Source organism: Helianthus annuus, chromosome 4 (genome assembly GCF_002127325.2).
Source record: "Helianthus annuus cultivar XRQ/B chromosome 4, HanXRQr2.0-SUNRISE, whole genome shotgun sequence".
Classification (NCBI taxonomy): Eukaryota; Viridiplantae; Streptophyta; class Magnoliopsida; order Asterales; family Asteraceae; genus Helianthus; species Helianthus annuus.
The window spans coordinates 43452481-43524569 of record NC_035436.2 but is presented as its reverse complement, the minus strand read 5'-3'; the positions used below and the strand labels follow the sequence as shown (position 1 = coordinate 43524569).

Here is a 72089-nt window from a genome sequence, read left to right as displayed (position 1 = left end):
TACTTGGAGCTTGCACTGGAGAAGCGGGTCGTTGTGGACAAGGATTCGTGGTTTCTATGCTGAACTATTATAACATTTGAACTATTTACTAGTGTTGGATTATTACTATGCTTCCGCTACACTTTAAAACAATAACATGTTTTGAACACCTTTTGTATTGAACGGATGGTTTTCTTTTATCTTACTTAATACTATATGCATGTTCAATATGATTGGTGGCTTGATCCTGGTCAGTCACGCTCCCAAGCGGTGATACTCCGCAGGTGGATTTTGGGGGTGTGACATGCTCGCCATATACTTTATGCATTTGATTCATGGTGATTGAGAGCAAATGTGTACGAATATGTGATGCGTAGTTTATTGATAAGTGATAATGTTGGAATTATGTCGTGTACATATGTAAGATGATAATTTGATTGTGCGAATGTCGAACAATGCGGTTGTCGAATGTAGAGTTAAGAAAGCATAAGTATGTGTATATTGTGTAAGCGACTAGGCGATCATATAGTTGTATGTGTTATACGACATTATGTATGAAATTAATATGATGTCATTAATATGATCTAAGTGGTTGACAAATCATGTCGTATGCGTGTTAGTGGAAGTCAATGTAGATAAGAGTTGGAAAAATGTATGTTAATATGAATAAGTATAAATACTAACATTATTATGGCATGACGGCATGAAAGAATAGGAACCACACTAGCATGGACCAAGCATGGAAGGCCAACGGGTCAAGATGAGGCAAGGAAGCGGTTATGAACACGGATGCACAAGGTAAGTGATTTCCGTAATCACTTCGTAGTACAAGTAAGTAATAAAGTGTTGTAATGAATTAAATATGATGTTTGAGGTCAAATATGTGTTAAAGTCTTTCGTCGTAAATGATGGGTTTAAGGTTGACCAAAATGCCCATGATGGGTATTTTGGGGTAAACGAACTTAAAAGTGGTTTAGAAGCAAGTTATTCGATTAGAGTAATGTTTTGGACAAGTATGGAAGTGGGGATGATGGTTTGGTCAGTCATAGACCAATTAATGCGCGAATACCCTTAACGGGTCAAATAGTTAGAAAATAGTTAAGTCGAATATATGTAAGTTAAGGATTTCCGTAATCCGGAGGTAAGATTTTAAGTTCATATGATAGAATGTGAATTTACAAGCATGTAGGAAGAAACGGGAGGTCAAACGGGTAAACGGTTCAAAAGTTACGTGCGTTTTAGTGCGTACGGACGACGTAACGAACCTGCAGAAAACTGCAAAAACTAGAGGGCGTCGCCGACGGGTAGGGTACCCAAAGGTGGGATCCTAAAGAATATGTAGTAATAGGGTACCCAAAGGTGGGATCCTAAAGAACATGTAGTAATATGGTACCCAAAGGTGGGATCCTAAAGAATATGTAGTAATATGGTACCCAAAGGTGGGATCCTAAAGAATATGTAGTAATATGGTACCCAAAGGTGGGATCCTAAAGAATATGTAGTAATATGGTACCCAAAGGTGGGATCCTAAAGAATATGTAGTAATATGGTACCCAAAGGTGGGATCCTAAAGAATATGTAGTAATATGGTACCCAAAGGTGGGATCCTAAAGAATATGTAGTAATATGGTACCCAAAGGTGGGATCCTAAAGAATATGTAGTAATATGGTACCCAAAGGTGGGATCCTAAAGAATATGTAGTAATATGGTACCCAAAGGTGGGATCCTAAAGAATATGTAGTAATATGGTACCCAAAGGTGGGATCCTAAAGAATATGTAGTAATATGGTACCCAAAGGTGGGATCCTAAAGAATATGTAGTAATATGGTACCTAAATGTGGGATTCTAAGTTAAGAATTTCCTTAAGTAGATACGTATAAAGGTATGTATGTATGTATGTGTGAATATAAGTGGTATGTATGAATGAATGTATGTATGTATGTATGTAGGTGTGTATGTGGGTAGTATGTGTATGTGTATATATATATCCAAGTGAGTATGTACGAAAGTGTGTGCACGTATGTAAGGTTGTGAGAAGGCATGTAATAGGTATGTATGTAGACATGTATGCATGTATGTATGTAGGTATGCACGTATGTAGGAACGTACGTATGAATGTAGGTACGTAGGTTTGTAAGCAGTTATGTGTGAATGGATGCACATATGTAAGTATGTATGAAAGTATATACGCATGTATTCAATGAAATTGAGTATTGACGATAATAATAGTGTGCCTTGTGAACGAAGTGTAACGCAGGTACAATGAGAAAGTCTCACCACGGAATGTACGATCAAATGGAAAGCTGGGATGTAAAGAATTAACGGAACAAAAAGTAAACGTGAATAAATCTTGTATGTTTATAATGCGTACTAATGTTATGAATTTAATGTGGTGAGCGCAGGTAGTACGAGTCATGAGGATCATCAAGGAACAGAGATCGAGGATCGAGTCACTAGTGAGATTGTACGGGAACGTTGATGTATATAATGTAGTAAACATAAGCTATGTTTTTACTTAGTAAATAAGTCGATTGATGGATTTATGTGAAAGAGTTATGTTAAAGTTAATTTTTAAATAAGTTAAGGTGTTTATAATGAAAGAAAGTTTATGGCTTGAACTTCCGCTGCGACTTTTAGTCAAATACGTATTAGGGTCTTACACATAAAAACTCTATATAAATTCTCATGTAATTTGTATTGGGGGATAGTTTTTGAGTTTTATAAAATAATTGATTTTTCACTTCAAATTCCGCGCCTTTTGGGTGGAATCTTGGGGGTTGGGGAAGAACTACATGGGTATTCGCAGAATCAACGTGTTTGATCTTCGTTTCCGTATCACGCGCTACATCAAGGTGCTCAAGAAAAATGAAGACTGTGAGGATGGAAACTGGAGTAGCCTGGCACATGGAAAGGAGGAAGAGGCTGCTGGACCCTGTGTTGGTTAAACAGGGAGTTTGTTTGTTTTCTGTATATAAATAAACAATATTTCAAAAACCCTAAAAATTTGAAAAAATAAAAACAAAAAATATGTTTGTTTTTAATTTTTCTCAAAAAAATAGAAAATTACAAAAATATGTGTTGATTGAGTATGCCGAAACCCTCACGGCGGAACAAACATGATTACTTTCACAAGATTGAAAAACGGTTTTCAAACTGTCGAAAGTTAATGGGTTGTAAATCATGGGGGTACTTTATGTTATATTTTCTGTAATTCAGTGCACAAAAGGCAGAAAATGGATGGCGAGACAAAGCTATCAGTATCGGTTTGTCAAAATTTTTTTTAATGATTTGGCATTTTAGGGGGAGAAAAATTGTCAGAAAATCCAAAAACATTAGAAAAATTGAAAAAGCCAAAAAATGATAAAATTCAAAATTTGAGTTTGAGTTTTGTGTAAAAAGAGGAAATGATAGTACATCAGTAGACAATCACAATATGCTAAAGAAATGGAATGTTTTAATGTGATAAACGGCCTCACTGATGATATATCAGTAGGTTTTTGCACATTTAGTAGATTGTGTTCGAGATATAAACCTACCTAAATTTTAAACTTACTTATATCGTGGGGAACATCTCTCGGATATATGGGTAACCCCCGAAATCTTGTTTGAAAGGTCCCTCTTTCTGAGATACTAGGTCTTTATACTCAGTGATATCTGGGGTATTATCCTGGGACTTCTGATTTTTCCAAAGCAATGGCCTAGTTCCCGTATAATACTTTATGCTTGCTTGAAATATAGCACCGCCCTCAGCATAAAAAATATGAAGCATTGAAAAATGCTAATCATGTGCTGTTGAAGAAAAGATTCTCTAAAGAGAACATACCTAAAGTCGAACCGTCATCTCTCTGCTGAACTGAAGTTCTGACCTGAGCTCTCACGGTTTCGCATCTAATCCTTTACAGATATCATCTAGGTATATTCACCTGTAAGACTGAATATTGGGATCTAGATACGGGAGTATATTCTGTGGTGGGACACGCGAATAAGTTAAGTACTTAATACACTAAATCCGTATCTCGAAACAATTGAACTTTGTGTGAAAATTTAAGTGGATCAGTATAATACTGACAATCTAAGTGAATCGTTTAAAACTTAAAGTGTTTAAAGCTCAATGGTACTTGTGATTTGTCATAAACCGATATGATCCTCTGACGCGAACTCAAACAAAAATATTGTCTGTAAATATGTTTGTAAATATTTCTTTATTGCTTTATATTTTCAGAAAAATACAAAAAGATTTTGATTTCTGCTTTATTTTCGACAACCGATGTGCGAGGGCTGAGTTTCAAAATTTAAGTATGCTGATCATGTTTCTGAAAATAAAACAAGTTCATTAATTTCAAACTTGATTTTTAATCAATAATCAAAAACAGTTTGTGGTATCTCCAAGGTCATTAAGTTGGACTTGGATGATTAACTGTGAGGGATTTGGATGCTTAGATTGTTAAAAAAAAATTTTAATAGAGCCGGAATGTTTGATCTTGGTTGCTAAAACTGCCAAATCTATATAGTTTGTTGATAGGGGGAGTGGTTTAGAGAGTTTGTTTTGAAAACATTGTATTTATAAATGTTTGAGGATTGCAAGTATTCCAGATTACGATCCCGACAGGTTAGTCTAAGGGGGAGTCTGAAGACGAGCTCAAAGCAAGGGGGAGCTTGTAACCAAAAAGTAAGGTGTCGATTCGTAAAGCATGGAAGCTTGACGAAAGGGGGAGCCTGAAGAAGCTGTTAATGATAGAGCCAGAGTCAGATGCTGGTACAACATTCAAAGATAGAAGCTGATCAATGAAGGAAGATTGATGGATACTTACAGTGTTAGATAATTTGGAAAGAGCATGAAGACTGATCAAGACTGAAGATGTGTCATGTTAAAGACTCGACACTGAAGACTTCGTCAACATCCAAGGGGGAGTCTGTTAGTGCATTATGTCTATTGACTTCGTCTTGTATCGACTCATGTAATAGGGTAGGATAACCAGTGCTCGAGTTGCTAGAAACTGAATTTATTGGGATAGTTGGTAATTCCGCTTGAAACGGTCAAAGGCAAGTTCAAGCGAAATTAACAATGTTAATTCCGCTTGAAAGTGCCCTTGGTCATTTCAAACGGAATCACATCACTATATATATGGGCACTTGGGTTTGTCATTTGTAACTTTCGGATCTGAGTAGCGAAGCTCTGCCAAATCGTCTCGAGGTTGTAAATTAGTGTTAAATCAATAATAGAGACCTTATAATTGAATCGGGCGTCCGTTTCATTGATTCCGCCTTTGATTCGGATAAACAACTCTTCTGTACGACTCATTGAGGTCGCACAACGATCCTAGGTTACATAGGAGTCTGGTTCTTCTGTCTGATCTACTCTTGAATCTTCATGATGCGGCCCGCTACTATTAGGACTACTTGGTGCATTTTCTTCTAACTCTGGTGGGTTGTCATCTTCTTGAATGACAAAGTTTGTTCATTCGGGATTCCCTGAATCTACCGTTTCCATATAACTATTCCAGTTCCATGATTCCACACACACACGAGTGCGGAATCCAAGTGCGTATTCAAACCAAGCCAAAGAACACATAAACACAGGAAAAGATTCAAAGTTTAAAGCTCAAGTGTATTGATCCAGAAGAGTAACAGTACAATGTTTAAACAAGACAACTCTCTTAAACTCTCTGGTGTGTTCTCTTGGTTCTGTTCTGTGTAGCAAGTATGTATATATAGCCATCATGCCCAGCAACCTACGAAAGATGTACTGGTCCCATGAATTGGCCCACGAAAGACCTAAGCCCACGAAACATAGATCCTTCGTCTATGAGATTCACGAAAGATATAAACCCACGAAACATGAAGGTTCTTCATGGGAAACATTCAGTGAACAACTAAAGGGACGAAGAAGGTTCTTCGTAAAGATGTTCTTTGTGAACATTGTCATTTGTTGGTGTGACAACCCGGAACTTTGAGGTAAAAACCGCACTTGTTTCACTTTCATAAATCAAATTCTACGCTTTTTATTATTTGATTAATTAATTACGTTTTATCTACATCGTGTTGAACCGACTCGAAGTGCTTGAACCAAGTGCATGACGATTCAACCCACTCGCGTAACCCGATACTTATGAGAACCGAACCGTAGCCTGACTAACATATGATTAGTGAATTGAGGCTTAACCGTATTCGTATTACTACACATTCTATTATTAGTAAAAAATAATAATAATAATAATAATAGTAACTATATAAGGTAATATATGATGTATGTTGCTGCCACAACACAATTTTCACTCCCCATTATTGATCGTGTATATTAGCAGTCCCCTCTTTGGCCCAATCCCCAGCCATACGAGCCCAACACCCCAACCATTGTTCCATTCTTAGCCCACCTCCAAACCGCCATATAATATTATTACGTATATTATGCATATTAAGATCATAACTAACCACGACTCCATCTCCTTATCACAACAACCCTACGACTCCATCTCCTTCACCATACGGCGGTAACAGAAGGATACCCCGAAACCCTATGACGAACTAACCGCTGCCACCTTCTCCGGCTAGTTCAAAACTCCGACGACACCGGCGCTCTCCGATTCTACCTCCGGTGGCTCGCGATATTCCGACTCGGAACTCCGTTTTCGTTTTACACGCACGCTATACTGACTCCGAATCCTGGTTAGTACACCACCATCCTACGAACAAAGATTTTTGGTGATGAATGCCATACGTGAATGAAACTGTTACTTGAGTTTTTCATGAAAACGTACAACTATTGATGCATGGTGTACACCTGGTTATGCTTAAAGAATAATCTTGATGGTGATGTCTGTTTAATGCATAATATTTGTATATGAGATGTTTGAAAATCGTTTTCCTTTAAATCCTAATATTAGAATGCTTGAAGATGAACCCTGTTAACTTGACTGTGAATCAATGAAAATGTGCCGATAATTGTTTAGGTGGTTACAACTAATAATGGTGATAATGACCTCTGTTGGTTTGTTTTGTGATTATGTGCCGATGATAAACTTGTTATAGGATAGGATGCTTTGTATGAATCTGTTATGGCATGATGAGTAGTTGCTATTTTAAATTAATTGTGTGAGTTCAGTAATAATGCTCCGGAAGGGATATAGGAAGTTTAAATCATGGTTTTGGGTTGTATGTTAAGGGTACATGGATAGTTTAAAGAAAAACTGCTAATTGATGGTTTGAATAATAACTGTTGGACCGAAAGGTGAATAGGGGCTGGTAATCACGGAAATTATGATGAGAGTTGACTGGGTCAACCACACACTTTTATTAATATGATCGTACACAATTGTTGGGCTGAGTTAGGAGTGGGCCGCACTTTAAGAAGATTAAACACACAAATATTTACATGTTTGGGTTGCACAAACACTTGGGCTATTGTACATTGTGGGCCGAGCACTTTGGGAAGTCGCACACCTTTATGATGAAAAATAATAAATTGCTTGATGATTATTGAAACATGAACTGTAGTGTAAATTAGTATGAGAACTGAGAATCTGTTATATGATTTTGTGATGATAATTGGTGGTTACGATTGCATAATAAACTGGCATGACTCGTACGATGTATGTGCTTATGTATACGCTACTTGTATGTTATGTGCAAAGAGTATGTGATTTGGTTGTTGCGAAACTAACTGTCTCTGGTAACCACGGTAGGGTTGTTTGACCAACTTGGACGGGTAACTAAACATATCGAGCAAATCTAAGGTGAGTTCACTGCACTTTTCTCAAGCATGCGTCCCGGTGGTTTGGGACAACTGGTAAACATTTGGAAGGGAAACATTGGGTAAACAACTTAATCGGTTTTGGTTATTGCCTGGAGGGCAATGGGGGTGATTAGTTGATAGCGCTATTAGGTGGGAAACCTCACACCGGGCCGTAAGGACGGGCGTGAACTAATTATCTGGGTATGGCTATGGTTGTTAGAGGCACACTCCTCGGATACATATGGGCACTCTCCCTAGGGTATCTAACGAAGGCAACATAGCAAACGGTCGTTAAGGGGTACCCACTCCCCGGATACTTATGGGCACACTCCCTAGGGTATCTAACATGAGCAACATCGAAACATCAAATATCATAACGACAAACAACATATCGTCTTGTAAACTGTTTTACTCACATGAACGGTAACACAACTTGGTAAACAAACACAAACCTTGAACTCACCAGCGTAGTCTGACACACTTGTTTGCATGCTTGTAGGTCGTTAACGTTTGGAACATGGACTTGCTATCTGGGAGTGCTGGAGTGGTCATGGATCGAGACTCTTGGATTCACTTATAAACAATGCATTGATTTTGATTATTATTATGAAACGATTACATGCTTCCGCTACACAACTTTTGAGAATTGATATCATGTAGACATCTTATTTGGTAATTAATGTTATGACTTACCTAAATATTTATCATTGGTTCAATGTGATTGGTGGCTCGAACTCTGATGCGTAACACGCCTCGCGGGGTTTCCGCAGGTGGAATTTGGGGGTGTTACAGTTGGTATCAGAGCCATTGGTTATAGTGAACTAGGTTTTAAAACGTTTTGTAAAACCAGACTATAACCGAACAACTTCGAAAATCGATCATGACACTCAGCTCCAGATTGCAAGGTTCGTCTCTCTCCCACTTTATACATTACTTGCTTAGCAGTCACACACTCACACCGTAAATGAACTGAAGCATTTAACACCATAGTGGCTCGATAGTGTGACACTACTCTTCGACTCATGTAAACCATAGAACTGTGATATCATCTGTTGTGTTGTTTGGACGGGGGAAACTTCGAGCGCAAGCTAAGAGGCACTGAGATAAGCATGCAAATTGCCTTATTATTTTGGGTGCACACTTAATAATAACGCAGGGTGCATGCAAATCCCAGTGAGGCTTAATGAGCGTGAGAAGGGTTCTGCCCTATTGTGTGTAAACTTGGTAGTTTGTAGATTTCAATGTGATACTCGACTTTTACCTCATTTCGACCCATAAGATTGTTCCCTTCTCTTATATAGAACCATGAGGGACAACGGAGGACGGGGGTATAAGTTAATCAACTCCCGGATAAACATGATGACATAAACAATAATCTTACTCCTTGTATCGCTAGAATTGCTATTGCATAACAGTTTTCCTCTCTAAGCTAGTCTATCCCCTAGCCCTTGCCTTGGCCGACGCTTACCGTTTAAGGTGACAGTTTAGTATAGATAAACCTATCATTAGTTACTGTTCTTGATATAGATAAACCTATCATTCCATTATCATGGTCACACTACATTCTCGATTGTCTACGCATAAACTCCTATAACATTGTGCTCTAGTTTAAAAATAACCTGATAAACTCTTCTTTTGATACGTAGTGATCACTTCTTGTACTCTGAGGATGGTTGTGTATTATTTTATGACCACATCATTCGAAAATATTCTCGTGACCTTGTAATGAAACCTTTTGGTGACGTACTTGATGTTCCTAATACACACGCCTTAGTTCAACCCTTCAAAGTTGGCTTCATACGTGTTCGACTAATTACACACTCAATTTCGTACATAGATTTTAGTGAACCATTCTTATTCGCATACGGCAGGCTTGACGACTGTGGAGAACGCTCCGATTAAACCGGATCACTATGAAATCGACCAACCGTTACTCTTCAACATAATTCATATTGTGTCAACACCCTCAATGTAACGCTTCCAATGACCGGTAGTGTCACCTTATTTCTAATTATACCGCTTGTGTGTGCAACCAACTACACCATCATCATCGGATTTATCATTCTACTAGTGATTCTAAAACAATTATGTGGAACAGATTGATGATAGTCACGTCTTGGTATGTGTTTCGCGTCTTATCTGGTTGTGGTAAAATGGATATCATAGTCCTTGTCTAACCCTGTGGTACGCTAATTCTCGTTTGTCTAAATTTCTCTCTGCGAACATTAATCGAGAAGCAACAGGCCATACTTAAGTTCATTAAGTGTAGGAGCATAAAATAAAATTTCTACTTCCGTGAGGTATGTCGAAGTCAACACCCTTACCCTTTTCCGTGTGAAAGCACCATGCTTATGTATAGCTTCATCGACCTCTTTGTTCCATGCTTACCTCTCTTTGACCGAAGGCTGGTCATTTACTACGACCAACTGCGACCAAAATATCACGAACAATATCAACTGAAAATCTCTTTTCCCTCTGAACGAACAAGTCAAGATGACACCAGTCGGAAATAGGGATTAATGCCTAACTTGAGTTTTCATTCAATCAATTGATTGAATTGCTTGAATCACCTGTTCCAAGAAATTATATTTTCTTTCTCGAATTCTTACATACGATGGCATCACCTTTGATCTTTGATAGGGGTGACTGCACCAGTTCTGATCGCCGGTAGCGATACTATATATAAACATATATTTCTTACACTCACTTTATCACGTTCACATATTTTGCTTCTAGAAAATCTTGGTGGTGAACCCGACACACGTGATTTGAGGGTTGAGCATTTTAGCCTGTAATAAACTACCTTAACACATTTCCAGTTCGGTTTATCTCGTCGGCCCTTCGTTTATGATGTACGACATTCGCCTCAATTTTGGTAAGCTCTAGATATACATTAGATACACTTGCTTCGTGAAGTGTTGGCTACTTAATATACAACATCCATGATAACTAAACACTGCCTTTTCGCAAGTCCCCAAATTCGAAGGCGTATAGCTCACCCAAGTTATATTTAGTGCAACAACCCCCCCCCCCCGGTCGCACATGTTAAATGCATCAGGCAATGCCATACAGATGTATGACACACTCGTATTTCAACTTTTGTGAGCATCTCTTGAGCTTAGCATAACTTGTCACAACATTCTTCGTTATCAAGCTCCTATTAACTCAACTTGTGTTTCTACTTAAGAGCAAGACATTTTTAGTTTAACACAATTAACACAAACTCTATTACCTCAAACACTCATTCATGCATAACACTCGCATAACGGTAATTCGGGAATTACGGAATTACACATGGGTTGTACTCGAACGATGATGAACAATTAGAACACTATTCCTGAACAAATAAAGAAATATAACTTATGTGAATTTATATGTTATCTGACTTTATATGCTATATGACTTATATATTATTTAGTGAACTTTCGTGAAACCGTATTTAACTACGTGTTTAGTGAATTATCGACAAACTCATAATTGGAGCCTAGAGTATAATATAGCTTAAATTTCGAGGACGAAATTTCTGTAACATGGGGAGGATGTGACACCCCGCGAAAACGCTTAACAAAACTAGCTTCCTCAGTGACCGTTTGCTAAATTTCGGGACGAAATTTCTTTCAAGTTGGGGATGATGTGACAACCCGGAACTTTGAGGTAAAAACCGCACTTGTTTCACTTTCATAAATCAAATTCTACGCTTTTATTATTTGATTAATTAATTACGTTTTATCTACATCGTGTTGAACCGACTCGAAGTGCTTGAACCAAGTGCATGACGATTCAACCCACTCGCGTAACCCGATACTTATGAGAACCGAACCGTAGCCTGACTAACATATGATTAGTGAATTGAGGCTTAACCGTATTCGTATTACTACACATTCTATTATTAGTAAAAAAATAATAATAATAATAATAATAATAATAATAGTAACTATATAAGGTAATATATGATGTATGTTGCTGCCACAACACAATTTTCACTCCCCATTATTGATCGTGTATATTAGCAGTCCCCTCTTTGGCCCAATCCCCAGCCATACGAGCCCAACACCCCAACCATTGTTCCATTCTTAGCCCACCTCCAAACCGCCATATAATATTATTACGTATATTATGCATATTAAGATCATAACTAACCACGACTCCATCTCCTTATCACAACAACCCTACGACTCCATCTCCTTCACCATACGGCGGTAACAGAAGGATACCCCGAAACCCTATGACGAACTAACCGCTGCCACCTTCTCCGGCTAGTTCAAAACTCCGACGACACCGGCGCTCTCCGATTCTACCTCCGGTGGCTCGCGATATTCCGACTCGGAACTCCGTTTTCGTTTTACACGCACGCTATACTGACTCCGAATCCTGGTTAGTACACCACCATCCTACGAACAAAGATTTTTGGTGATGAATGCCATACGTGAATGAAACTGTTACTTGAGTTTTTCATGAAAACGTACAACTATTGATGCATGGTGTACACCTGGTTATGCTTAAAGAATAATCTTGATGGTGATGTCTGTTTAATGCATAATATTTGTATATGAGATGTTTGAAAATCGTTTTCCTTTAAATCCTAATATTAGAATGCTTGAAGATGAACCCTGTTAACTTGACTGTGAATCAATGAAAATGTGCCGATAATTGTTTAGGTGGTTACAACTAATAATGGTGATAATGACCTCTGTTGGTTTGTTTTGTGATTATGTGTCGATGATAAACTTGTTATAGGATAGGATGCTTTGTATGAATCTGTTATGGCATGATGAGTAGTTGCTATTTTAAATTAATTGTGTGAGTTCAGTAATAATGCTCCGGAAGGGATATAGGAAGTTTAAATCATGGTTTTGGGTTGTATGTTAAGGGTACATGGATAGTTTAAAGAAAAACTGCTAATTGATGGTTTGAATAATAACTGTTGGACCGAAAGGTGAATAGGGGCTGGTAATCACGGAAATTATGATGAGAGTTGACTGGGTCAACCACACACTTTTATTAATATGATCGTACACAATTGTTGGGCTGAGTTAGGAGTGGGCCGCACTTTAAGAAGATTAAACACACAAATATTTACATGTTTGGGTTGCACAAACACTTGGGCTATTGTACATTGTGGGCCGAGCACTTTGGGAAGTCGCACACCTTTATGATGAAAAATAATAAATTGCTTGATGATTATTGAAACATGAACTGTAGTGTAAATTAGTATGAGAACTGAGAATCTGTTATATGATTTTGTGATGATAATTGGTGGTTACGATTGCATAATAAACTGGCATGACTCGTACGATGTATGTGCTTATGTATACGCTACTTGTATGTTATGTGCAAAGAGTATGTGATTTGGTTGTTGCGAAACTAACTGTCTCTGGTAACCACGGTAGGGTTGGTTGACCAACTTGGACGGGTAACTAAACATACCGAGCAAATCTAAGGTGAGTTCACTGCACTTTTCTCAAGCATGCGTCCCGGTGGTTTGGGACAACTGGTAAACATTTGGAAGGGAAACATTGGGTAAACAACTTAATCGGTTTTGGTTATTGCCTGGAGGGCAATGGGGGTGATTAGTTGATAGCGCTATTAGGTGGGAAACCTCACACCGGGCCGTAAGGACGGGCGTGAACTAATTATCTGGGTATGGCTATGGTTGTTAGAGGCACACTCCTCGGATACATATGGGCACTCTCCCTAGGGTATCTAACGAAGGCAACATAGCAAACGGTCGTTAAGGGGTACCCACTCCCCGGATACTTATGGGCACACTCCCTAGGGTATCTAACATGAGCAACATCGAAACATCAAATATCATAACGACAAACAACATATCGTCTTGTAAACTGTTTTACTCACATGAACGGTAACACAACTTGGTAAACAAACACAAACCTTGAACTCACCAGCGTAGTCTGACACACTTGTTTGCATGCTTGTAGGTCGTTAACGTTTGGAACATGGACTTGCTATCTGGGAGTGCTGGAGTGGTCATGGATCGAGACTCTTGGATTCACTTATAAACAATGCATTGATTTTGATTATTATTATGAAACGATTACATGCTTCCGCTACACAACTTTTGAGAATTGATATCATGTAGACATCTTATTTGGTAATTAATGTTATGACTTACCTAAATATTTATCATTGGTTCAATGTGATTGGTGGCTCGAACTCTGATGCGTAACACGCCTCGCGGGGTTTCCGCAGGTGGAATTTGGGGGTGTTACAGTTGGTTCCATCATTCCAGAATGACCAGGCCTTTCGTTACATGCATGTTGGTTCCATCATTTCAACACTGTAGAAGCCATAAGGGTCTTGAGTTCAGTGTAGTTAGTCTCCGAACATTGTTTACAAAATTACACATTTATATACCAACTAAGGGACAAGAACGTTGGCATTTCTAAGCAGTGAAGATTACGAGCGCATACAGTTTTTATGTTTGTTTAAGTGATCCAATAGATCTGAGTAAAAACCAGTCAGAACAATTAAAAAGACTCACCATAAGATTATCCAGCCAGAAATACACAATCACAAGACTGGGTGGTTGTCATGATCATGAGATTTCCGATTCTGGTAGGTCAATTGAAAGATTAATGTGCCACATTTACACGATTTATTGTGGAAAGAGGGGTATTAAACATAAGCTAATCCATTGTTTAAGTAAGTAATGAGGTGTTGATATTGCAACAGTTATTGTTGATGAATATTTCTTCAGATCATCATAAGTTACCTAAATAGACACATATCCTTATGCCTGGCTTGCAAAGAGAAGAACTATCAAAATAATAATCTTGACTTCATTGGTTGTTTATGTAAATATCAGTCTTCACAACCAAAAAAATTAGCAAGCATATATTGCAACCAATAATTAACAAGGCAAGATTAAAAAGATTGATTAAAAGTACTCATAACTAGGAGAACTCCCACAAGCTTCCCACAAACGATAATTCCCACAAGTTTCTGACAAGACAACAAACAAACAAAAAACAACCCTAGATTTTCTCACAATCATTCGACAAAATAGCCACATCAGTTCACTTAGCTTTTTGAAAGATTAAAAAGATTTTTTGACCAGATTTCTTCTCAGCTTAACAGCCCATTATAGCACAATTGAAGACAAAGTTATTACTACTTTTCCAGCCAATCCTCATCCACTGTGGTGGCCCTTCGCTAGGGACCCATGAATATATCTCTATATATCTATTCTGGGTATCTCTAGGACCACAAATGATGACGACACGATTCCCACATCCTCTAAATGCAATACCCCAACCATCCCTACTGTGTGCTATTTCAGGCAACCTTCCAATAGCAACCCATTCTTTGTTCTTCTTGCTATACATCTTCAGTTCCATTGCTGCACAATCAGCAGCATATAACTCATTGCTTGCCACTGCAAGCAGCGGCGGAGCCATTCCAGGTCCGCCACCACCAGGTGACATGTTGGGAATTTCAGTCCACTTTTGGGTATCCAGATCATACTCTTCTCCACATGTCAATGGATTTGAATCATTACTGCTAATCCCTCCTATTACATAAAACTTACCATCCATAAAGACCCCAGAACTCAATTTCCGCGGCTTAATCATACTAGGAAGTGTCTTCCAAGTCCCTGTCTCACTGTCGTAACTTTCTACCGCATCCATGATCTTTCCATTTCGATCCACACCACCTGCAAAGATTGCAATATTCTTAAAACTGGCCGACCCAAGCAACCATCTGGGTTCATTCATTGGCAGCCCTTGTGACCATGAATTTGTTAATAAACTGTACTTGTAGATACCCGGACCAAGCATATCATTTCCTATAACCAGCAGGTCTGTGCCAACTGCCATGGACTCTTTATCCGAGAACTGGAAGCCTAAGTCAGTATCCATCATGGGTAGATTCATCCATTTCTGGTTGACAGGATCAAAAGCTTCCCACTTCAATGGGTCACAAGAAAAATAGACCCAATGTCCAATTACTTGATGAACGCTTCTTAGCCTATAAAGTTCACCACTTCTAATGAGCTCACGAAAACTCCGGTTTAGTGACGCGATGCGAGCATAGTTGTATCTTGGCAGGCACATGAGACTTTTCATTGTGAGGTCACGACCGATGACATGGATCAACGAACTCATATCCAAACCTTGTTCCGTTTCCTTGATCACCTACAAGATTATAGTCATATTAAGCACCTTGAGCATGCATATTATGATAATCGACACCATTTTAAGGAAACAACTAACGAACTTGTATAGTTACATAATAATAATAATAATCCACATCTATTCTGTTTTAAAATTTAAGGTAACTATTAGTGTGCTTGTTTGTTGAACTCTAAAAAATAATAGTTTATAAAACAGAAAAAAGACCAATGTACTTGCAAAAATTACATGGATAACAATTCTAAACCTTATAAATAATAAAATTCCCTTTTCTACCATACAGAATGTGATTTGGTATATTGCTTGTAATTAATTCAACGGGAATGACCCAAACAGTGAGTCGCAAAAGAAAAACCATATCTTGCTAATTAGAAATGGAATGAGTTAAGTTACCAAAATTAGGTTAGGACAAATTAGTGCAAATAAGAACGCCTCAAAGTATATAACTTTAATCAAAATCTGCCATTTCCATTAAAGAATTAATTTTTAACAACAAAATACAATCTTAACTGATGCTAGATTATTGAATAAAAATAAAGGTTGGTATCGACGAAGAAGTTCAATGCAGGTGAGTTACTCAATAATGAAATTCATGTTCGGTGTTGATGTTTAAGTTTTAATGCGGATAAAGAGTTCACTACCTAGGTTCAATTGTCACTGAAGAACAAATGTTCACTAGTAAAGATTTGTGTCAGTTCCAAGTAGTGCGCACACCATGTTCCAGTACAATTACAAGATTTTGAAGACAGATGCGGATACGATCACAAGAACTTGTACTATGTTTTCCTTGTAACTAAAGAGAATAGTTTTTCATGACCCATTATGTTCGTTCTTATTGCTTCTAAAACCTTAGAATTAACAATTTAGATTGATTTTAGTTGTACAACTAAATTGAATGTTGGTGGAGAGCCCCCTAAGTATTGTAATAATCTCTAATGGGATGTGTGCTTGTAGTTATACTTTGAGGCTTGAGGTGAAATGTTTTTATTATTGTGCTAATGATTAGTGTTCTTACTTTTCTTTGTATGTTTAAGTGTATATTAATAAATGTGATTTCACATTTATTAGCAATCATGGTGTCCATGTTGGTTCTTGAGTAAGCAAATCAGAAGACACATATGTACTTGTAAAAGTTAAATGGTAAAAAAAATCTAAACCATACAAAATGATATTGTAAATTATAAAATTCCTTTTTCTACCATACAAATTGTGATTTAGCGTATAGCTTGTAATTAATTTAATGAGCATGCTACAAGAATGCTTTGCAAGGAAATTTAAATCTAACTAATTAGAACTAGAACGGGCTAAGTTACCAAAATTAAGTGAGGACAAAATAGAGTAAATAAGATACAATCACAAAAACTTATACTTTGTTTTCCTGATAACTAAATAGAATAGTTTTTCATGACACAATATGTTCTTAGGAACAATGGTTCTTATTGGTTTTAAAACATTAGAATTAACAGTTTAGATTGATTCTAGTTGTACAACCAACTTGCATGTTGGTGTAGAGCCCCCTAAGTATTGTAATAATCTTTAATGAGATGTGTGCTTGTAGTTATGCGATTCCTATTGAGAGAGATATACTTTGAGGCATAAAGTGAATTTTTTTTTTTTATTGTGTTATTATTTAGTTTTTTATAGTTCTTTGTAAGTTTGAGTATATATTATAATGTGATTTTGCGGTTCATAGCAATCACCGTGACCTTGTCTGTTCTTTTGTAAGTAAATCATAAAAAAGCACTCATGTACTTGAAAAAGTTAATGATAACAAATCCGTACAAATTAGATTATAAAGTAAGAAATTCCTTTTTCAGTGATACAAAGTGTTATTTAGTGTATGGCATGTAGATAATTTACTGACCATGGCACAAAACAATGTGTTGCAAGGCAATTTATATCTATCTAATTGGAAATGAAATGCGCTAAGTTACATATAGTGAGGACAAAATAGAGTAAATAAGAATGTCTCATTAAATAGAATTAACTCAAAATCCGCCATTTTCATAATGAAATTTTCCACAATAAAATACAAATTTTAGTTGATGCTAGATTATCGAATAATATGGGTTGAATTTGAATATAAGAAACTTTTTTCTCAAAATATTTTAATATAACTATTCTCTTTTTTTTTTATTAATCATATAGGATACAGAGAGAATGAGGAAAGTGTTGACCATTCTTTGTGTAAAGTTGTTTGTGTAAAGTTGTCACTCCTCTACCTTGTCAAGTGTATTTCAATTTAACTTCATTTAACTTTTATATGTGCTTTTTGAATATTATATTTCGCATATGCATTAATTTATATATGTTTTCCCCAAACCAAAAAAAACACACAAAAAACGATGTAAGTTTTTTTTTCAAATTCTGTTGGTTATTACTTTTTTTTCTGTTCAATACCTCACATTTTGTAAAAAGAAAAAAAATATAGGCACAAGAAAATATTTTAATTATATAACTAAATGTGATATGTATAAATAAGTTTTATAGTCTTTGAACCAAGAGTTTTATTTTTTTTCTAAATCAGCAATTAGGAACTAGTTGAATATATAAAGCATAATAATACCTTTATAGGTAAAGGTAAGGACATAACAGAAGCACATTTTTCTTTTTATAATTTACTGGAACTATTGATATGCTTGTTGATCTATAGCAGAAGCTAAAAATCTGAAAAATGTTCTTCTAAACATTATTGGAAAAGACAAATTTAAAGCGTAATAATGTAAATTAGCTGGTTTATTCACACTACAAAAAGTAATTCATTCGATGGAAATGATATAGAATTTGATTGTTAATCAAAACTAGTTTCTTTTATGGAAATGGAATAAAACAATGAGCCGACATTTACTTAATAACTTTGTAAAGCAACAAACAATACTAAAACACATAGTTTTTAATACTAAATCTTCTTTTTTAGTGGAATTTGAAAGATGTAACTTACTGAATTGGATGGTTTAAAATAGATTGAATAGCGAACCCGCTTTATAGAACTTCTGCCAAGCTTCGACAATGACTTTTGAGAATAAAGAAAGCATTGAACTTAAATTTGAGAACTATGATAGTTTAATAAATTTATTTGAGATTATATAGGACTTAGAGAGAGAAATCAATTTGGAGAGAGAAAAAATGTATTTAATTTTAGAGAGAGAAAAGATATATAATATTTAGATGTAAGTTTTTTTTTTTTTTCAAATTCTGTTCGTTATTACTTTTTTTCTGTTCAATACCTCACATTTTGTAAAAAGAAAAAAAAAATATAGGCACAAGAAAATATTTTAATTATATAACTAAATGTGATATGTATAAATAAGTTTTATAGTCTTTGAACCAAGAGTTCTATTTTTTTCTAAATCAACAATTAGGAACTAGTTGAATATATAAAGCATAATAACATCTTTATAGGTAAAGGTAAGGACATAACAGAAGCACATTTTTCTTTTTATAATTTACTGGAACTATTGATATGCTTGTTGATCTATAATAGAAGCTACAAATCTGAAAAATGTTCTTCTAAACATTATTGGAAAACTCAAATTTAAAGCGTAATAATGTAAATTAGCTAGTTTATTCACACTGCAAAAAGTAATTCATTCAATCGAAATGATATAGAATTTGATTGTTAATCAAAACTAGTTTATTTTATGGAAATGGACTAAAACAATGAGCCGACATTTACTTAATAACTTTGTAAAGCAACAAACAATACTAAAACACATAGTTTTTAATACTAAATCTTCTTTTTTAGTGGAATTTGAAAGATGTAACTTACCGAATTGGATGGTTTAAAATAGATTGAATAGCGAACCCGCCTTATAGAACTTCTCTGCCAAGCTCCGACAATGACTTTTGAGAATAAAGAAAGGATTGAACTTAAATTTGAGAACTATGATAGTTTAATAAATTTATTTGAGATTATATAGGACTTAGAGAGAGATATCAATTTGGAGAGAGAAAAATTACATTTAATTTTAGAGAGAGAAAAGATATATAATATTTATAGAAAGAAAAAGTATATAATAATTTAAAGAAAGAAACAGAAAAATATACACACATGGTACACGCCAATAATCAACTCACTTTTTTTCTCTCTTGGTCCCTCAACTTTGGTAATGATATGTCTAGCCCTTAACTTTAATATTGTTTTCCTTACCTATTTTTTATTATTTACTCTATTTTTTTCTTTTTCTAGCCTTTCACATTAATAAGGTTTTTTTTTTTTTTAATTTTCATTATACACTTAAATATAATTTTCTTTCTTTATTTTTCAACTATGGTTAATATAATTTTAATATTTACACGTGGTACGCTACAAGTTAAAATTGAAAAGGCAGCTTTTATTCTTTTAGTCGACTTTCTTTCTGGTTACAGTAGATTTTTTAAGAATAAGAAAGGATTGAATTTGGATATGAAAATATGATAGTTTAATATAATTATTTATTATGGAAATAATAGATGAAAATAGACAAAAACAAATATAGAATTTAGAGAGAGAAAATGCGTATTTAATTTTAAAGAGAAAAAACCATATAATGTTTAGAGAGAGAAAAAAATATATACGATTTAAAGAGATATATAAAAGTGTAACAGTTGCCTTAAATTTAGCATTCTCATATTTATCATGTGTCCAATATTTTATTTTTATTTCATACATCGACTTTTTTTAAGGAATAAATTAGTTAATAGTAACCAAGTTTTTTCAAAAGTTCAAGCACGGTCATTCAAAATTTTTTTTATTACTCTAAATTCACTCAACTTTACAATGCTATATATTTTTTATAAATGTTTGTTTGTTTCTATATTAAGTAAAATACTAATCAAATATATATAAATCTCTCTTACTAATATGTAAAAATATTTTTTTTCAACTTGAAGTAGGAGATAATAGCCAAGAGAAAAAGGATTCTCTCAAAAAAATTTAACAGCAAAGGGGCATAAATAGATACAAGACCCAACAAGAAAATCCTAGCCTAGGTCGAGAAACAAGAAACTACATCGATATAAAATTGGATTTTTAAGCCACTCAAACCAACTAGTTTCAACCTTATGCTTCCTATCCATGAACCACAAAAAAAAAAAAAAAAAAAAAAAAAAAAAAAAAAAGAAACTAACAATAGAATAAAAATGCAATCTTTGTTGTTCTGCATTCTCCAAAAAACCAACCTAAGTCACCTACAAAATTTTCCTTCAATACAACGAGTCCACCAAATTTGAAAAATGCCCTTATCAAACAGAAGAGGGGAGAGCATATCCAACTACCTAGAAATCAATCTCCAAGTATTCACTACATTAGCACAATCAGTTAAAAATATGATCCAAAGTCTCCACATGATTAGAAAAACGAAGCCATGAAAAGATGGAATATCCAAAATGTTGTTGCTTAAATTAACTTTTGTAGGTAATCACTCCACTAGGATCCGCCATGCCATAATGTTAACTCCTCTAGGAACAAATCCATACAGACCTAGACCTATCGAATAATCCCCCATAAGAAGAAGAATCGGGTCAATAAACTGGTGTGTGCCTCTGAGCGTGAACTCATCTTAAAAATCAAGGCACCAAACTCATTAATTTGTCGCCGATTCTATACCACCTTCCAAAGTCCTACACCAGTTCCATTTCCATCCAAACAATTTATTCCCTTCGATCATAAATAAATCAATCATTATAACGATTGAGATGAATAATCCATGGAATCTCTAAACTTCTTGAAGATCTCCGGCCCATGTCTTACGCTAGAATAAGGTCAATGCCATGTCGCCTACTTTTCCCCTATAGATGTAAAAGGTAAAATACATTTATCATTAACCAGAGAATAAGATTTAACAATATGATTCTAGATTTAAGTGGCGGATCCACATGGAAATCACTCATCACTGTTGCCAATTGAACCTTAATATAATTATATACACATTGGTATACCAAAAATGACAAAAAAATTAAATAAATAAAGCATTTCTAAGCTGGTGGAGACACTGAATGCGCATGGACGGAACCAGGGGCCAAGAGGGTTCTTTGACCGCAACCATAGGAATCCATTGGCTTTTTATATATAAAATCTTAGATTTTTTTCTAGTAAAAATACGATTAGGAGGCTCTACTTGTAGCGGGTAGAGAAAAAAGCCTTTGGATGACCCACATAAATAAGTTATAGTTCTGCCACTAGAGTTTGTACAATTTTTATATTAGTTTCAGTGAACCAACAGATCCGAGTATAAACCAATAATTTGAATATGCAGTCAAACCACTACAAAACCTGATCATGATCTGCAAACAATTTTGACGAGCTGAGCAAGAGAATTTTATACCGCAATTCAATTATAAGATCTAATGTGTATTTGCCAATTGCATGATATAGTCTAGAAAGTGAGTAAAACATCAGGTAATCCGGTCGATGAAGTAATGTCGTGTTGAATCTACAACAGTTATTGTTGATGGATATTTCTTCAAATCACCATGAGTCTTTACAACCAAAAATTACAAAGCATTGATTGCAACAATTCAAAAAAGTAATAACAAGGCAAGATAAAGAACCTGGATTCATAGTACACATAAAACTAAGACAAATTACTTAGATTTTTGAATCATTATATAACAATACAAAAACTAACTTGGGGTATCACCAACTTATTTAACCGACGTGTCCATACAAACTTTTTCGGTTGTTTACGGCAATTACGACTGCGACGCTGGTAGGGATTATTTAGTTATCGCATTGTTTTTCCCGAATTTCCCATACAAAGTGATATTACAAGTTATAACGTATTTTTTTTACCATTGACGTATAGCGAGATAAACATCCCTACTTTTACAAGGCATTTTTGCATGTGAGACACAACAAGACCGACGGAGGAAGACGACAGCCGTTGCCGTTGATCTTGGTGCAAAGGTATGGTTTTCTTCACTTTTTAATTCAGTTGTTTGAATTTGGATATCATTATTTTCGATACCTACTGTTTCTTCTAAGAAAATTTGATTGATTCATGCTCTTAATTTCTTATGTGATTCTAGCGGAAATATTAGACCCGATTATTTGGGTTACGAAGTTACGATGATTTTTTCTATTTTTTTTCTTTTGTGTAAACATTTTAGATGTAATTTAACATCCTGTAAAAAAAAGCATATAATTGAATACAATGATATATTCCACAAAATGCAATTACATTACTATGGGTATTAATCCATGTGTAAAAAAATCAAATGATATCCTATTGCTGGAATGCTGAACATGATTCAGAGGCATAGGTCTTCAAGTTGCATGGACTCCCTCATTTGTATTTAAAAACACATGTTTGTTTACATTAAAAGTATAACCAATGTTTGCTTATAAATGTGCTGATGATTTTCCTTTTTTAAAGATTTCACTCTATTTGGTAACTTAATACAAGGTCTAGGTCTGGATCCCGTTGATAAAAATCTACAAATTTTATGATCATTTATGTATAATTGTTTTAATTTTGCGTAGTTGGTTTACCGCCATCGGGTTCACAGCTGTGCATTGGCGATTTGCAGCCGATTGATGGTCAAGGTTGAACCGCAGCCGAGATTACACTACACGGTTGTGGAAAAGGTGATCACCAATGGTGTTGCGTGACGGAATAGCACAGACAGAACAGAGGAGATGCTGGTGATGTAGCTTCAATAGGCGAACAAATTTGAAGCCGTGGAGAAGTAAAAATGCGAGGTCACAAAGGCTTAGGAAGAGTTGATGATCGCGAATGTCATCGCTTTTATTTAGAGTAAATAGCAATTCAAACTTTAAACGTGAAACGACTTTGACGACTGTAATCATACAGGAATTGAAGCAACTTTTATACATGTTTCATCATTTATTTATTTTTCTTAAACAAGACATGGATTTAATCTTTTTTTTCTTTGGTAAAAATAATCAACAAAAAGGACTTCAAAATATACCTTGCATTCTTTTTAATCTTTGAAAATCATGCTTTTTTGTATAATAACTACAGTAAAAAAAACCTAACAAAAGACAAATGAAAATAATCAAATTCCCGCCGCAACGCGCGGGTTAGCATCAACTGGTTTAGAACAATTTTATACCAGTTTTCTTCTAGTGTTGCCCGGAATGATCTTTGATCTCTAGATCGCAAATCATAATCTAAACTGAACTTGTATATAACTTGAAATCGAAATACATGAGTGTGATACAATGGAATGGAATGAATTCTACAAATGAAATCTAAACCCTATTTATAGTTTCTAATGGGTGCGAGTGAATAGACGCGTCTCTTCGCGAATAGTCGTCTCTAGAATCTTGTGGATGAGATTCGATGTGAAGAGGTGTGTTGATTTGTAGCCACAAGTTCGAATTGTCGCATCTCCTTGTTCTTCTTGATGCCTGATCGCGAACAGACATGTCCTCAGGGACATACCTTTTCGATTTGGAGAAGTAGTTTCCAACTTCTGATTTATCAGGTTTGGTCCCTGAATTCTATAACTACCTTCTAACTACTTTAAACTAACATATAATAAACCCTTATGGGTGTGCATGATTAGCGACTTGATTCACCCCCCTTATCATGAACATCCATAAGTTGTAGTAGTCTTGAACTCCGAGCAGTTCTCGCATTGTAGCAAACTTGACGCTTGCTAGTGCCTTCATTAGTATGTATGCCCGTTGTAGTTCTCCACTAATGTGTTCCACATTGATGTGTTCATTCTCCACGCATTCTCTTATGAAATGATAGCGTGTATCAATGTGTTTGCTTCTTCCATGAAAGACTGACTGGATTTCTCATGAGTGCTATTGTAGAAACATTATCCACTCTGAGTGTTATCTTTTCTTCTTCCAGCCTGTAATTTCACTTAACAATCTTTTAAGCCATAGTGCTTGACATGTTACTGTGGTGGCTGCCATGAATTCTGATTCACATGATGATAATGCCACTGTCTGCTGCTTCTGTGTGCACCAGGTTATAGGTGATTCTCCAAGGTAAAATACCAGACCAGTTGTTCCTTTTCCTTTGTCTGTATTAACACCATAACTGCTATCAATATAACCTATGATCTTACATCATCCTTGCTTCTTGTAGATGATCCCATGCTCTTTAGTTCCTTTGATATAACGTAGTACTTGCTTTACTGCTTTCAAGTGTTGCTCCTTTGGTTCTTGCATGAATCTACTAAGCAGACTGACTGAGTAACATAGATCTGGCCTTGTATGCAATAAGTACCTGAGAGAACCTAGCTTCTGTAATGCATTGCATCTTCTAGATCTCCTTCATCAGTCTTTGTTAACTGTGTTCCTGGATTCATAGGAATCTTGGTGCCGTTGCAGGTTAACATATCAGCGTCTTTGAGTATCTTGTTGTAGGTCCATTTTTCTCGGAGGATCCGATACAAAAACCTATTCCCTGTTTATCACAAACACGACCGCGGGTGCGGAATCCCCGTGAAGGTGCAAACCGAGCAAAGTAGATAAATAACAACAGCAAGTAACCAAAGATTAACTTCAATTAAATGGATGAGAACATTCACAAACATATACACACAATGCTTGTACAATAAACTCTCACAAGTCTCTCAGCTCTCGTGGAGTCTCACAATAATCTCATGAGTAAACTGATAAACAACTGGGCTATTTATATTGTCCCTTGACGAAGTCTACGCGGCGAAGTTTAAATGTGACGAAGACTCAAACTTCGTCACATACACATCACGACGAAGGTTGGAACTTCACCAAGCATGTTTCATTGAAGCTTCATCATAAATATTTTCATCAAACTTCGTCCCATTCATGAAGGTTCGTCATGTGCATGCATTCATATATATTCTACACACATAACATCATCATGTAAATGTAAAGTCTTCTCATGAGATCATCATGACATCATCATGATGTCATCATGGTGATGTCATGGATGATGTGTCTGCGGGATGGTTTACGGCTCTTCGTGCTTCGCATGTCGAACTCTGGGGCGCACGACGGAGGAATGTCGCGACGTCGGGCTTGAGCCTAACCTAACCGTGTTGAACCGAATTGAGTCGAACCAAACCGAACCGAGTCGCGCCCACATAAAGTGTATCAACAAACTCCCCCTTGGACGCTACTCGTGATGGTTCGATCTGTACACTGTCGGTTCTTTAAAAGGTCTTCACGTGACACAATCAGGGAGTGTATCAACAAACTCCCCCTTGAATGATGTTCGTGAAACTTTTGATCTTCAATACTTTTGGTGTTGATGAGTGATCAGCTGCAACTAGATCACCTTGATCTTCTGATTGCATCAATGTCGTGTCTTCACTTTATGGCTTGTCGTCTGACAAGTTCTCTTCGTCTTTAGCTGAAATGCACCATCTGCGCATACAAGAAAGCTAAACACGCAGTGAGAACTACGGCTTGGAATATAGTCATTCTTTGAATGTTTTCAAACGAAAACCTCACTAAGAATTGACTTTTAACAATATAAGCACACGACTCACATGAGATCAAATCTCAATCAAACACCGACCGACAACAGTTTGAAAGTTTAGAAAATGATCAATTTTTATCCCTTACTTTCAAAACTTGTTAACTTCGACTATTTATGAAGATGCAATTGTTTTCCGGCTTACAATCAGGATTTTGGGTAGGATATACTCGAGTTCCAACATCGGTCAATCTCAAATAAACTAGAAGCAAAATTGTGACATATGTGCTTGTAATCATTGTAAACAGTTCAGTTATCAATGAAATAAAGTTATTTGATCCCAATGTTTGTTTATTTATGTTTGATGTTTTTCATATTTTGACTTTTATTCGATTTCAAACTCTATATCGCTTTCTGGAGAATTATACACAAACTGGTTCGTAAACGTAATCAGTTAAAAACTACAAATACTCCGGAACATCAATTTATGCTTAATATACCTTAAATAACCTTTACATAACTTAGAAATAAGTTTTGAAGGCTTTGGTATGGCAAAATCAAGTTAATTCGCTTACAGGGACTAAAATTGACAAACTGCGAAAGTATGCCGATTTGAACTGTAACGAACATTCGGGAACACGCCCATAAGTTAAACACACCTTAAATATCCTTTACATAGCTTAGAAATAGGCTTTGAGGGGTTCGGTGTGCTAAAATAAACTTTATGCTCATTCAGGGACTAAAAGCGTCAAAAAGCGCATAAGTTTGCATTTTCGCGCATAACTTACGTTCTGAATACTCCCGGACATCCAAAAATTTATGTAATCATTAAAATATTATGTTTTAGTGATTAGCTTGTCAAAAATCCATTCGTCGCGCAATTTGGACCGTTTTTGCGTCCGTTACGACTTCCGTCGTAATTAACCGAACAACGCAATCGTACGGCCAAACGAACCGACATCCGGCATATTTTTTAGCATGTTTTATGTCCCCTATATTTTAACATCCTTGTAGAGCTCAAAAATGGGTTTGACGGGTGTTAGAAGTGCCAAAACATAACTATACGCGCACAGGGACCAAAACTGCCAAAATGCAAAATCTGCTGGTCTGCAGGGTCCTTACGGACCGTATGGGTATGCTTACGGTCCGTAAGCCATGCCCAGATCAGCAGAATGTGCTTTCCAGCCATTTCCAGCTGTTACACACCTTTACCCATGGTTTCTTGCATCTTGTGGGCTGGTTTTGGATGTCCCATGGTTTTCTAAAACAATGGGCACACATGGAGGGTGGAGATCGAAGCTCGGATTTCAAGAAACGATCCTAACGGTTCTACGAAATCTATAAATACCCCCACCCCATTCACTCAAACCCACTTGATTTTTCTGAGATTTCTCTAAGTTGAAGTGTAACCACTTCATACCTGAGAATACTTGGAAAGATCAATCTTGCGGGGACCTTCTGTAAGTATTCTTTCGCGTTTTTCGTTCGTTTTAGCGTTAAAGTCAAACTGTGTTTGACTTTCTGCATTGACCAGTTTATGGTCAACGCGAAGTTCGTTTGAACTTCATAACGTGAGCGTAATCACGATGGTTATTGATGTGTGTAAAATGCAACATATAAATCACATCAATTAAGGCATAAAACTAACCCTTTTTAAGTACTAATGTTGAAAAAGAGTGTTTTTGTCTTCCTTTTGTATTTTCAAGGATGAAATGAGCTCAAAATCATAAAAGAAGCAAAAAGACAACTAATTCTACCATAAATACAAGAAAAGGAACAAAAGTAGACTGCCCGGACCCTCAACGGCACCTCCCAAGGCAAAGGAGAAGAAACAGAGTCTGAACACGCCCCGTGTCCAGCGAACACGGGGGCGTGCCCAGGAAGCAGCAGAAAAGACAAACCAGTAGAAGCTTCCATTGCCCACCACGGGGCCGTGTCCAGCGGGCACGGGGGCGTGGTGAAAGTACAGCAGGCGCATTAATTGTAATTCGCAATTACAATTAATGAAGAGAGAGAATGTCAGACGGGCACGGGGCCGTGTCCAGCGGACACGGGGCCGTGTCCAGCGGACACGGGGCCGTGTCCAGCCTTCTGTTCAGCCTATAAATAGAGGAGCTTGGCTTCATTTTCTCTCATCCCTTGGCACACCACCTCTCTCACACCTCATCCACCACCCACCACCACCATAACACCATCATCCACCACCATCATCCATTGTCCATCGTAGAGTGTGTGAGTCGTCTCGGGATCCAAGATTGATCGTAAGAGTTCTTGACAATCAAGGCCATGTTTGCCTAAGTCTCTTACATCACTTGGTGAAGACAAGTGTTTAGTATAATACTTTTTATTTTTAATCTTTTGCACTTTTTATTTGGTTTTGTATTAATGACTTTAATAACTAGTTACTTATGTTGAAGGTGATCTTTCCTTATCGTTTGTCCGTGGTGTCTTGGCATTATTTTACTGTCTATATAAAATAAAAGATTTTCACCATTCATATCTCCACGGTCTGTATGGAGGTATGTTGGCTACCTGGTCGGGGGTTAAGGGAACGGTTTGGTAAGGGTCTTGCCCTTGTTCAGCGTTTAGAGGTCCTGCTTGGGACCTGGGTCAAATTTAGTAGGATCTCCTTCAATGCCCATAGGTATTGGATGGCGGGGATCCAAACTCTTTGACCCCCTCATAAGTTAACTACTATTAATACTATAACCCGACTATTTAGGACTGTATCCCTGCTGACTCAGACTACTTAGCCGAGGGTAACGTCACCGCCAAAAGCGGGGCCTACCACAATTTGCATTAATAACTTAATTCATTATCTTTCAATAATCCGACCCTTTAGGATTGTATCCTTGCTGACTCAAACTACTGGGTTGAGGGTAACGTCGCCTTCAAAAGAGGGGCCTACTACAATAACTAAGATACTCTCTTAAACAAGTGCAAAAGTGCAAAAATAATCAAAGGTTATACTAATACACGTGTCGGATCCAAGTGATTCATCTTGTCTATCTGTTTTTATTTTATTTTTATTTTCAGCATTTAGTTAGTTTTTATTTTTCTTAGTTTAAAACATTTTTCTAACTTTTTGATTTGATTAGACGTTGAGGATAAACCGGTATTAAAAGCTCTTGTGTCCTTGGACGACCTCGGTATCTTACCAACACTATACTACGTCCACGATGGGTGCACTTGCCCATATGTGTGTTTAGTGTTAGTAAATATTGTGTTTTATAAATTTAAAACATGGCTAAAAGTGTAAAAAGGGGCTTAAATACTCATCAAAAATATAACACACTTCACGCACATAAAGTTTTTGGCGCCGTTGCCGGGGAACACAAGGATTTTAAGAAAGCTTAAAATCGACGGCCTAATCAGTTTTTCAAAAACCTTTTCAAAACGCGCGCATTTTTTCTGCATTTTAGTTTAGTTTTGCATTTACAGTAGCCTGAACACGGGGCCGTGCTCGCTGAACACGCCCTCGTGCTGCATATTTTTAGAATAGATACCCAGATATAGAGTCTGAACACGGGGCCATGCTCACTGAACACGCCCCCGTGCTCAACGTGACCAGTAAATTTAATTAAAACGCCCAGATACAGACCCTGAACACGGGGCCGTGTTCATTCAACACGGGGCCGTGTCCAGCCTCTGTTTCCGTCTTATTTTTGTTTTCTGGTCCCAAGACTCAGTTGTGGTCTGTTGAGTGATTCTTATGGATCAATACTCAAGAGGTTACAACTACACCTATGATGAGGATGATTATAGGGGTAATTATTGCACTAATTGTCGTAGCGCACGCTCGGTTCAATATAATAACTCATATCAACCATCCAATTCATACAACCATTATGAGGAGCCCAGGTACGAGCCATCAACTTCATACACATCCTATGAAGACCAAAGGTATGAACCTCCTCCCTCATACTCATATTTTAATGAACCAAGGTATGAGCCTTCATACTGATACTTTGAAGATTCAAGATATGAGCCACCACCTTCATACTCTTATTATGAGGAACCATGGCGTGAACAACCCACCTCATATGAGTACTATGAAGAACAAAGTTTCAACCCTTATCCATCATATACTTATAATGAAGAACAATGGTGTGAACCATCTACTTCATATGAGAATTATGAGGAACCAAGGATCGAACAACCGGATTCAAGCTTTGAGGATCCAAATTCTTTTTCTCTCACCGAAGTAACTAATAGGATATTGGAAAAACTTAAAACTATCGAACGTTATATAAAAGAATCTCGCGCAAGGGAAGAGGAATCCCGCGCAAAAGAAGAGCTAAAAAATGATAATAACGTAGAGATAGTTGAAAGTATAAAAATGGAAGAACAAGAAAGTGAAAAACCGACACATGAGTTAAACAACGAAAAAGGTGAGTCCAATAATGTCAAAAATCAAGAAGAGTCTAATTTTGAGGAAATTACTCTCTTGTCACCTACTTTCGAAAATCATTGTTTAATAACCCCTCATGCCAAGTTTTTAAAAAAGTTAAACACTAGTGCTAAAATCAAAGACTTAGTAAGTGTTAAGTTAACTAATGATCAAACCTCGCTAATAAAAGAAGATCCTTTTGAAATTAACATTACACCGGTTCCATGTTTCTTTCAAAATTCCTTTATTAGTAATATCACCATTGATAAAGATCTTTGTGTTAACATAATGCCTAACTACATTTTTGAAAAATTAAGTGTTAGTGATTTTACTCCACTTCAAATACCCATTTTTCTATCCGATCGAAAAGTAATGAAATCAATCGGTGTAGTTGAAGATGTTTTGGTTCAAACAAATCAATTGGTAATCCTAACCGACTTCGTCATCCTTGATGACGCCCCCTTAGTCTTGGGAAAACCTTTTGTACAAACTCATAAAGCTTTGAAAAACCGGAAATTCAACAATCTACCTCTTCAATTAGGGGCATTCAAAAGGAGCATAGATCTTGAGCGTTCAATGAAATATCCTTTTGGTAACAATGACCCCCTAATTGAAGATGAAGCTGAACCACCCGATACAACCAACGAAGAAGACCACTTTGTCGAGGAAGAGATAGCCATAGAACAAACCTTTAAGATTCTTAATCTAGATGAGCCACAAAATAAGTTGTCTTCCAAAGACCCACCCGTTGAGCTCAAAGAACTTCCTAAAGGTTTGGAATATGCTTTTCTAGGCAAAGATGGTAGTTTACCTGTAATTATTTCATCTAAATTAAGTAACATAGAAAAAGAAAAATTAGTTAACCTACTTAAAAAACACAAAAACGCGATCGCTTCGAAGCTTGTAGATATTAAAGGAATAAGCCCTTCCATGTGCACGCACAAAATTTTAATGAATGATGACTACAAAACGGTAATTCAACCACAACGAAGAGTGAACCCCAATGTTCAAGAAGTGGTTAAGAATGAAGTCATCAAACTACTCGACGCCGGACTAATCTACCCTATCTCCGATAGCCCGTGGGTAAGTCCCGTTCAAGTAGTCCCAAAGAAAGGAGGTATGACGGTAATAACTAACGAGAAAAATGAATTAATACCAACGAGAACCGTCACAGGATGGAGAGTTTGTATAGATTATAGGCGATTAAATGAAGCGACAAGGAAAGACCACTTTCCTTTGCCCTTCATTGATCAAATGTTAGAAAGATTATCTGGTCATAAATTTTATTGTTTCTTAGATGGTTTTTCAGGTTACTTTCAAATACCGATAGCACCAGAAGACCAACAGAAAACAACTTTCACATGTCCCTACGGAACTTTTGCATATCGACGCATGCCATTCGGTCTATGTAATGCGCCTGCAACATTCCAACGTTGTATGGTCGCCATTTTCCATGATATGATCGAAAAGACAATGGAAGTCTTCATGGATGACTTTTCCATCTTTGGAGACTCATATGACCAATGCCTCGATAATCTTGAACGAATGCTATCCCGATGTGAGGAAACTAACCTCGCCCTTAACTGGGAAAAATGCCATTTCATGGTAACAGAGGGAATAGTACTCGGTCACAAAATCTCAAGCGAAGGAATGGAAGTTGATCGAGCAAAAATAGAAACTATTTCTCGATTACCTCCTCCATCCTCCGTGCGAGCAATCAGAAGTTTCCTAGGACATGCCGGATTTTATAGAAGGTTTATCAAAGACTTTTCAAAAATTTCAAGGCCTCTAACAAAATTACTTGAAAAAGATGCACCCTTCATCTTTGACAAGGAATGCAATCAAGCATTTCTAACCCTCAAGGAAATGCTAGTCAATGCACCTATCATGATAGCGCCAGATTGGAAATTTCCTTTCGAAATCATGTGTGATGCAAGTGACTTTGCTGTGGGAGCAGTCTTGGGACAAAGAAAAGAAAAGCATTTCCACCCAATTTATTATGCTAGTAAAACTCTTAATGACGCACAAGAAAATTATACAACTACAGAAAAAGAATTACTAGCAGTGGTATTTGCTTTTGATAAATTTCGTTCTGATCTTGTTCTTTCTAAAACAGTAGTCTATACAGACCATGCAGCCATCAGGTACCTCTTCAATAAGCAAGACGCAAAACCCCGTTTGATCAGATGGATTCTACTCCTCCAAGAATTCGACATCGAAATCAAGGACAAAAGAGGAGCAGAAAACACTGCTGCAGATCATCTCTCGCGCTTAGAAGACCCAGCTTTTGGAGACAACCAGAGACGAGCAAATCAACGAGAAATTTCCCACGGAATCCTTGGAAATGATGGAAATTAGACAAGAACCATGGTATGCCGACTACGCTAATTTCTTAGCTAGCGGTATAGTCACCAAAGGATGGCCACATCATCAAAGAAAGAAATTCTCTGCTGATGTAAAGCATTACTTTTGGGAAGACCCCTATCTTTTCAAAATGTGTGCCGACCAACTCATCCGAAGGTGTGTCCATGGTAATGAAGCACGAAGAATTCTCCGTCATTGTCATGAAGGTCCATACGGAGGACATCATGGTGCCGCAAGTACCGCACGAAAGGTATTTGATTCGTGATTTTACTGGCCGACCATTTACAAGGATGCACAAAACCTTGTAAAGACATGTGATGCCTGCCAGAGATCAGGTAATATTTCTTCCAAAAACGAAATGCCTCAAAACGGCATTCTCGTCTGTGAAATCTTTGATGTGTGGGGACTCGATTTCATGGGACCTTTCCCACCTTCAAAAGGAAACAAATATATACTTGTGGCAGTCGATTACTTGTCTAAATGGGCAGAGGCCGAGTCTCTTCCAACAAATGATGGGAGAGTAGTGGTAAAATTTCTGAAAAAACTGTTCTCTCGTTTCGGGACACCAAAGGCTTTAATAAGTGATAGAGGTACCCATTTTTGCAATCATCAACTCGAAAAAATATTAACAAGGTATGGGGTCTATCACCGGGTCTCAACAGCATATCATCCTCAAACAAATGGGCAAGCCGAAGTGACTAATCGAGGTTTAAAACGAATACTTGAAAAAACCGTAGGAATAAATAAAAAAGAATGGACCGACAAATTAGACGACGCTTTATGGGCTTTTCGAACTGCTTATAAAACCACTATAGGCACAACCCCATATAAACTCGTCTATGGAAAAAGTTGTCACTTGCCAGTAGAAATAGCTCACAAAGCCTACTGGGCAATAAAAAACGTAAACTTAGATTTAGAAAATGCAGGTAAAAATCGATTCTGTCAAATAAATGAATTAGACGAGCTAAGGAATTATGCATATTCTAACTCCGAAATTTATAAAGAAAGAATGAAAAATTTACATGATAAATATATTAAATCTAATGAATTTCGGGTTGGAGATCAAGTTCTATTGTTTAATTCACGACTTCGGTTATTTTCTGGTAAGCTAAAATCTAGGTGGTCAGGACCTTTTTCAGTCACCCATGTTTTTCCACACGGTGCAGTAGAAATTAAAACTCGAAATGGGACACCATTTAAAGTCAATGGCCAACGGTTGAAACTCTACCGAGGATCCATTGAGGATGAGGAAGAGGAGATCTCACTTCAAACGGTTAACGAATAAACTCATACCAGACATGTTACAGGTAAGTGTACGTTTAAAAGCCGGTAAATCTTCTAACCATTTTTTTCGGAAATAAGGGGCATGCACACGAGCACATAAAAAAAAAAAAATTTCAAAAACTTTGCCCGGCACGGGGCCGTGTCGAGGCGACTGTCGGGATAAAACCCTCTTTTCCTATCAGTTACACCATTCCACACGCCCCGTTTAGCCGAAAACTCTCTGGTTTGAGGCGATTTTCTGCAGTTTTTCAACGTCACCACCGAATCTAACAACGTCAAGGTATGATTCTATCCTCATTAGTAGTTAGATTAGTTACTTGCATGTAGTTAAAACATCAAAAATTGGGGAAAAGTCTAGGGTTCTTCATGTTCATCCGGATCGAACTCAAAATTTTTGATGAAATTTGCTAGTAGTAGTTTAGATTAGAGTAGTAGAAAGTAAATAGACAAATATTGTTGACAGATTCGTTCAATTTCCAACGAAAAACCCAAACCCTTGTTCTTGAACCGAAAAACACGAAATTGAAAGGGTAAACGGTTTGTTTTGGGAAAAATGACACTTAGGGTTTCATTTTCGGGGGAAACCGCTACTATTGGGCTAAAAATTTTCAGGTTTTCGAAACCGGGACGAAAAATGGAATTTTTGGGTTACAGACGCCTGGACACGGGGCCGTGTCCGCTGAGCACGGGGCCGTGTCCAGCCCACTGTTTGCAGTTTCACTCTGATTTTCTTTGTTTCGTACTAACTTTTTATGTATTCTTTTCAGATGGCTAAATTCACAAGGTTTAACGCAAGTGAACTAGACGCTAGGGCACGATACGAGGTTCTACAAACAAGACCGGAAGAGTACCCAAGGCGGGCGTGTACCGACTTGCTAACCATGGTGAATCAACTTGACCGCTTCAACAACATTGTGAGGGGTCCACTGCATGTCGCATTGACCACCCGACTACGGTCGGTGCATCAATGCACGATGGAGTTCTACAGTACCTTCCTTTTCAACTCGAGATGTGACCCGTTTGACCATGATGCAGTCACATTCCGATGTGGAGGGACCACGTTCACAACCTCCATGGCACAGTTTGGAGCCATCATTGGGCTATATAGTGAAGAGGAAGCGGGGAATGAAGAGAATACTGGGGGATTACGAGACTTGGATGCAACTGAACGCCAAGCCGCATGGGCTCAAATAGGTGAAGGAATCTATAACCCGAGCAGCACCAAAAGCACCAAACCGAGGGACCCGCTATACCGATACATCCACAGGCTCCTATCGTATTCGCTGAACCAATGCCACAACAGTAGTGGCGTTGTTGGGTTGAAAGATTTGGTCGTCCTTCACTACATCCACAACCAGAAGCCTCTAGATGTTCCGTACCTCCTACTGCGAAACATGCACCTAAACCGCCTTGCTCATGCTCCTACACCGATCTTCTTCGGAGGATGGGTGTACCGTCTTTTCAAGCACTTCACGAATATCCCAAGGTCCTTCGAAAGGAGTCCATGGTCGGGATGGGTCGATTATCACATTTGCCGATCCATGAACTTGCTTTATGAAGCGGAGGACGGGACGGTGAGCTTTCAGAGGACGCAAGGCTATGCATGGAACCCGCAAGAGGCTCTAGTTCTTCATGCACCACATCCCCATTTTCAGTACCCACCCCAAGGCGATCCCGGTCAATCCTCCTCTCAAGGAGGTGGTTTTCCTAACTTTCAAAGTTTACATGATCTTTTGCAGGAAAACCTCATGTGCACAAGGAACACCTACAATCTCGCCAACAACACACACCACCGGGTTGGAGCTATCGAACGCAACATTAATGATATACAAGATGATATCGGTAGCATCCGGGAGTACATGGCGAGGCACGGGGGTGGAGGTGATGGTAGTGATGAAGACATGGAGTAGGAGGCTTGAAGGAACAAGGGGCTAGTTGGTGATGAGCCCATAGGTTTAAGTGCCCTTCTATCTATCAAACAATTCATGGCCTGCGTGCCATTTGTCGAACAATTTACTTTCTCTAACTACTTTTTATCTTTGTTTTATTTTTAATTTATGTTTGGATGATGCTTGACGATGGTAATTTAGGATGGTTTGTGCTTGTTTGGTTGGTATTTAGTGTTTAAACAGGTGCAATGCGAGGGTTAGAGTGCTAAACATTAGCACTTGCAGCCCTATGATGGAGAAACCGGGAGACAAAACCTGTTTTTCAGGCTAACAGACTGTCCACAAGGGGACGTGTCCAGCCGACACGCCCCCGTGTTCATCTCCCAGATCTGTTGTTTGGCTACTAACCTGCAATTTTTTGCCAGACACGGGGCCGTGTCCAGCCGACACGCCCCCGTGTTCACCTTCTGTAAGTTTTCGTTACTGGCAGTTCACCACGGGGCCGTGTCCAGACTGCCAGTGACATAAACCTTTGCTTTTAAACCCACTTTTACACATTCTAATCAACCAAAAACATTATTTTTGGACACATTGAGGACAATGTGTAATTTAAGTGTGGGGGGGATGCTAAAACCTTGAAATTTTGCAAAATCCTAAACACAAGCCTTACACAAAACTCTATTGGAACCGCTAAACACCCCAATTTTTTTCAAAAACTTTTTCATTTTTTTTATTTACTTGTCTTAGTTTAAGTTGGGAATAACAAGTTCTAAAAAGGTTATATTTTTACAAGTTTACAACCGATAGCGTCATGATAAAAAGAACCAACACAAGAAAATTATGAAACGGCATGACAAGCTTAGTTAAAAATTCGACTATATATACTTGGTCACATAAAAACCCATTCCCACAAAAGTGAGTTTTGAGCCTTTATTGAGCATAAAAATATACATATTTAGACTAAATGCTCATTTTTCGTTTCTTGTGTGAATAACCGCTTGGTTCTTACAAATCTAGAACTTGCCACGACGATACCTTCCCGGTCCTTACCAACTTAAACCCAAGTAAGTAAATGATGGAGGCATTAGGACTAACCATTTTTCTTTCAAAACCATTATTTTTCATTTTTTTATCACCTACCCAAATTCCCACTAGATAGCCCCTTTGAGCCTAAACCTTTCATTTCATTACCCCAAAACCCTTTTTACCCACCAAAAACCTTTTTATTTTTCACCCTTTATTTTAGTAACAAGCTCGCTTTTTCGTAAACTCGCCTTTTTATGTGATGAAAAAAAAATTGATGATGAAGTCAAAAACAAACAAAAGCTATAAAAAAAAGCTTGTTTGGAGAAATACTTCAAAATAAAAAGTCACTAAAAACAAGGTATTTCACGAAAACCGACGCTTGTTACGATTTTCGCCCTTTTTACTAACCACTAACCAACCACCCACCTTTAACCCAAGCCTAACCCTTCACCCCAAAAGTCCTTTTGATATTTACAAAGGTAAAAAGTTAAAAAGGAGGAGGATTGATTGCTTGGCAAGCCTATGGAAGGCGTAAGTTCCATGCCGCTCTCGAGTGATTCACTAAAAATATACCCCTTCGGCCGAGTGTTGAGTGATCTCCCGTGAGGTATGTGAACGTGTATATAAATGGAATTTTAATAAGGCATGCTATGCCCGAATAAGTAATTTATCTTATGAAAAGTTCAAAATAAATCATAACGAATAGGATTGTAAATAAATAAAAATAAAACTTATAAAGACCTTGAATTCCCGACACTCTAGGACAAGCTAAAACATTCTCTTCTACCTATTCCATTTGGGAGTGTAAGCCACATTTAAAGAGTTTTGCTTGAGGACAAGCAAAAGTTCAAGTGTGGGGGTATTTGATGTGTGTAAAATGCAACATATAAATCACATCAATTAAGGCATAAAACTAACCCTTTTTAAGTACTAATGTTGGAAAAAGAGTGTTTTTGTCTTCCTTTTGTATTTTCAAGGATGAAATGAGCTCAAAATCACAAAAGAAGCAAAAAGACAACTAATTCTACCATAAATACAAGAAAAGGAACAAAAGTAGACTGCCCGGACCCTCAACGACACCTCCCAAGGCAAAGGAGAAGAAACAGAGTCTGAACACGCCCCGTGTCCAGCGAACACGGGGGCGTGCCCAGGAAGCAGCAGAAAAGACAAACCAGTAGAAGCTTCCATTGCCCACCACGGGGCCGTGTCCAGCGGGCACGGGGGCGTGGTGAAAGTACAGCAGGCGCATTAATTGTAATTCGCAATTACAATTAATGAAGAGAGAGAATGTCGGACGGGCACGGGGCCGTGTCTAGCGGACACGGGGCCGTGTCCAGCCTTCTGTTCAGCCTATAAATAGAGGAGCTTGGCTTCATTTTCTCTCATCCCTTGGCACACCACCTCTCTCACACCTCATCCACCACCCACCACCACCATAACACCATCATCCACCACCATCATCCATTGTCCATCGTAGAGTGTGTGAGTCGTCTCGGGATCCAAGATTGATCGTAAGAGTTCTTGACAATCAAGGCCATGTTTGCCTAAGTCTCTTACATCACTTGGTGAAGACAAGTGTTTAGTATAATACTTTTTATTTTTAATCTTTTGCACTTTTTATTTGGTTTTGTATTAATGACTTTAATAACTAGTTACTTATGTTGAAGGTGATCTTTCCTTATCGTTTGTCCGTGGTGTCTTGGCATTATTTTACTGTCTATATAAAATAAAAGATTTTCACCATTCATATCTCCACGGTCTATATGGAGGTATGTTGGCTACCTGGTCGGGGGTTAAGGGAACGGTTTGGTAAGGGTCTTGCCCTTGTTCAGCGTTTAGAGGTCCTGCTTGGGACCTGGGTCAAATTTAGTAGGATCTCCTTCAATGCCCATAGGTATTGGATGGCGGGGATCCAAACTCTTTGACCCCTTCATAAGTTAACTACTATTAATACTATAACCCGGCTATTTAGGACTGTATCCCTGCTGACTCAGACTACTTAGCCGAGGGTAACGTCACCGCCAAAAGCGGGGCCTACCACAATTTGCATTAATAACTTAATTCATTATCTTTCAATAATCCGACCCTTTAGGATTGTATCCTTGCTGACTCAAACTACTGGGTTGAGGGTAACGTCGCCTTCAAAAGAGGGGCCTACTACAATAACTAAGATAATCTCTTAAACAAGTGGAAAAGTGCAAAAATAATCAAAGGTTATACTAATACACGTGTCGGATCCAAGTGATTCATCTTGTCTATCTGTTTTTATTTTATTTTTATTTTCAGCATTTAGTTAGTTTTTATTTTTCTTAGTTTAAAACATTTTTCTAACTTTTTGATTTGATTAGACGTTGAGGATAAACCGATATTAAAAGCTCTTGTGTCCTTGGACGACCTCGGTATCTTACCAACACTATACTACGTCCACGATGGGTGCACTTGCCCATATGTGTGTTTAGTGTTAGTAAATATCGTGTTTTATAAATTTAAAACTTGGCTAAAAGTGTAAAAAGGGGCTTAAATACTCATCAAAAATATAACACACTTCACGCACATCAGTTATAGTCCCTAGTGACTATACCTACTGATTACCACGTTATCTAGGCTCAGTGACGAGTCGTAGTTTCGGCCAAAATGCGTTTTCTCGCGTATTTTGTAACCAAACTACTCTAGGGTATTAAAACCGTTTGTTTTAATACCAAACCTGTTTTCTAACTTCACTAAACATGTTCTAGCATGTTTAGCTCGTCGCTTCTAGTTTTGTGCTTGTCTAAGGGTCGTAAGGTAAGCGATCTAATCAATCGCTTATGCTTACGAACCCGACCCATTTGGTCGATCATTAGGATCCGACCAAACATATTAGGTGACCATAGTTGTATAGGGAATAACCTTCCGAGGTTATACCTTATGGTCACATGTTTAACTAGTTGTATGATAGGTAACGTATGTGCCTTAGGTAAATTACCAAAATACCCTTTTCACGCCAAAATTCATTTTAAGCCTATGTAACATAATTTTTGGTATCTAAACTGATTTAACAACAGTATTGAACATGTTAAGGCATATCTTGTTTATCATAGGGCTAGTTAGGCATTCCGAACGCGTTTTACGTGAACGACGCGTTAAAGCAGCACAAGCTACCTAAGCGGGTCATAACGGGTCAAGAGCACTTAGGATAGGTTTCGCTTTAGTACGTAGGCTTTGTTAGACCATATTACATAAGTTCCCACACTTATTTGGTTTACGAAACCTCGTACTACCCGATCCTCCGATAGGTCCGTTTATTAATGTAGATACCTATATAGGTGCCGTTTGATTCCGTGATCTTCTAGCATTGCTTGGTGGTTATCCTACGACTTCTAAGCAATCTCAAGTGAGTACATAGTACCCCTCTTTTACTGTTTTCCAAACATTTTGGGGTGAAACACGTGTGCCTACTTGTTACTTTCATGCTTTCATGTTTTCGCATTATATACTTGCTATGTTCATTAGTACATTGTTTTACATGACATTTTCATGCTATGTATGTTCATCATACTTAGTACACTCGTTTTACATGACATTTTCATGCTATGTATGTTCATCATACTTAGTACACTCGTTTTACATGACGTTTTCATGCTATGTATGTTCATCATACTTAGTACATTCGATTTACCATTTTCATGCTACGTATGTTCATCATACTTAGTACATTTGTTTTACATGATATTTCACGCTATGTGTGTACATTTGATTACATACTTAGTGCATTGTTTTCACATGTTTATATTTTGGGTATGACATTTGGTTTGTTTAAGTGGGACCATATACATTCATTAACTTTGATCACGCCGCTCGTTAGTAGGTAGTGGTACCATAGGAATTGACAACTCCCGTTCCTGACATACTGGGTATGTTTGGATGAAAGGAATGACCGAATTCGAATTAAACATAAAAACCGATAGACCTTTAATTTGTTTAAAGGTTTATCACCACAGTCACAAGGCTTGAATGTATGCATTTTCACAATACCGCATAAATGTTTGTATTCAGTATAGCATGCATCTCCACAAAACATAACGTTGATTTAAACTGAGTTTTACTTCAATACTTTGTTTTGTGCATTTTTCACCTATGGTTTAGTTGATACATATTTCACTTACCATACATGACATTTTGTTTACACATGACATGATTGACATTGACATAGACATTTTGACATTTGTTACACACATTACATGATTTACACTTGACGTTAGACATGGTTTTTCGCATAAACATTTTGACAATTGGTTAAACATAAATATGTTTACATTGGTGGTTTGTTTGGGTAAGTGATTTAAGTAACGAGGCGTGTGTAATATGATACAAACATGGTGGATACGCCGCTGGTACTTCCTATATATAAGTGTTTGTATGATATTACGCATCGCAACGTTGTTTAAATCATTTCAGTTTAGCTATATAACATATTTTCACAATACATTGTTTTACAAACAACTTGTTTTATACAACTTATTTTACTTGGTTATTCATTTAACCATACATTATTCTTTCAAAAATACATATCTACCATCGTTTTTCAAATGATTTACAAACAATACAATCAACAAGGTTCAAGACTACATTTCATTAAACATTTTTCTAAAACCTAAGTCATGGATCCTATTTTCACAAAACCTATGTATCTCACAGGCATTTTTATGCTGACGTACCTATTTTCACATGTGTTTTAGGAGCAAATGCATAGGATGATCGTGATACACTAGGATGGACTTGGGCCTTATTGACGATAAAATGGATCTAGACTAGTTAAAACTTGTTATGTACTTTGTTTCTTTTTATTTTAAGACAATGTAACTTGTGGGTTCTCGTTTGAAACAATGTATTCCACCCTTGGGTGATGAATAAAATATTATTTAAATTACCTTGGTTGTGGAACAATAATTCTGTTACAACACTCCCCGACGTTTCCGCCACGATTTGATGTTTTACGTGGTCGGGGTGTGACAGAAGAGTTGGTATCAGAGCCAATGTTTATAGGGAATTAGGTTATTAGTAATGCTTTGACCTAGACTATAACCTTTCTAGGACCCCAACACAAGTTGTCTTGTGTTTAGATTTTAAAACATGCACTTCACCTATCCTTAGGTGATCACCAAAATAAGAACCCAGTTTTCTAAAACGATTTTTTTTTTTGAAAAACAATCTTCTGTTTTCAAATGATTTATTACATGGTTTTGAACCCTTTTTGGTTTTTCAATTTGATTTTGAAACTTTATCATTTGTTTTTGAATGATTCTTTTGGCCTTGTGCCTTCCAAGTTTTCAAAATCTCGTCAAAGTTTTGGGTTCTAAATAGTGTGAACACGTGCAAACTGGAAGGGTGAATGCCTGTACCCTGGGTTTTCTGTCTAAGGCTAGAGTGTTCGTACAAATCCACATAATCGGACCAGTCACTCTTACCTGGGAACTCCTGGGGTGAGTGTTCACTTATAGGCGAGCATGTCTTCGCTAAACATTATTTATGAGCCCATTTACTTTGACTAGTCACTGTGTGTCGTTTGTTTGCTTTGTGATACGGACAAATGACCACCATCCTTGCTTTGTTGATTTTGTTTCGTCTCGTTCTTTTCATCTAATCATCTCACTCGTTTCCTCTCATGTTTTCCTCTTTTTAGCATGCCTCCTCGACGCGAAAATCAGCTACCCAATGCCGAACTGGCAGAAATCATCGCACAGCATATGGCTGCTGCGTTCCCGAATCTTATTGCTCAGTTTATCCAAGCCAACATCAATCAGAACGCTCCTTGTAACTTCAAGAGCTTCAATTCGGCTAAACCACTCAAGTTCAGTGGTACTGAGGGGGCAACTGGGCTCCTTCAATGGTTTGAGAGCATTGAGAATACTTTCCGTCATGTTCAGTGTCCTGATAATCGCAAAGTTGAGTTCGCTTCAAGTGTTTTTCAGAAGAGGGCGTTAACATGGTGGAACGGGGTTATGAGAGATCGAGGTGCTGAAGTCGCTTTAGCGCAAACATGGGCTGAATTGAGGACTCTCATGATGAGTGAGTTTTGTCCTCGTCATGAGCTACGAAAGTTGGAAAGGGAGTTTGACGATCTGAAACAGGTTAGTGGTGAGCACCGGGCGTATACTGATAGATATGAAGAGTTGAGTTTGTTATGCCCAACAATGGTCACCCCACTTGACAAGGCTACCGAAACCTGACTCTGTGCAAGACATCGTTACTGGTAGTAAACCTACCACTGTTCGTCAGGCAATCGAACTATCTGCGACGTTGACAGAATCGCAGATCAGAAAGGGTAAATTGCATAGGAAGGGTGATAAGGGCAAGAATCAGGCATCTGACAAAGGGGATAGCAAGAAAGGTAAGAAGGGGAAGGATTCTGGCTCATCAAAGGGCTCCAGGAAGCGAAAGGCTTCCCAAAATTTTGCCATCACTGCCCAACAGAACCAAGCGGCTCCCAATCAGCCAGCGCAGCCTCCCGCAAAGAAGCGGTATGAAGGGAATGCACCTTTGTGCAATAGGTGCAATAGTCACCATCAACAGCAACTCCCGTGTCGTTTCTGTACCAACTGTGGAAAATCGGGTCATCTTGCAGAGGTTTGTCGTTCTGCTAGAAATCCAGCCCAACAGGGAGCTCAACTACCTGTTCAACAGCAAGCACAAGCTGCACGACCTCACTATCCTCCTGGCTCGTGCTTTAATTGCGGAGACCTGACCCATTATCGAAACCAGTGTCCAAGGATGGTTAATGCAAATCCAGTTCAGGCTCAGGCTCGTGGACGAGCTTTTAATATGAATGCTGTTGAGGCGCAAGCAGACAACGAGGTGGTGAACGGTACGTTCTTAGTTAATAATCAACCTGCATCTGTTCTTTTTGATGCAGGGGCCGATAAGAGTTTTGTGTCGTTATCTTTTGAGCCCTTGCTTCGCGTGTCTAGAACGAAACTAGGTAAGCCTTTGACTGTTGAAGTTGCGAGTGGTGAACCCATTGTTCTTGATTCTGTTCTTCGCAACTGCCAGTTGAACCTTAACGATCATCTTTTTCCTATTGACCTCACGCCTATGCAACTTGGGAGCTTCGACATTATTGTGGGTATGGATTGGTTAGCCAAGCATCGTGCAGAGGTAGTTTGCTTTGAGAAGATCGTTCGTGTGCCGCTTTCGTCAGGTGAGATACTACAGGTTCGTGGTGAAAAACCTGCTAGTAGCCTCAAGCTTATGTCTTGTTTTCAAGCTCGGAAGTATCTGCGAAAGAACTATGTGGCCTTCCTGGCACATGTTACGGCAGATAAAGACCAAGGTAAGTCTATTCAAGATATCCCTGTTGTTCGGGATTATCCGGAGTTGTTTCCTGAAGAGTTGCCTGGTCTACCTCCAGCACGCCAAGTCGAGTTCCGTATTGATCTTGTACCTGGTGCAAATCCTATCGCCAGAGCTCCATATTGTCTTGCACCGTCTGAGATGCAAGAGTTGTCTAAACAGCTTCAGGAGCTTTCTGACAAAGGTTTTATTCGTCCTAGCTTTTCACCTTGGGGTGCTCCCGTCCTTTTTGTCAAGAAGAAGGATGGATCCTTCAGAATGTGTATCGATTATCGTGAGCTGAATAAGCTTACTATCAAGAATCGATATCCCCTACCTCGCATTGATGATCTCTTTGACCAGTTACAGGGTGCTACTTGCTTCTCGAAGATCGACCTTCGTTCTGGGTATCATCAACTTCGTGTGCATGAAGAGGATATTCCCAAGACAGCATTCCGCACTCGATATGGGCATTATGAGTTCACAGTCATGCCATTCGGTTTGACCAATGCTCCTGCTGTTTTCATGGACTTGATGAATAGGGTCTGCAAGCCTTATTTAGATAAGTTCATCATCGTTTTTATCGATGATATCTTAATTTATTCTAAGACGCGAGCTGATCATGAGCAACATCTTCGTCTTACTCTGGAACTCCTAAAGAAAGAGCAACCTTTTGCCAAGTTCTCCAAGTGTGAATTTTGGCTTAAGGAAGTTCAATTTTTGGGACATATTGTCAACGAACAAGGTATACATGTAGATCCCTCCAAGATCAGTGCGATTAAGGATTGGGATACGCCTACTACTCCTACTGAGGTTCGTTCTTTTCTTGGTCTTGCGGGTTATTACCGCCGCTTCATTGAGAACTTCTCAAAGATTGCAGTTCCTCTAACTGCTCTAACTCAGAAGAACAAACCCTTTGAATGGGGTTGTAAGCAAGAAGAAGCATTTCAGACCTTGAAGCAGAAGCTTTGTGATGCACCTATTCTAACTTTGCCTGAAGGCAATGATGATTTTGTTGTCTACTGTGATGCATCGAAGTTGGGTCTTGGCTGTGTTCTGATGCAAAGGAATAAAGTCATAGCCTACGCATCAAGACAATTGAAGGTACATGAGAGAAACTACACCACTCATGATCTTGAGTTGGGTGCAGTTGTCTTCGCTCTCAAAATCTGGAGACACTATTTGTATGGTACAAAATGCGTGGTTTTCACTGACCACAAAAGTCTTCAGCATATCTTCAATCAGAAAGAACTCAACATGAGGCAAAGACGTTGGGTCGAACTCCTAAACGACTATGATTGCGAAATTCGCTACCATCCTGGTAAAGCGAATGTTGTGGCTGACGCATTAAGTCGTAAGGAACGTACTATACTTCATTGTGTTCGTATTCAATCTGCTGTTCAAGCTCGATCTGATATCCAAGCACGCATTACTCAGGCTCCACAGGCTTGTGTTTCACAAGACTTGATGGGTAAGGAATTACCCTATCACATTAAGCCTGATCTTGTGCTGAAGGAAGATGGATCATATTGTTTCATGGACCGTTTGTGGGTCCCAAGCCAAGATGATCTTCGCACTTTGCTTATGGATGAAGCCCATAAGTCTCGTTATTCTGTTCATCCCGGCTCAGACAAAATGTATAAGGATCTTCGTACTCAGTATTGGTGGCCTGGTATGAAGAAAGACATTGCCTTGTACGTTTCAAAATGCCTTACTTGTCTCAAGGTTAAGGCTGAACACCAACATCCTTATGGTCTTTTGGAGCAACCTGAGATCCCAGTTTGGAAATGGGAAAACATTGCTATGGATCTCATTACCAAACTCCCGCGCACTAAGAAAGGTCATGATGCCATCTGGGTAGTTGTTGATCGTCTTACAAAGTCAGCACATTTCCTGCCGATCCGTGAGAATCTATCTGCTGAAGATCTAGCTAAAATCTATGTGGATGAAATCGTATCTCGACATGATGTTCCCCTGAACATTATTTCTGATAGAGATGCTCGTTTCTCTTCTCGTTTTTGGAGAACCATGCAATCTGCTATGGGGACCCAACTCAATCTGAGCACAGCTTATCATCCACAAACAGATGGCCAAACTGAAAGAACAATCCAGACTCTAGAGGATATGCTTAGAGCTTGTGTGATCGATTTTGGTGGTAGTTGGGATTCACATCTTCCATTGATTGAATTCTCCTACAACAATAGTTATCACTCCAGCATCAACATGGCTCCTTTCGAGGCTCTCTATGGTCGAAAATGTCGTTCACCGGTCTGCTGGAATGAAATAGGTGAGGCTCAGCTTACTGGACCTGACCTCATTCTAAAGACAACTGACAAGGTTAAGAAGGTTCGTGATAACTTACAGGCAGCTCGAAGCCGTCAAAAGAGTTATGCGGACCAACGACGCAAGCCCTTAGAATTCCAAGTCGGTGATCGTGTATTACTTAAGGTCTCACCTTGGAAAGGTGTGATCAGATTTGGAAAGAAAGGAAAACTTGCACCTAGATACGTTGGACCATTCAAGATCGTCGAAAGAATCGGTAAGGTAGCCTACAGAATTGCATTACCTCCCGAACTTGGAAATGTTCATCCAACTTTCCACGTATCCAATCTCAAAAAGTGTTTAGCTGATGAGAACCTCCACATACCACTTGACGAAATCCGTGTTGATAAAACACTACATTTTGTTGAGAAACCTGTGGAAATTATGGATCGTGAAGTCAAATTGCTTAAACGCAAGCGCATTCCGTTGGTTAAAGTTCGCTGGGAATCTAAACGTGGACCTGAGTTTACTTGGGAACGTGAAGATCAAATGAAGGCGAAGTATCCACATCTTTTCCCACGAGTTTCCTCTAAAGGAATTTCGGGACGAAATTCCCACAAGTAGGGGAGACTGTGACATCTGTGCTTGTAATCATTGTAAACAGTTCAGTTATCAATGAAATAAAGTTATTTGATCCCAATGTTTGTTTGTTTATGTTTGATGTTTTTCATGTTTTGACTTTTATTCGATTTCAAACTCTATATCGCTTTCTGGAGAATTATACACAAACTAGTGCGTAAACGTAATCAGTTAAAAACTACAAATACTCCGGAACATCAATTTATTATTAATATACCTTAAATAACCTTTACATAACTTATAAATAAGTTTTGAAGGCTTTGGTATGGCAAAATCAAGTTAATTCGCTTACAGGGACTAAAATTAACAAACTGCGAAAGTATGCCGATTTGAACTGTAACGAACATTCCGGAACATGCCCATAAGTTAAACACACCTTAAATATCCTTTACATAGCTTAGAAATAGGCTTTGAGGGGTTCGGTGTGCTAAAATAAACTTTATGCTCATTCAGGGACTAAAAGCATCAAAAAGCGCATAAGTTTGCATTTTCGCGCATAACTTACGTTCTGAATACTCCTGGACATCCAAAAATTTATGTAATCATTAAAATATTATGTTTTAGTGATTAGCTTGTCAAAAATCCATTCGTCACGCAATTTGGACCGTTTTTGCGTCCTTTACGACTTCCGTCGTAATTAACCGAACAACACAATCGTACGGCCAAACGAAGCGACATCCGGCATATTTTTGAGCATGTTTTATGTCCCCTATATTTTAACATCCTTGTAGAGCTCAAAAATGGGTTTGACGGGTGTTAGAAGTGCCAAAACATAACTATACGCGCACAGGGACCAAAACTGCCAAAATGCAAAATCTGCTGGTCTGCAGGGTCCTTACGGACCGTATGGGTATGCTTTCCAGCCATTTCCAGCTGTTACACACCTTTACCCATGGTTTCTTGCATCTTGTGGGCTGGTTTTGGATGTCCCATGGTTTTCTAAAACAATGGGCACACATAGAGGGTGGAGATCGAAGCTCGGATTTCAAGAAACGATCCTAACGGTTCTACGAAATCTATAAATACCCCCCACCCCATTCACTCAAACCCACTTGATTTTTCTGAGATTTCTCTAAGTTGAAGTGTAACCACTTCATACCTGAGAATACTTGGAAAGATCAATCTTGCGGGGACCTTCTGTAAGTATTCTTTCGCGTTTTTCGTTCGTTTTAGCGTTAAAGTCAAACTGTGTTTGACTTTCTGCATTGACCAGTTTATGGTCAACGCGAAGTTCGTTTGAACTTCATAACGTGAGCGTAATCACGATGGTTATAGTCCCTAGTGACTATACCTACTGATTACCACGTTATCTAGGCTCAGTGACGAGTCGTAGTTTCGGCCAAAATGCGTTTTCTCGCGTATTTTGTAACCAAACTACTCTAGGGTATTAAAACCGTTTGTTTTAATACCAAACCTGTTTTCTAACTTCACTAAACATGTTCTAGCATGTTTAGCTCGTCGCTTCTAGTTTTGTGCTTGTCTAAGGGTCGTAAGGTAAGCGATCTAATCAATCGCTTATGCTTACGAACCCGACCCATTTGGTCGATCATTAGGATCCGACCAAACATATTAGGTGACCATAGTTGTATAGGGAATAACCTTCCGAGGTTATACCTTATGGTCACATCGTTTAACTAGTTGTATGATAGGTAACGTATGTGCCTTAGGTAAATTACCAAAATACCCTTTTCACGCCAAAATTCATTTTAAGCCTATGTAACATAATTTTCGGTATCTAAACTGATTTAACAACAATATTGAACATGTTAAGGCATATCTTGTTTATCATAGGGCTAGTTAGGCATTCCGAACGCGTTTTACGCGAACGACGCGTTAAAGCAGCACAAGCTACCTAAGCGGGTCATAACGGGTCAAGAGCACTTAGGATAGGTTTCGCTTTAGTACGTAGGCTTTGTTTGACCATATTACATAAGTTCCCACACTTATTTGGTTTACGAAACCTCGTACTACCCGATCCTCCGATAGGTCCGTTTATTAATGTAGATACCTATATAGGTGCCGTTTGATTCCGTGATCTTCTAGCATTGCTTGGTGGTTATCCTACGACTTCTAAGCAATCTCAAGTGAGTACATAGTACCCCTCTTTTGCTGTTTTCCAAACATTTTGGGGTGAAACACATGTACCTACTTGTTACTTTCATGCTTTCATGTTTTCGCATTATATACTTGCTATGTTCATTAGTACATTGTTTTACATGACATTTTCATGCTATGTATGTTCATCATACTTAGTACACTCGTTTTACATGACATTTTCATGCTATGTATGTTCATCATACTTAGTACACTCGTTTTACATGACATTTTCATGCTATGTATGTTCATCATACTTAGTACATTCGATTTACCATTTTCATGCTACGTATGTTCATCATACTTAGTACATTTGTTTTACATGATATTTCACGCTATGTGTGTACATTTGATTACATACTTAGTGCATTGTTTTCACATGTTTATATTTTGGGCATGACATTTGGTTTGTTTAAGTGGGACCATATACATTCATTAACTTTGATCACGCCGCTCGTTAGTAGGTAGTGGTACCATAGGAATTGACAGCTCCCGTTCCTGACATCCTGGGTATGTTTGGATGAAAGGAATGACCGAATTCGAATTAAACATAAAAACCGATAGACCTTTAATTTGTTTAAAGGTTTATCACCACAGTCACAAGGCTTGAATGTATGCATTTTCACAATACCGCATAAATGTTTGTATTCAGTATAACATGCATCTCCACAAAACATAACGTTGATTTAAACTGAGTTTTACTTCAATACTTTGCTTTGTGCATTTTTCACCTATGGTTTAGTTGATACATATTTCACTTACCATACATGACATTTTGTTTACACATGACATGATTGACATTGACATAGACATTTTGACATTTGTTACACACATTACATGATTTACACTTGACGTTAGACATGGTTTTTCGCATTAACATTTTGACAATTGGTTAAACATAAACATGTTTACATTGGTGGTTTGTTTGGGTAAGTGATTTAAGTAACGAGGCGTGTGTAATATGATACAAACATGGTGGATACGCAGCTGGTACTTCCTATATATAAGTGTTTGTATGATATTACGCATCGCAGCGTTGTTTAAATCATCTCAGTTTAGCTATATAACATATTTTCACAATACATTGTTTTACAAACAACTTGTTTTATACAACTTATTTTACTTGGTTATTCATTTAACCATACATTATTCTTTCAAAAATACATATCTACCATCGTTTTTCAAATGATTTACAAACAATACAATCAACAAGGTTCATGACTACATTTCATTAAACATTTTTCTAAAACCTAAGTCATGGATCCTATTTTCACAAAACCTATGTATCTCACAGGCATTTTTATGCTGACGTACCTATTTTCACATGTGTTTCAGGAGCAAATGCATAGGATGATCGTGATACACTAGGATGGACTTGGGCCTTAGTGACGATAAAATGGATCTAGACTAGTTAAAACTTGTTATGTAGTTTGTTTCTTTTTATTTTAAGACAATGTAACTTGTGGGTTCTCGTTTGAAACAATGTATTCCACCCTTGGGTGATGAATAAAATATTATTTAAATTACCTTGGTTGTGGAACAATAATTCTGTTACAACACTCCCCGACGTTTCCGCCACGATTTGATGTTTTACGTGGTCGGGGTGTGACAAAAATCTTTTTGGCTTTTATAAAATTTAGATTAAAACACACCTAAAATCTTTTTGGAATTTTTCATTTTTCAAATGTAAAGACGGAAAGCAATAAATAAATATATACAAAGATGCAGAAACGAAAGCAGTAAACAAATATTTACAGACATTCTTTTTGCGAGTTTCGAGGGTAAGAGAATCATATCAGTGTACGGTCACGCCAAAACGCTCTTTTTGTTCAATTAGTTAACATCTAGATAAGCATCCTATAACAATTATCGGTATTGTTGTACACATAAGCTAAACTTATCAGATGTAATCCTGGCGAGGGGATACGTTAAGGTATGATTTATACTTACCGACCGTTGTTCATCCACACACGACACATTCCCGTATCAAGGTATGCACGAGAGTTCATCTTACCGGTGAGTATACCGTTTATCATCTGTTTGACCGTATAAAAGAATGTGAGAAACTCACTTATTTTGATTGAAAACAACCCCTATGTGATAGAATCACTTATTGATGAGGAACTTGATTTTCGATGCATGAGGGCACAGGAGCAAGTCCGTGAACAGGTCAGTACAATGTACAGCAGAGAGACGAACTTGACTCCCGGATAAATGTGATATATTATCACTTATTTGTTTGGACATGTGATTGTTGATCACTTATTGAGGTCGTATGCAATATGTACACGTATGTATAGTATCATGGAAGATCTAGACTTCGTCTCCGTTTTGTTTCGGTTTGATACAACCATGATACCCAGATGATAAGACGGCATAAAGACCGAATATCTCAGAACCTCGGCAATCAATCAAACGAAATTTCGGTACTAAGACCATATGCCAATGAGCGGTTCCCACCTGGTCATCAGTCGATTTAAGTTTATATCCCCTGCACACTTTAAAATGATTGTGAGCCTATCGATACATCTTATATAGAGCTGCTTAACATATTTTTCATTTTCAAGTTCATTTCAAAAGAGGTTTAGAAAGACCACTAATGTACTATCATTTTCTCTTTTTCTCGCCAGGAAACTCATTTTTGTTTTGCCATGTTTTTGGGTTTTTGACATTTTTCCGATGTTTTTGAATTTTCAAATTTTTATTTACTCCCCCTAAAATCAACAAACTAAGATAAATTTAAAAGACACAAAGATATTTATTAAAAGGATTTCCCGATGCTGGTTAACTCATGTTTTACCTCAATGCCATTTACCAAAATTAATTTTAATCAGAAATGATTTATCAAATTTTGGAAAAATGAGTTAGCACGTCGGTAATCGGTGCGGACCATGACAACATTGACGAGTTTTATATTAAAACAATCACGTGTGAGGTGATATTCGAGATCAACGTGTCTGAAAAAAGAGTGTTGTACGAGAGAATAATAATTCATAAAGCATCTTAAATATCGACAAGTATAGGAGAGATTAGAAATTCAAAACCGTATCCTGCAACTGCTTCGTCCATTGCAAGGAATCTGAGTGCTCTCCCAAACTGGATATCCACCCGTTGTGGATTTCAAAGTCGATTTTTAGCTACTTCAATTTTCAGAAAAAATCTCTTCACAACACAAGATTATAGACCTCTGGGTCCGGCTGGTCTTCCACATTGCACCAGCGAAGGTCTTTGCCTTCTCTTTGAGAAGTAGTGTGCGGTTGTTCAATCCAAGCCGAGGCATCCGCACACCAGGTTGGTTTGTTCAACAAACACATTTTCTTCAATCACACCGCGAAGAAATGTACACTTCACGTTCATCTTGTTGATTTTGAACATCAGACATGCTGCAGGTGCGTACATTTTGATTGAATCTATCCTGGGGACCCGATTAAAGCCTTTAACAATACTTTGAAATGATTTTCATTTAGTCGAAGGTTTTCAATTTATTTCGACAGACAATTCTGTCTTCTTTTCTTTTTCTCTCCATCAAAGGCAACAATTTCTTTATCGCCAATCTTGTGCATAGACACTCCACTATTAACAATCCGATGACTATCGATAGTTCCTCCTGGAACATCCTGCACACTCACTCAGAGATTAATTGGAGAGGGGGACCCAAGCCTTCATAGACTCGGGTTGCCCCTGAGAATCAAGAAATGTAATTTCAATTTCTTGACGGTCCTTAAATTGTAAGCCTCCCCCTGAATCCTCACATGTCTTCGGTATCCAAGCCTGTTTCCTTTTACCAGTTTGTGTATTATTTACACTTTCTGGTTTTAATGGTTGTGACAAACTAGGTTTCCTACTAACAGATTTTACTTCCGTTTTTACAGCCTTTTCGATCACCTACACATTTTTACGTCGTTGTTTTGTTTCTTGTTCTGTAACAGTGCGTTTGTCAGTTTTTGGTGACACAGGACGACGTTGTTGGTGACCTTGTTCAGAAGGGGCTCTTTCTACAAAATTTGGTTTCGGAGAGTTTGTGCAATTTCTGATAATGTGGCCAAACTCCCCGCATTTAAAGCATTATCTCCTTTCAACAAAATTAGGAGATTCTGTTCGAGGACCTGACATTGAATTTGTAGACCCCGAGGTACTAGCTTCACACCCGTTTGTTTGTTGGGTGTAATTGTTATCCCTATTATGTTTCAAAATTTTGACCTTTTGAACAAAGTCAGTATTGGATTTATTTTCAAAAGTCTCAACTTTATCTGTACCCATGGAGGCCACAAATTTAATGTCTTTGTTTTTCTTCTTGTAACGAGCTCCTTTTGTTTCAGCCTTTGGGCGTAAAGCCTTAGGCTTTTGAGCTCGTTGTTGTTGTTTACCCTTAAAGGCGACAGATTGTTGCTTAGTTGGTAATTTCTGATTTCCATGTTGTTATCTAATTTCAGCTTTTGGAATAGGATCACATTGAGTTACAGAAACTCTCAGGATCGCTTTACCCAAAAACTTAGTTGTATTATCTTCAAACACTTTATCAATCAAGGATTGATTGACGTTTTTGATTGGAAAATCTTTGTCTGAATAAATTTTACTATCACCGACCAAAGTATACAACACGTTGTCACTTTTAATGGTAGACACTGTCTCAGTGATAGGATATATCTCTTGTTTAGCACCAGTTGATTGCACAGCAGGAGTAGGAGGATCACATAGAATGTGATTCGTAAAAGGCACTTCTACTCCTTTTCTATCGTCAAGAGATTTATCCTCGTCACTCACATCTGATTCATCATCCGAAGAATCATAGTCCTCAATGGTTGGAGGACTTTAATTTGAAGCACATGATGACTTTTCCTTGCTATCAGATGAGCCCTCCGATGAATTGTCCATTTTGAACCCTAAGCCAGTTGTAACTTCCTCATAATCAAGAGGTACAGTTGGCTCAAAACGCGGCATTTCCTCCTCATCGGGCATCTTGGTATAGTTGTGTCTCAAAGAAGCCGGACACGACTTATACCCAAGGCCTTTAACATTACCCTTTAGTTGTTGAACGTCAATGATGTGATCAAGCACATATCGGGAGTTTGAGTAACTCTCCAATTTGAGCTTGATCGCTTCATGCTCACATATCATCTTGGCTAGCTCTTTCTTAGTTGCCTCAATGATATTAATGTAATTATTAATACCAGTTTGCTTATTAAAAACCATTTTTGATAACTAAGAAACACTTTTCTTGAGTGTTTCAATTACCGATTTAAAATCTTTTTCGTTGCAAGCTAAGGCCATGTTTGCCTCTTTGCACTTTGGCAGTTCAGTAACCAAACTCTGATTGTGACTGTGAATGTTTTCAGATTCTTGTTTCATATTAGCACATTCATGTTTCGTATCAGCACAATCACTACATATGCTAGGCGTTTCAGATTTTACCTGACTTGTAGAAGCTGAGACATTAGCCATAAAGGCAGTCTGAGAAGAGAAAGATCCATCTTGAGTGAGAATCTTCTCCATTTCTTCTGATGTAGCATCAGCTTTATTGATCAATACATATTTCTGACACTTGACCTCCTCAGCATCATTCAACAAACTATCACCTTCAGAACCAGTTCTCTCATTCACATTCGAATCTTCATCCGAACTGCCACTGTATCCCGAACTATCATCATCTTCAGAGAATTCTTCTTTGTGCACATGCTTGATGTGACTGATGATCTTCGCATAACATGCAGTTCCTCCTTGATTTCCATCTCCAAATTGTACGGACCAATCACACACTTCATCAGCTTGAGCTATCAATGCTCGGTTGGCGTTTGAAGGACCCGACTGGTTTGTGTTGTTGGTAGCTACTATCCCTCGTTCATTGTTAGCTTGATTTTGGAAGGGATTTTGGTTGCCTTGTTGGTTGCTAGGGCGTTTGCACTCACGCTTGAAATGACCCTTTTCACCGCAATTAAAGCATGTGACAGCACCCTTGTCATACCCGTACTTGGTATCCCTTTTGCTTTCCAAGCTGGTTCTCCCCGTTCTGCTCATATAATCCTTTGCCCTTCTCACAGCGCTAGCAAACGCCCACTTAATGTCCATCAACTCCATCTCATCTATGTCTATCTGCTGATAATCTTCATTGGTCAAATTAATGTTTCCAATTTGACCTGCGACTAATCCGCTGTAGGAATTAACCATAGTAGTAAGAATTTCCATGTGATCCCGTGCAGCTCAATGAAAGGGCTCCACTTTGGTGGTAGAGCATCAGCAAACCATGCGACTATTTCCTGCGAAGATACAACAACCTTGTAAGAAATCTTTTCACTAATTAAATGATAAAAACGAGTTGTCATCTCATTCAGTGTTTCAGTCTGCACAAACATAAACCCTTCAAACTCCTTCTTTAGTAAATCATGACGCGTCTTCCGTGTGGCCGCATTTCCTTCTCCTCTGTTAACTAGGATGTCCCACAAGGCTTTGGTGCTGGTACAATGGGTGAATTGATGATAGATATCTTTGTGTAGTGCTTGCGTATGAATAGCAAACGCTTTCTTTTCAAGGTTATACGCCTTCTTTTCATTTTCAGCCATGGTCGCCAAACTCATAGCATTTGATCCGGCTTCCTCAAGAGCGACCTTATATGCTGTGGTGAAACACGTCCATAACTCGGTGTTTTAACCTAAAACATAATTCTGAAAACGACCTTTCCACGATGGATAGTCGTTCATGTGGTTGAGTTTTGGTGGACGGTTATTGCTACCCGTTTCATTTTCGCTTATGAGCAGATTTTGGATACTTTGATTTTGATTTGCCATGCACGCCCATTGACTAGCCGAAATTCTTTCTTGTGGCATCAAAGACTTAACCCATGACATATCAGGGACCGTGCTAATGCTCCAATCGAATGGATTTGTACTCATATTTGATGTTTGAACAAGTTTACCTGCTTAAAAACTTGAAATCAAATGGTTAAAACAGTTTTGCAAACCTTCTGTTCAAAAGTGACAAGTAAAAGTGACGAACTATGCTTGTGATGAACTTAATACTTCGTCAAGGACACTGATGACGAAGTTAGTGACAGTTCGTCGAAGACCAGAATGACGAAGGTTGAGACTTCGTCCAGAACAACCTTGACGAAGGTACAGATCCTTCGTCTAAAGGAACCTTCGTTGACAAAAATTACACAGCCAGCCTGTTGAAAGATATTTTCTCAAATAACAAATCAAATCTTTTGATCTCTGACACAATAAGCCACAAAAATCAAACAGGCAATACTTTTGTCTTTTCGAAGCTTCCTATTTCAACAACTCATCATCACATGAACACAATAGTCAAACACGTGTATTTTAATATTACTAACACTTTAATTCAAAACACAAAGCAGATCAAACAAGATAAATATACAAGAACAGTTTGAATATCACCAAGAACACTATGAATATCAGATGAACACTTGAAGATTTCGGCCAAATATTTTCACTGGCGAAACTTTCCGAACACAAATTTTGCATAAACATTCAACAAAAACCCACTAGTAACATGTAAACATTCAAACAAACAAGGTTTTTGAACAAACTTTTAGCAAAATAACAGGATTAATAATGATTTTTGAACCTTTTTCCAGAAAATATTTAAACTTTTCAAGAACAAACAACAACAACAAAAAAAACTAAAAATTAAAAATCCCAAGAACACACTTGTTTCAAACAACACTTGTTTGGTTTTAAACAAGGAAAAGAGCCAAAGCTCTAATACCACTTGTAGGTCCGTTTTTCTCGGAGGATCCGATACGAAAACCTATTCCCTGTTTATCATAAACACGATCGCGGGTGCGGAATCCCTGTGACGGTGCAAACCGAACAAAGTAGATAAATAACAACAGCAAGTAACCAAAGATTAACTTCTATTAAATGGATGAGAACATTCACACAATGCTTGTATAATAAACTCTCACAAGTTTCTCAGCTCTCGTGGAGTCTTACAATAATCTCATGACTAAACTGATAAACAATTGGGCTATTTATATTGTCCCTTGACGAAGTCTACGAGGCGAAGTTTAAATGTGATGAAGACTCAAACATCGTCACATACACATCACGACGAAGGTTGGAACTTCGCCAAGCATGTTTCATTGAAGCTTCGTCATAAATATTTTCATCAAACTTCGTCATTCATGAAGGTTCGTCATGTATGCATTAATATATATTCTACACACATGACATCATCATGTAAATGTAAAGTCTTCTCATGAGATCATCATGACATCATCTTGATGTCATCATGGTGATGTCATGGATGATGTGTCTGCGGGACGGTTTGCGGCTCTTCGTGCTTCGCGTGTCGAACTCTGGGGCGCACGACGGAGGAATGTCGCGACGTCGGGCTTGAGCCGAACCTAACCGTGTTGGACCGAATCGAGTCGAACCGAACCGAGTTAAACCGAACCGAGTCACGCCCACATAAAGTGTATCAACACTTGTTGATATAGCCTGTTTGCTTGATAGCTATCTCACCCCCTTCATGAATAACTTCTATTCCCAGATAAAATGCTAGCAATCCTAGATCGCGTATTTCAAACTTGTTTTCCATCTGAGACTTGAAAACATCTAACTCCTTCCTTGATGTTCCAGTGACTATCAAATCATCAACATAGACTCCGACTATTAGTGTAAAAATCTTACTCGTCCTTGTATAGATTGCTTGCTCTAAAGTGCACTTCTTAAAGTTAAGTGACTTTAGGGTTTGATCTAACTTGTATTCCAAGCATGTGGTGCTTGTCTCAATCCATACAGAGCCTTTGATAGCTTGTAAACCTTTCCTTCATCTCCTGGCTTTACAAATCCTTCTGGTTATGAGACATAGACCTCCTCCTTGAAATCTCTGTGTAAGAATGTAGACTTCACGTCTAAGTGATGTACCTCCCACCTTGATATGCTGCTAAAGCTAACATTAGTCGAATTGTCTCTATGCGTGCTACTGGTGTAAAGACTTCATCAAAGTCTATCCTGTGTTGCTGAACATATCCTTTTGCTAGCAGCCTTGCTTTGTGTCTGACCACGTTTCCGTTTGCATCTTTCTTAGTCTTGAATACCCACTTTAAACCTATTGCCTTGTGATTTCTTGGCAACTCAGTTAATCTCCAAGTGTTGTTCTTGTTTATCGTGTCTAACTCATCCTTCGTTGCTTCAATTCATTTTCATGCTTCCTTGTAATTCCTTGGTTCTTCTTCAGTAAGTAGTAATTCTTGAGGATCTACTTGAATTTCCTCTGTCTCTTCGTATATTTCTTCGAGACTTCTCAGTTTCACTAGAGTGTCACTAATTCTCTTTGTTGTACATTCAGATGTAGATTGTGACACCTGTGTCACTGTGACCATCAAACAAATAACAAACCAATGAAATATTGTATTTCATACTTGGGATTTGTATAAATATGTGTATCGTTTGCACATATTGATTCTTGTTCGATTTCGGGCCTTAAATCGCTTTCTGGAAGGTTATACGCGATCTGATGCGTAAATATAACCAGTTTATTGCAACAAACACTCCGGAATAGTGAAATAGGCTTAACATACCTTAAATAACCCTTACATAACTTAGAAATAAGTTTTGAAGGGTTCGGTATGCTAAAATAAACTTTATTGATCAATAAAGACTAAAAGCGTCAAAAGTGCCTAAGTTTGCATTTTTGCGCATATCTTACGTCCTGAATATATCCGGACATCCAAAAATTTATGTAATCATTAAAATATTTTATTTTAGTGATTGGCATGATAAAATTCCATTCGTCGCTTAATTTGGATCGTTTTTGTGTTCGTTACGACTTCCGTCGTAATTAACCGAATAACGCAACCGTACGGCCAAACGAACCGACATCCGTGATGTCTGTGAGCACATTTTAAGTTCCCTATACTTTAATATCATTTTAGAGCCTTGAAATGAGGTTAAAAGGGTATAAAAGTGCCAAAAAAAATCAAGTTTTACAAGTGTAGGGACCATTTTTGAAATTTCTGGCAGATTCAATGAACCTAGTCCATTTTGAAGTGTTAATAGTTTTCACCCATGGTTTTGCAAAACCATGGGATGGTATTCAATGAACATAGTCCACATTAGGGGCTCCCATGGTTTTTGAAAACCATGTGCCCACATGTAAGGTCTAGATCAAATCACGTTTTTCGACGAACGATCTTAACGGTTCAAGGAAATCTATAAATACCCCTCACCCATTTCATTCTTCCTCACATTTCAGTCTGATTCTACACTCTCTAATTGGAAGTATATGCTTCCTACCTGAGAGTGAATCGGGTTCGAATCTTGCGGGGACCTTCTGTAAGTATTCTTTCGCGTTTTTCGTTCGTTTTAGGGTTAAAGTCAAACTGCGTTTGACTTTCTGCATTAACCAGTTTATGGTCAATGCGAAGTTCGTTTGAACTTCATAACGTGAGCGTAATCACGATGGTCATAGTCCCCAGTGACTATACCTACTGATTACCACGTTATCTAGGCTCAGTGACGAGTCGCAGTTTCGGCCAAAATGTGTTTTCTCGCGTATTTTGTAACCAAACTACTCTAGGGTATTAAAACCGTTTGTTTTAATACCAAACCTGTTTTCTAACTCTACTAAACATGTTCTACCATGTTTAGCTCGTTGCTTTTAGATTTGTGCTTGTTTAGGGTGGTAAAGGTAAGCGATCTAATCAATCGCTTATACTTACGAACCCGACCCAATTGGTCGATCTTTAGGTGACCATAGTTGTATAGGGAATAACCTTCTGAGGTTATACCTTATGGTCACATCGTTTAAGTAGTTGTATGATAAGTAGTTCTTATGCCTTAGGTAAATTACCAAAATACCCTTTTTGCGCCAAAATTCATTTTAAGCCTATGTAACGTAATTTTTGACATCTAAACTGATTTAGCAACAATATTAGACATGTTAAGGCATATAATACTTGTCATAGGACTAGTTAGGCTTTCCGAACGCGTTTTACACAAACGACGCGTTAAAGTAGCATAAGCTACCTAAACGGGTCGTAATGGGTCGTAAGCACTTAGGATAGGTTTCGTTTTAGTACGTAAGCTTTGTTAAACCATACTACATAAGTTCCCATACTTATTTGGTTTACGAACCCTCGTACTACCGGATCCTCCGATAGGTCCGGTTATTAATGTAGATACCAATATAGGTGTCGTTTGATTTCGTGATCTTCTAGCTTTGCTTGGTGGTTATCCTAGGACTTCTAAGCAATCTCAAGTGAGTACATAGACCCCTCTTTTGCTGTTTTCCAAGCATTTTGGGGTGAAACACATGTGCCTACTTGTTACTTTCATGCTTTTCATGTTTTCACATTATATACTTGCTATGTTCATTAGTACATTATTAGTACATGATTTCATTATGTTTTTGCTATGTATGTCCATTGTGTGCATACTTAGTACATCGTTTTACATGATATTTTCATGCTATGTATGTTTATCATACTTAGTACATCGTTTTACATGACATTTTCATGCTATGTATGTTCATCATACTTAGTACATTTTACATCACATGCTATGTATGCCCATTGTGTGCATACTTAGTACATCGTTTTACAAGACATCTTATACTTGGTATCATGCTATGTATGTCCATCCGTCACATACTTAGTACATTGTTTGTGCATTCTTACCTATGGTATTGTTGTTACATATTTCACTTGCCATACATGACATTTTGTTTACACAATACTTGATTGACATTTGACAACGGTTTAGACATGGGCAATTTACATTGGTGGTTTATATGGGTAAGTGATTTGAGTAACGAGACGTGTGTAATGTGATACAAGCATGGTGGATACGCCGCTGGTACTTCCTATATATAAGTGCTTGTATTATATTACATGGCGTAGCGTTATTTAAATCATCCATTTGTGTTTGTACATTTTTACACAAGTAACATATTTTTCACAAGACATTTCTTTACAAAACAGTTTGTTTTATACAAACTCATTTTTACTTGGTTATTCATTTAACCTTACATCATTCTTTTTAACTATACATATCTATCATCGATTTTCAAACGTTTTATAAAAGCAAACACTTAAACTGGATTCATGACAAGTTTTTGGTTAAACATTTTCTTAAACCTAAGTCATGGATCCTATTTTTCATAAAACTATGTACTCGCCGGCATTTTTATGCTGACGTATTTTCACATGTGTTTCAGGTACAATAGTTGATGATATTTGATGATGATATTGATGCATGCTCACATAGGATTGGACGAGGCCTTAGTGACATTAAAAGATGCAAGACTAGTTAATTTTTGTTATGTTTCTTTATTGTTAAGACATTGTAACTCATTTAATTCAATAAAACGAAATTTGTTTAATCCATGGTTGTGAAACAATGATTCTATTACAACACTCCCCGACGTTTCCGCCAGGTTTTGTTGTTTTACGTGGTCGGGGTGTGACAGAAAAGTTGGTATCAGAGCCAATGGTTATAGGGAATTAGGTTATTAGTAATGCTTTGACCTAGACTATAACCTTCCTAGGACCCTAACGCGAGTTTACTTGCGTTTAGTCATAAAACAATACCGTCACTTATCCTTAGGTGACAACCACAACAAGAACATAAATTTGATCTGCTTTGAAAACTAATCATCTGTTCTAGGATGATTGATTACTAGGTTTTGAACCCTTTGTTATAAGGTTTCGAACCCTTTAAGTTTTCAAAATCTCGTCAAAGTTTGGGTCTAAATAATGTGAACACGTGCAAACTGGAAGAGTGGGTGCCTGTACCCTGGGTCTTCTGTCTAAGGCTAGAGTGTTCGTATAAATCCGCAGTATCGGACCAGTCACTCTTACCTGGGAACACTTGGGGTGAGTGTCCACTTATAGGCGAGCATGTCTTCGCGATACATTATATTGACCCGCTTACTTTGATTAGTCACCATCTCATTTGTTTGCCTTTGGTAACAAACAAATGGTCACAATCTTCATGCGTTGTCATTCTCTTTTGACTATCTTTCACTTATTTCCTCCTATGCCTTCCATTGTCTTCAAGATGCCTCTTCATCGCAACAACACTCAAATGTCCGAACCAGGTGCTACAATTGCTCAACAAGTAGGCGTCGTAGTCCAGAGGACCGATGATTTGGCCATCACCATGACTCGCCTCAGGGATGAAGCCGTGTAAGGAACTACTCCTTGGTGCAATCAATGCCACTGATATCACCCGAATCAAATACCCTGATTCAAATGTACCCACGGTGGACGATGGGGACATTTGGTTAACATGTATCGCTTTGCGATCCAAAGCAAAGTTGTTACCAATCCTGCTGCTACTCGACCTTCAAATTCTGCTTCATATGTCGCCTCGGCATATCTAGCGCCTCAACCTCATGAACTTTCTACCTTATGTATCGACGTAAGGACGCCTAGTGCAAGGTGTCGGAACACCTCTCGTTACACAAACTCCAAAATCCATGTAGGATCTTTCTATCCTCATAATTAGATCCTTGTGGATGGGTATCGTTCATCAGAGCCCTTAATTGAATTCTTTGTATGAATCAATACGTACATTACGATTCAATAAGGACAAAGCCGAATTCCTATTAAGATTTTTCTATGTTCATAGATAGATTCTTGAAAATGATTAAAGTGCCAAATGAAATCCACGAATTGGATTCCAGGTGTGCTTTAAATATCCGTGTCCAAAGATAACAAATTAAAGGTCAAGTTAATCAATTATGTGATTATGTGTTTTTGTGTTCCCTTTTTATGTTTTGTGTGATCCAAATGTTTGTTATCCAAATCCTCGTAGAATCTTCCATATCTTCGTATAAGGGATTCATAGTAGGATATCCAAAGGTACTATCTTAAATCCTTAATGGACTTCTACGTTGGAGTTAGTCCCTTGGGTTATGAAGTACTATTCCATAATTAGACCCCTTGAGTGGTCTAGTTAAACATATTGATCTAAAAATCTGGTTAGGAATATCATATGATGAAATAGCTGAAAAGACTCCTTGAGTGGTCTAATTAAAGAGATCTTTCGTCGATCTAATTAAAAGGACCCTATGGTAGTCTAGCTACACTCATCACAGGTTTGATTTTCTTCCCCTACACATTATGAAATGAACTGTGCGGACTGTGCAAGGAATTACGTAATTATGGAGGCCTACATAATTATGGAATTTAGTGCACAGAAACCACAGCGAGTTTTGTCATGCGTCTAGAGTAAACCCTGTTCATTTCCAATTCTGATGAAGCACCCGTTGAAGAAAAATGAACTAGCTACTCATTTTTCACTTCTGAAGAATATCCGTTGATGGAAATGAATATCCGTTTGTTTAGTCCTTCATTTCCGTTCTGATGAAGAATCCGTTGAGGAAAATGGATCATCCATTCATTTTCGCTTCTGAAGAATATCCGTTGATGGAAATGAATATCCGTTTGTTTAATCCTTCATTTCCGTTCTGATGAAGAATCCGTTGAGGAAAATGGATCATCCATTTTCGCTTCTGAAGAATATCCGTTGATGGAAATGAATATCCGTCTGTTTAATCCTTCATTTCCGTTCTGATGAAGAATCCGTTGAGGAAAATGGATCATCCATTCATTTTCGCTTCTGAAGAATATCCGTTGATGGAAATGAATATTCGTTTGTTAAAAACCTTCATTTCCAATTCTGATGAAAGAACTGTTGAAAATGACTCCGTCTATTCATTTTCGTTTCTGAAGAATATCCGTTGAAGGAAATGAATATCCATTTGATTATTCTTTTCATTTCTGTTTCTGAGGAAGCATCTGTTGAAAATGACTCTGTTTGTTCATTTTCGCTTCTGAAGAATATCCGTTGAAGGAAATGAATATCCGTTTGATTATCCTTTTCATTTCCGTTTCTGAGTAAGCATCTATTGAAAACAACTCCTTCCATTCATTTTCGTTTCTGAAGAATGTCCGTCAAGGAAATGATAGGATTATGCCTTGCATATCTCTGGTGGTTATTTGACACAAAGTCACAGATAAACTCCTACGAATAAAATTTCGGGACGAAATTTCCTAAAGTAGGGGAGACTGTGACACCTGTGTCACTGTGACCATCAAACAAATACCAAACCAATGAAATAGTGTATTTCATACTTGGGATTTGTATAAATATGTGTATCGTTTGCACATATTGATTCTTGTTCGATTTCGGGCCTTAAATCGCTTTCTGGAAGGTTATACGCGATCTGATGCGTAAATATAACCAGTTTATTGCAACAAACACTCCGGAATAGTGAAATAGGCTTAACATACCTTAAATAACCCTTACATAACTTAGAAATAAGTTTTGAAGGGTTCGGTATGCTAAAATAAACTTTATTGATCAATAAAGACTAAAAGCGTCAAAAGTGCATAAGTTTGCATTTTTGCGCATATCTTACGTCCTGAATATATCCGGACATCCAAAAATTTATGTAATCATTAAAATATTTTATTTTAGTGATTGGCATGATAAAATTCCATTCGTCGCTTAATTTGGATCGTTTTTGCGTTCGTTACGACTTCCGTCGTAATTAACCGAATAACGCAACCGTACGGCCAAACGAACCGACATCCGTGATGTCTGTGAGCACATTTTAAGTTCCCTATACTTTAGTATCATTTTAGAGCCTTGAAATGAGGTTAAAGGGGTTTAAAAGCGCCAAAAAATCAAGTTTTACAAGTGTAGGGACCATTTTTGAAATTTCTGGCAGATTCAATGAACCTAGTCCATTTTGAAGTGTTAATGGTTTTCACCCATGGTTTTGCAAAACCATGGGATGGTATTCAATGAACATTGTCCACATTAGGGGCTCCCATGGTTTTTGAAAACCATGTGCCCACATGTAAGGTCTAGATCAAATCACGTTTTTCGACGAACGATCTTAACGGTTCAAGGAAATCTATAAATACCCCTCACCCATTTCATTCTTCCTCACATTTGAATCTGATTCTACACTCTCTAATTGGAAGTATATGCTTCCTACCTGAGAGTGAATCGGGTTCGAATCTTGCGGGGACCTTCTGTAAGTATTCTTTCGCGTTTTTCGTTCGTTTTAGGGATAAAGTCAAACTGCGTTTGACTTTCTGCATTAACCAGTTTATGGTCAATGCGAAGTTCGTTTGAACTTCATAACGTGAGCGTAATCACGATGGTCATAGTCCCCAGTGACTATACCTACTGATTACCACGTTATCTAGGCTCAGTGACGAGTCGCAGTTTCGGCCAAAATGTGTTTTCTCGCGTATTTTGTAACCAAACTACTCTAGGGTATTAAAATCGTTTGTTTTAATACCAAACCTGTTTTCTAACTCTACTAAACATGTTCTACCATGTTTAGCTCGTTGCTTTTAGATTTGTGCTTGTTTAGGGTCGTAAAGGTAAGCGATCTAATCAATCGCTTATACTTACGAACCCGACCCAATTGGTCGATCTTTAGGATCCGACCAAACACTTTAGGTGACCATAGTTGTATAGGGAATAACCTTCTGAGGTTATACCTTATGGTCACATCGTTTAAGTAGTTGTATGATAAGTAGTTCTTATGCCTTAGGTAAATTACCAAAATACCCTTTTTGCGCCAAAATTCATTTTAAGCCTATGTAACGTAATTTTTGACATCTAAACTGATTTAGCAACAATATTAGACATGTTAAGGCATATAATACTTGTCATAGGACTAGTTAGGCTTTCCGAACGCGTTTTACACAAACGACGCGTTAAAGTAGCATAAGCTACCTAAACGGGTCGTAATGGGTCGTAAGCACTTAGGATAGGTTTCGTTTTAGTAGGTAAGCTTTGTTAAACCATATTACATAAGTTCCCATACTTATTTGTTTTACGAACCCTCGTACTACCCGATCCTCCGATAGGTCCGGTTATTAATGTAGATACCTATATAGGTGTCGTTTGATTCCGTGATCTTCTAGCTTTGCATGGTGGTTATCCTAGGACTTCTAAGCAATCTCAAGTGAGTACATAGACCCCTCTTTTGTTGTTTTCCAAGCATTTTGGGGTGAAACACATGTGCCTTCTTGTTACTTTCATGCTTTTCATGTTTTCACATTATATACTTGCTATGTTCATTAGTACATTATTAGTACATGATTTCATTATGTTTTTGCTATGTATGTCCATTGTGTGCATACTTAGTACATCGTTTTACATGATATTTTCATGCTATGTATGTTTATCATACTTAGTACATCGTTTTACATGACATTTTCATGCTATGTATGTTCATCATACTTAGTACATTTTACATCACATGCTATGTATGCCCATTGTGTGCATACTTAGTACATCGTTTTACAAGACATCTTATACTTGGTATCATGCTATGTATGTCCATCCGTCACATACTTAGTACATTGTTTGTGCATTCTTACCTATGGTATTGTTGTTACATATTTCACTTGCCATACATGACATTTTGTTTACACAATACTTGATTGACATTTGACAACGGTTTAGACATGGGCAATTTACATTGGTGGTTTATGTGGGTAAGTGATTTGAGTAACGAGACATGTGTAATGTGATACAAGCATGGTGGATACGCCGCTGGTACTTCCTATATATAAGTGCTTGTATTATATTACATGGCGTAGCGTTATTTAAATCATCCATTTGGATTTATACATTTTTACACAAGTAACATATTTTTCACAAGACATTGCTTTACAAAACAGTTTGTTTTATACAAACTCATTTTTACTTTGTTATTCATTTAACCTTACATCATTCTTTTTAACTATACATATCTATCATCGATTTTCAAACGTTTTAGAAAAGCAAACACTTAAACTGGATTCATGACAAGTTTTTGGTTAAACATTTTCTTAAACCTAAGTCATGGATCCTATTTTTCATAAAACCTATGTACTCGCCGGCATTTTTATGCTGACGTATTTTCACATGTGTTTCAGGTACAATAGTTGCTGATATTTGATGATGATATTGATGCATGCTCACATAGGATTGGACGAGGCCTTAGTGACATTAAAAGATGCAAGACTAGTTAATTTTTGTTATGTTTCTTTATTGTTAAGACATTGTAACTCATTTAATTCAATAAAACGAAATTTGTTTAATCCATGGTTGTGAAACAATGATTCTGTTACAACACTCCTCGACGTTTCCGCCACGTTTTGTTGTTTTACGTGGTCGGGGTGTGACATAGATGGACCTCTACTTGTTAATCTGCTTGAACTTCCTGATGAGTTTTGATTGTACGAATGTGTTGGCGGGGTGTTAGCGCACTTTGTCTATTGACTTCGTCTTGTATCGAGTCATGTAATAGGGTAGGATAACCAGTGCTCGAGTTGCTAGAAACTGAATTTAGTGGGATAGTTGGTAATTCCGCTTGAAACGGTCAAAGGCAAGTTCAAGCGAAATAAACAATGTTAATGCCGCTTGAAAGTGCCCTTGGTCATTTCAAGCGGAATCACATCACTATATATATGGCACTTGGGTTTGTCATTTGTAACTTTCGGATCTGAGTAGCGAAGCTCTGCTGAATCGTCTCCAGGTTGTAAATTAGTGTTAAATCAATAATAGAGACCTTATAATTGAATCGAGCGTCCGTTTCATTGATTCCGACTTTGATTCGGATAAACAACTCTTCTGAACGACTCATTCAGGTCGCACAACGATCCTACAAGTGGTATAAGAGCTTAGGAGGAAGAGTTTAGCTTGATATCATTAGTTTTCTGACTTCTACACCTCCTTTTTCAAAATTCACAAGATTTTACGGACAAAATGGATTGAATTTCACACATTACATTCGAAACATTGTTTTAACAAAGCCTTGAAAGAATCAGACCTAAATTCGGATTAAAAGTGACAAAAATGGGCCAAAATCCTAATTCCGTTTGAACGAACATCTTTATTCCGCTTGAAAGTTGCTGTTAATCCCGCTTGAAAAAGTTATTTCGCTTGAAAAATCCACCTGATTTCGCTTCAAATCATAATTCCGTTTGAAATCAGTGTTAATTCCGCTTGAATCTGGTATTCCGCTTAAAGATTTCGCTTGAAACAAGTGATTCCGTTTGAAAGTGTTGATTCTGTTTGAAGTTTTGATTTCACTTCAAGTTGTGATCTCGCTTGAAAGTGTCATCCAAGTGAGTTTGTTTGAAATCATTATTCCGCTTCAAAGTGATTTCGTTTAAAAATCACTATTCCGTTTGAAAGTGGATTTTTTCGTGTCAAGATCATTTCACGTCAACCGAGTGTCAGTCTGTCTCAGGTTATTTGATATTATTGAAATTGATTGTGTTTGTTTGTCTCCAGGTTATAATTCAAGAAATTCACATCATGTCTGAAGAATTCTACAACACGTTTTTCAACGCGTTTACATCCGAGTCTTCCGAAATTTCAACAATCACGCCAAAAACCATAACGAAAGCGATAAATGAGAATATTAAGCATGACAACTTCTACGGCGCACATTCAAAACCACCAACTCTGGAAAGTATTGAAAATTATACTTGGTGGAAACAGCGGTTTATCAACTGGGCAAAAGCGTATGCACACGAAAGCTGGTTCTGTCTGGAGTTTGGATATGAACGGCCAAAAGATGATAAAGGCGAAGATCTTCCACTCAAGAGATTATCCAAAGATGACAAAGCAGAATTTGCAGCTAAACAAAGAATGATTGCTTTAATCCAATCTTCAATCAGAAATGATATGTTTGCTTTATTGCAACATGACGGGTCATCAAAATTTGTCTGGGAAGCCTTGAAGGCTAAGGCAGAGGGGGGTAAACAAATAAAGAAAAACAAAATTGCTTTACCAAAGAAAGAATTCGATTTGTTTGATAGTTTAAAAGATGAATCTGTTAGGCAAATGATTGAAAGATTTGGTCATTTGAAAATTGAGCTTGATCGTTTTGGCATTGTCAAAACAAGAGAGGAAATCATTGATAAGATCATAGAAGCGTTACCACGAGCTGATCAGTGGCAAACGTTTGTTTTTATTCTGAAAAATGATGTTTTGTATGATACAATTTCTCTTGATGTTTTGATAGAAAAGATTGAAAGTCATGAACTGGAGTTGCAGAAACAGAACAAGATGAGCAGTTCTTCACATCAACAGAATGTTGGCCTGTACTACAAAGGAAGTTTACTTTCGGTGAAAGCTGATAGTTCACCAAAGACAGCATTCAGTGGTGAGAGGACAAAAGAGCCACAGAAGAGCTCATCAAGTTATGATCTGGGTTATCATTCATCGGCTTCAAAAGCTAGTTCTGAAGAAGCAGAGGAGATACTGTGCAACATTGCTCTCAAGTTGAAAAATTCTCCTGCAATGAGTATCAATGCTGCTAAACAGCAAATGAGTTTTCTTGCATCAGTTCTAGAATCGTATGAAGGTCTTGTAGCGGGAAAAATTGGAAACTCAGAGTTAACCAAAGAAGACTACGATCAGATTAATCCGGAAGAGATGGAACTCATTGACATTCGCTGGTGTGTGGCAAGTTGCATTCGCAGAGCTCAAAGATACATGGAGATTACTGGGAAACAATCGTTAGGCGGTGCATCAACAAAACTTGGATTTGACAAATCCAAAGTGACCTGCTTCAAATGTAAGCAGAAAGGTCATTTCAAGAGAGAATGCACTAATTCTACAGTTGGTGGAAATGAACATCCGTTCAATGATGATTACTACCGAAAGGCGATCTACCACCGAAGCAGAGAAGAGCCGAAAATGATCGAAGATAAACCCAGAGAAAAATCTAGAGCTTGTGCAGTAATCTACGATGATGAAGGAGATGATTGGAGTCAAGTTCTTCCAGAAGAAGATCGTTTGGAGAATATTCAAAAAACAACTCATGGCAGAGCTATAACAGAGAGCAAACATTATGTTTTTGTTGCTGAAATTAAAGAAGAAAAAGGCATAGCTGAAATTAAAGAGAAAACCAGAGAAGAAATTGTAAGTGAGAAAACTTACAGAGAAAGAAACATTGCTTTGAACAGAATGAATGAGATGCGGGAAGAATATGAGAGTGTTGTTATGAATAAGAGATGGGATAAAAGAGAGAGTGCTACTTCAACAGAGAAGGTGAACCAGTTGTTCCGAAGAAAGACATAATCTTTGAAGATGTTCTTCTCATAATTCCTTCATCGGCTGAATATTATAGAAATGTTCTAAAAGATGACATGTATGCAAAAAGGCATGAAAAGGAAATCAAATATGCCATGATATCGTGTTTGAGAAAGAGAGATGAAGAGAGAATTAAGAAGAGTGTTGAAGAAATGTTGATCAACTTGAAGAAAGCTGTTGTAGAAATAAAAGCTGAAGCTGTTCAAGTTGAGGTTGAGAAGAAAGTTGAAGTTGTAAAAGAGGAAGATTTGAAAGTTATTGAGACAGAAAAGATTGAAGAAAAAGTTGAGGTGAATGAAGAAGTTGAGAAAGCTGTTACTGAAGAACAGAAGGTTGTAGAAGATGAGAAGAAAACTGAAAGTTTGACTGAGGTAAAGATTGAGAATTTTAAGTCTGCTAGTGATAAAGGTGTTGGTAATGAGAAGAAGGAAGAGCTGAAGCAGAAAGAAGTAGCTGAAAACACTGAAGTGCCAATCACTGAGGTAAATTCTAATTCTTAAATCTTAAAACCGATTAAACAGTGCAAGAAATGCATGGAAACATGCAGAGCTTGTACTGAAAAAGATGAGAAGTTCAGAACAAGAGATCTTGAATTCACAAAAATCGAAAACATTTTCAAAGAAAAATGCAAAGAAATGCTAGAAAATGAAAAAGTTTTAAAAGAAAATGATGAAAAACTTTCAGAAAAATATAAAAAATTAGAAAAAGAAAATGAGATTTTGAAAGAAAATGTTTTGAAAAAGACAGAAGAATGTGATCAAAAAGAAAATGTTTGTCAAGAAATGAAGAAAGAATATGACTCAATGAAATTGGCATATCACATTACAAAAGAGTCATATGAAAAGGTGAAGGGTGAAATGAAGTTTGTTCAATCAAGATTGAATTACTGTTCTGAAACATCAAAGGAACTAAAACGAATGTATGAAATTAAACAAGGTGTTGTAAATTCATATATTGAAGATGTTGCTAAGCTAAAACGGCAGATTGCTGATTTAGAACAGGATAACAACAAATTAAAAAGTTATCACGCGTCATCATATGTGCTTGAATGTATTTTCAACATAAAACCGGATGGAAAAGATTCTGAGCAAAACAAAAAAGGTATTGGCTCAGAGTTTCATCAAGTTCCACCACCGGAAAAGTTTATCTTTTATGATGAAGAAAAGGTCGAAAAAGCTTTCAACCTGGTAGATCAATTGCCAGATAACAACATTGACATAACTTATTCCAAATCTGATGATTCTAGTGATTCAGAGGTGGTAGGTAAGGTCGTTGAAAGTGTGTTGAAAGAAGAGTCGGTTGAATCAGGTAATTCTGAATCACAGGATGAAAATGAAGGTAATTTTCATGATGGATATCTGAAAAACACAAAATCCAAGAAAAAATTGAATGAAGATTCAAAAGGATTGGTTTATACCATGATTGGATCGGACAAATTATTCTTAGATGTTGTATTCCCGATTCAGAATGTGATTTCAGAAAAGATTGACAAAGTTTTCAAAATGGTTGAAATTGAA

At 37.6% G+C, this 72089-nt stretch overlaps 1 protein-coding gene across 1 annotated transcript; it reads right to left on the bottom strand.

Moving 5' to 3' along the window:
• Window positions 1-14804: 14804 nt before the first annotated feature.
• LOC110933253 (F-box/kelch-repeat protein SKIP11) lies at window positions 14805-55561 on the bottom strand. Its single transcript, XM_022176483.1, has 4 exons — window positions 55034-55561; window positions 54407-54628; window positions 16260-16325; window positions 14805-15869 (listed from the first exon to the last, which is right to left on the bottom strand). The coding sequence occupies exons 1-4, from the start codon at window positions 55559-55561 to the stop codon at window positions 14805-14807; spliced, it is 1881 nt and encodes a 626-aa protein (XP_022032175.1).
• Window positions 55562-72089: the final 16528 nt, after the last annotated feature.

Excerpts from the sequence above, each read along its gene's own strand:
- LOC110933253 (XM_022176483.1), bottom strand. The coding sequence starts at position 55,561 with ATGGAGTTGATGGACATTAAGTGGGCGTTTGCTAGCGCTGTGAGAAGG. Across the intron at positions 54,629-55,033 it reads TGTTGAATGATGCTGAGGAG|GCAACTAAGAAAGAGCTAGC; the intron begins GTCAAGTGTCAG and ends AATATCATTGAG. Across the intron at positions 16,326-54,406 it reads TGCCGCGTTTTGAGCCAACT|ATTTTGATTAAAGTTATATA; the intron begins GTACCTCTTGAT and ends TGGAAATGGCAG.